Source organism: Ovis canadensis, chromosome 3, assembly GCF_042477335.2.
Source record: "Ovis canadensis isolate MfBH-ARS-UI-01 breed Bighorn chromosome 3, ARS-UI_OviCan_v2, whole genome shotgun sequence".
NCBI lineage: Eukaryota > Metazoa > Chordata > Mammalia > Artiodactyla > Bovidae > Ovis > Ovis canadensis.
In genome coordinates this window covers 94,223,856-94,291,615 of record NC_091247.1, presented here as the reverse complement: position 1 = coordinate 94,291,615, position 67,760 = coordinate 94,223,856, and the positions used below count along the sequence as shown (strand labels likewise).

General features: G+C 51.4%; 1 protein-coding gene and 1 non-coding gene across 2 annotated transcripts; both read left to right on the top strand.

The window, feature by feature from the left end:
• The first annotated feature begins 7,456 nt into the window (after window positions 1-7,456).
• On the top strand, window positions 7,457-7,528 carry TRNAG-GCC (transfer RNA glycine (anticodon GCC)). The gene has a single exon. It is a non-coding gene; the product is annotated as a tRNA-Gly (tRNA).
• Window positions 7,529-15,353: 7,825 nt separating this feature from the next.
• CYP26B1 (cytochrome P450 family 26 subfamily B member 1) lies at window positions 15,354-35,325 on the top strand. Its single transcript, XM_069580499.1, has 6 exons — window positions 15,354-16,605; window positions 20,052-20,276; window positions 29,135-29,410; window positions 29,679-29,834; window positions 31,280-31,564; window positions 31,919-35,325. The coding sequence occupies exons 1-6, from the start codon at window positions 16,402-16,404 to the stop codon at window positions 32,309-32,311; spliced, it is 1,539 nt and encodes a 512-aa protein (XP_069436600.1). The 5' UTR covers window positions 15,354-16,401; the 3' UTR covers window positions 32,312-35,325.
• Window positions 35,326-67,760: the final 32,435 nt, after the last annotated feature.

Here is a 67,760-nt window from a genome sequence, read left to right as displayed (position 1 = left end):
CTTGCCTAGAAAAGCTTTCCCACCCACCCCCAGATTATAAAAAATTTTAGTTTTGTTTTATATTTAGATAGTCTTTCTGAATTTTATTTTGGGATTATATAAGATACAGATCAAATCTTTTTTTTTTTCCCCAAGTGGCAATCTGAAGTCCTAAACACATGTTATTATGAGTCGATCCTTCCTTACTGATTTGTAATGGATGGGTCTATTGATAGTCTACTGATCTATTTGTCTATTTCTGTGCCAATAGGAAACATTTTAATTTTTGTGATCTTAAAATATGTTCTAATATCTAGTAGAGAAAGCCTCCCATCAGTGACCTTCTCTAAAAATTTCTTGGTTCTTCTTGTATGTGTATTCTCATAGATGAGCTTTAGAATTATTTTGTAAAGTTTTATTTTTAAAATTCCATGGGAATTTTGATTGGGATTACATTGCATTTATTCAACACTGGAGAAATTGACTCCTAACATTGTGAGTCTCTATCAAGGTCTTCTTTTACGTCCTATGTAAAAGTTTTGTGTTTTCTTCCTAAAACTACTGAATTCATGAATTCACTTGATTTGCATTAATTACATAAATCCACAAGAGTATTCACATTATTTATTATATATTTTAAATTAAATTTCCAAATTTAATAATGTTAACATACATGAAAGCTATTGATTACATATTTGTCATGTATCTGAACTAGTTACTGCATATTTTATTCGACTGAATAGGTTTTCAGTTGATCCTCTGGGAAATTCTATTATAAGCAGTCCTAATATCTGCAGATGATGACAATTTCATACTTCTTTGTAAATCAAAGAACTGTCTGTTGGTGGGAGGATGAAACACACAAATCACTAAGCAGAGCTAATCAAGGAAAAACAATGTTAAAAAGTACAGATGCCACTATCCTTATTTCTAAACAAAACTAAGAAATAGAAAGTGGATATTACCACAGAAAAGGGTTTAAATAATAATTTAAAATAACAGTTTAACTATAAGTAATGTTGAGAATAATTTATGTAATTTTGTGGAAATAAGTCCATAACCCTAAAGAAAGATGGCTGATGCTTCTAGAAGAGTGTGTATTACCAAGAGTGACCCAGGAAGGAAGAGAAAACCCCCAAGATCAATAAACATGAAAGAAGTTGAAAAAATTGTCCAAGAGCTATCTCTGGCATTTATACTCTCTATTTACCCTTGCATTTCGGATTTTTTCTTCATTTAATTAGCTGAGACAACCAGACAGTGTCGCCTGTTAGTGGTAATGGTAAGAATTTGTCTGTTTTCTTGCTTTAACGAAAATCCATCTAATGTTTAGTTATTAATTATGAGGTTTTTTGTAGGCTTATAAAGTTAAGGGAGTTTTCTTCTATTCCTGGATATTATAAGAAATTAGTGTTGAACTTTACTAAGTGCTTTTTTTTTTTTCAGCCATTTCCTTCACTCATTCATACAGTTAACATTTTGGTTCATTCATGGGTTCAACCCCAGTTGACCATGATGTCTTACTATTATGAACTTCTGGGTTTTATTTAGCAGCATTTGTTTTAGGATTTTTGTATAAATATTCAGAAGTAAGATTTGTCTGTACTAACACTGTGTTTATACTGCCTTCAAAAGGTTTGCTTTGGTCCTCAGGAAGATTTTTTGAGAGATCTTATCTTCTTTTTCACTTTGGTGTATCAAGGGTTATCTGTTCCTTGACATGACTTGTAAAATTAACTCCATCCATGGCAGGTGGAGGTAGCTAGCGTGCTGGTCATTGAGGTTGGTGGTTCCTATCAGCCACCAGATGAGTGTGGATGGGGAGAAGCAGTTAGTTAGGGTGGGAAGTAACCTGAGAACATAGGTTACCAGCAGACTTCGTTTGTATATATTGTTTCTTAACAATCTCTTTTCCATCCCGAAGCTTCCTCTACTCCGAGGACAGTGGAAATGGGAATGGAGATGAGGGGTATATCTGAGAACCAACGTGGAAGGTGACCCAATTGACTTTGGTTAATAAACAGCCAGGGAGATGGGAGATGTTGTTAATATCTTCTTGATTCACTGGAAAAAAATAATAGGATTGCTGGAAACAAGAGATTCCAGAGGAGATTTAGTTTTAGGGAAGATGAGAAATTCAGTTTGGGATGTGTGTGGAAGACATCTTTCAGAACTTCAAGAAGGAAAGAGACTGGGCACAGTTCAGTTCAGTTGCTCAGTCGTCTCCGACTCTTTGCCACCCCATGAATCGCAGCACGCCAGGCCTCCCTGTCCATCACCATCTCCCAGAGTTCACTCAAACTCACGTCCATCGAGTCGGTGATGCCATCCAGCCATCTCATCCTCTGTCTTCCCCTTTTCCTCCTGCCCCCAATCCCTCCCAGCATCAGTCTTTTCCAATGAGTCAACTCTTCTTACCGAATAGTGAGTGTAACTCTCACGATTTATATCTGATGTACAGACTGCTAAACCAGAGGCCTGGAAAGATTGAGTCCTTCAAGTTCTTTTAATTCTAAAAATCATGTTCTTTTCGATGCATCCTTTATGAAATATCAGCCTAGGGTTCATTGGCATCAAGGGAAAGACTTTTCAGGCTAAGAGAGATATTGGTTTGGTCACAGGCAGAGGAAAGAAACATTCAGAAATGACTAGAATAAAGTTGCTTGAAGTCTGAGTGAGGTCCTGGCGTACGTAAGACAGGACTTAGTTAAGAAAATACTTATTGAGAGTACAGACAGAAAAAGAAGTGTGTCGTGATTGCCTGATTTCCCCATTCTCAGACACAGCCCACCCCCTCCTTCACTCTTCCTCCTTCTCTCCAACGGTTCCAAAAGGCAGGAACCTTATCTGCCTTAGCAGCCAAGGCAGAGGGTGGTGTGTGAGTGAGAAAGAGAGGAAGGGCTACGGTGAGATGACAAATGCTAGGGTGGTATGTACAGAATGTTCTGGAGCACCAAGGAAAGGTTCACAAGCCGGAAAACGCCACACAAGGATATCATTCTTAAATTGGGTTTTAAAAGATAAGTAGACATTTACTAGTCAGTGAAAGGGGGGTAGTCAAAACAGTGGTAACTGGGATGTGTGGAGGCTTCAGAAACTTCATTCTGATCAAACTGGCAAAATTAGAAATGAGCAGAATGCGAGAGCTGTTTACAATGGGAGGAACCAGGCACCTTGTGCAGGGCTGATGGGCGGGAGCCAGTGCGGTCTGCCTGGAGTCACACAACAAAACTTAATTTACACCTGCACCTTCCCTAGGATGCGCTCACTCCTGGTTAAACGCCCGGAGAAAATACGTTCACTGCACAGTGTGTGCAGAAACAGGAAGCTGGAAGAAATCTGGGCGTCTGTTACCAAGGTGAAATGTGGTAGATACATATTTTGGAATATTTTATAGCAGTTACAGAGTAACAAACTAGAAATACATAAAGCAACATAAACAGAATTTTTTAATGATGTTAAAAAAATTTTTAACCTGAAATAAGATCTACATTGCAAGATCATTTGTGTTCGTTAAAGACACATACATACAGAAGATAATACTATTTTCAAAGATGCATATACATCACCGGACTTATGCCAACACAATGGCAGGTGGGTCTGGGGGTGAAGGTGAGGGTCAAGAGGAGGGCTGGGGGTCAGAGGGGAAGAGGAAATGAGTAGAGGCTGTACTGACCAAAATGCCCAGCAACTGGAGCACATGGTGGTCAGCCTCCTGTCCCTAAAGTCCAAATAAAGGATCTAGAAGTGTAAAAGAGGGTGGCATGCCTTTGCCACAGGAGAGGCTGGGTGAGTTGGACAGAAACCCAGAGCTGAGGCTGGGGGAGAGGCGGGAGTCAGTGCCAGCCTGAGGCCCATCCCGAGGGCAGCAGGGAGCTGCCGACAGCTTTTAAGGAGAAAAGAACATTTTGTTTTAAAAGATCCCCTCTGGTGATCTAGAGGACAGCTTGGAGACAGTGGAGCGTTTAGAAGTCTACTTTAAAATGACAAGAGAGAGACACGGAGATCAGAACTAACGTGGGTAGGTGGGGCTGCAGGACTGCAGGTGGTCTCGAGTGAAGGCCGTCTCGGGCCCCTGTGGGAACCTGCAGCAGATCACGTCCTCTTTGAATGGAAGCAGTCATCGGCCTCCCTCTTCTCGGGAGAGCAACGGAGAGGTCTTGTTCCCGCCTCCATCTCTGGCTGCAGCTGCGCAGAAAGCGGGAGACTCAAGTGCTAAGTCTAGCTCTTCTGGTTCCAGAAGTGACCTTGGACAGGTCACACCGTCTCTCCTGGCCTCACTTCCCCTTGCTTCTTTCCATTCTGCATTTTTTTTTTAAATTCCATATGATTTCCCTAGTAATAACCCCCAACAAGGAAGTCTTGCCCCCCACCCTCTGCAATCCCCCCCAGGTGTCTCCAAAGTCCTGACGTCCTCCTTAATCTTCCAGCTCCACTGCCCCGCCCTGGTGAGGAGGAGCAACAAATTGGTATCGTAATGGCCCTGCTGATCGCATTATGGGTGTCTAATGCAATATGCCCTCATGAGGACCATCCATCAGAGCAGAGCCCCTCCCCGGGTTCCTGCCACCCGGGTCCCATTAGTCAGGCAGCTCATTCATCACTCCTGCGCACCTCCATGGAGACTGGCCTAGACAGATGAGGGGCCAAATCAGATTTATGGGGAGGAATCCTGGAAAAAATCGGCCCCATCCATCTCCCAGACACTGAGGAGGGAGTCCTGTGTCCCCACTCCCTCCAAGGCTCCTCAGGGAAACGGGTGCTAATGGAGAAGCCGGCCAAGTTGCTTTTGTTTTCCTGAAGGCCCATTCTTGAGCCCTGGGGTTGCCTAGCACAGCCCTAGAACTAGCTTCCCTAGGAGTTCATAGTTTTTGGAGCAAAGTCTCTGCCAGGACTAGGACACAGTGCCCAGAATTCCAGGGAATTCATTTAAAGGGGTCCCAGTTGGCTTAACTGCTGTGAGCCAGGATGGGGAGCACTAGGCCCTCAGCCTGGCTCAAGGAGGTAGCAAACAGATCGGGGAAGGTGACCGCACCCGGGCCTTCCACCTGGAACGAGGCCTTGCCTGGGGCTTGTTTCAGCTCTGCCCACCAGACGGGGACATTCTCCTGTGCCCGGGAGACAGTGAGAGGCTTGAGGACATGGTGGAGCAGGAAGGGGAATGGCTGCCATCCAGGCCCCAGGATTTATGAAACCTGAAACCTTGGGGACCCTCTTGAAGAAAATAATGGAAAGTATGGATTGCCAGGGTTTCTCAGGAGCCTAGGCAAATGAGAAACCCAAGGCTTCCTGGGCCTTACTGTGGCGCTGTCCCGGCTCCGAGCCCGCCACTGTGCCAAGTGTTTCACGTGGGATATCTCTGACATTTTTATCAATGTCATCACTGCCAACTGCCCAGTAAGGCAAGACTCTTTTCCCCATTCTTATAAGAAGATTGAGCCTGAGGGGTGAAGTGACTTGGCCAAGACTGTACATCCGATGAGTGGCAGGAATGACTCTCTGACCTATACTCCTGTTCGCTGGTTGGTTTCAGGCTGTCCTCAAGCTGTAGACGGGGTGTGTCCTCTGCCCTGGGGATCCTGATGAGGGACCAGTCACAGGGACAGGCCAGTAGGAAAAAATCCTTGTACCACAGAGCCGCAAGGGATCAGTGACGGGCGCTCTGAGCCCCTGCCTTGAAGCAGTTATTCTTGCTTCCTCTAAACTGACTGGGATGCCGTGGAGCTGGGTCCCAGTAGGGGGGCTCAGGGGTTAAGAGACCAGGCAGAGAGCCACAAAGGGCCCTTTTCATGTCCCTGTAGCTGTCTCTGTGTAGCCCGCCCCACCCCCCAGCCTCACCCCTGCCCTTCCCCACTCCACCCAGGCTCCGAGCTGTCCCTCTCTCTGCCGGCCAAGCCTGTCACTGCTCATGTGAGTTCTAGGGTGCCGAGAGGGTTGGGTGGCCCAACCTTCTCCTGCCAGGCCAGAGGTGCCAAGGCCCTGAAGCTCCAGGCCTGAACCAGCTTGTGGGGAGTGGGGAGGGGGCCGGGGGTGGGGGGGGCGCCGGAAAATGTGCATCTCCATGAGCAGGGGTGAGTGCGGGAGAGCACCTGTGAGAACAGGAATGTGAGCACCCATCCGCCAGGGGACTCTCCGCTAACATTTCCCTGAGCGTGTGCTCTCGGCTGGATGGTTGTGCAGGGGGACTTGCCCACAGCTGCCGCTTGCCTCTGAGGGCAATGCCTTGTCTCCCCCCGAAGGGCAAGGCTAGCCTAGGGCTGTCTGAGCTGGTGCTTTCATAACTAGCGTGGGGAGACCTAGCCTAAGCACCTCCATCCTCCTCTGCTTCCCTCAGCCTTCTCTCCCGGTTGGCCCAGGCCCCTCCGGGGGAGCCTGGCAGCCCTGCTCGCTCGGCCAGCACATGGACTCTCCCTGACGGGTCAGGAGAGCAGTGGCAAGAGCCCGTTCCTCTCTCGCATCGCCCGGCCTTCGTCCCGTGCTGCCCCATTCCCGTTCCCCTTGGTTCCCACATGGGTTTCAGTGTGGCCTCTCCAGCTGGTGCCTTCTGGTCCTTCTTTGGACCTCACTGGATCCTCACACTCCCTGCTCCCACAGAGGGGCCCTTCCTGTCTCAGCCCTGAACAAACAACAGAAGGCTACCCGGTCAGGCAGTGTTGTCCGGGGGACCCACAGTCTGCCGCAGCACACAGTGCAATGGGGAGCTCTGCCCTGACGCGCAGCCTGGGTGGAGTGCAGTCTGTGGCAGGCAAGATCCAGACCCACTAGGAGGCGCCCCTAAAAGTGTTATGGCACCCTACAACATGGTGAAAAGCTCAGTGAAATAGATGGCTTTATATACAAGATGTCAACAGTAACTCAGCAGCTAGATTCAGAATCCTACCAATGACCATAGGTCAGGAAGCTCTATGCAGTATGGGTGTGTCCCTAAGTTATTTGGGGGCGAAATTACTAACCTGAGTACCTTGATTACCCTAAGCTTCTAAGTGCTGAGAGGGAACAAACACATCAGATAATCAGTCTCGGGTGAGGTCAACACTAGGATGTGAGTTTGGGGCAAAGAAGAGAGGCCCTTCTTTCTCAGACCCCTTTTTGTCTGCTTGTGCCTTGAATGTTGGTGTCCTTGGGGCTCTATCCTAGGCCCGTTTCTCTTCCCGTGTAGGCTCTTCCACTCCCACGCCTTCCATTATCATCGGAACGCAGATGACGTTTAAATCATCTCTAAGAGCCCACCAGAAAACTCCATTTGAATATCCGCTAGTCACCTTGGGACTTCAGGGCAAAACCAAACTCATCATCTTGTTCCCTGAGCTTCCAGCTCAGCAGGTACTTCTGCCATGCACACAGCTACCCCACCTGAAATCCTAAACACCCGCCTTTCTCCCCACCTAATCAGTTGCCAAATATGTCAACATTTTAATTGGACACTTCTAACACGACTGAGCGACTGAACTGAACTGAACTGAAAATACGTCTGGACTCCCTGGTGGCTCAGATGGTAAAGAGTCTGCCTGCCGTGCAGGAGACCTGGGTTCGATCCCCGGATAGGGAAGATCCCCTGGAGGAGGGCATGGCAACCCACTCCAGTATTCTTTCCTGGAGAATCCCAGGGACAGAGGATCCCACTTTTCTCCATCCTCACTGCAGCCAGCTTGGTTTAGTCCTTAGTATGCTGGCTAAGAGCCCCGGCTAATGCAGACCCCCTGGGCTTGAGTTCTAGAGGAGATTAAATCCAACCCCCAAAGTGCAGCAGGATTCATTTGGGTAAGTTGTCAAAACATTTGGTGCCTCAGATTCTTCCTCTATGAAGTGGGACTATAGTATCTACCTCCTGGGGTTGCTGTGAGGATTGAATGAGATAATGTATGTGCAGTGCTTTGAAACGCACCAGGCACACAGGGCTCAGTGGTGGCCTTCACTGCTGTGTTACGGCCATCACTACTGCTCCCACTGTTACTGCTCCTATCAGGGGTCTTCTAACAGGACCCCTGCCTCCACCCTCGTTCCCTTCTAATCCAGTCGCCACACTGGAGACATATCCGAGGCTCAGAGGACCAGCGCTCACGGGAATGAGCGGTGGAGCGGGCTCAGCACCCAGGTCTCATGGATTCCAGTCACTATTCCGAGTTACAGGCCGCTCTGCCTATCTGCTGCAAGTATGAGGAGTGAATGGATTTGGAAAAGCAGGGCGGAAGGAAGGAAAGAAACCAGAGGAGGGAAAACTAAAAGAGAGAGAGAGGAGCTCCAGATTTCCCACACAGAAGGGATTTCAGGAGGCAGTCTAGGTGTGGGATGGGAGACCAGGGGGTTGGCACTAAAGCTTGGTTTGAAGAGGAAGCCTAGAGTTCTGGTGGGCATGCTGATGGAAAGACTGTGTAGGAGGGGCCCAAGTCCTCCCACGAACTTTCTGGTACCTCAGGGTGGTCAGGAAGGTGAAATCCTGGTGGGAGAGCAAGCACAGGCTAGAACAGCCCCGGACTTCAGGACGACGGACCCCAGGGTGTCTTGCTGGGAGCGCCTCCTCTCATCAGTGTCTGGGGAAGAATCTGAGGAGAGCCGTGGCATCTGGGACCACTTTAGCTCGGAGCTGGGGTGGATGGTGGGGTACAGGTGTGAGAAGAAATGCGGGTGGACTTCAGGTGGGCGGCCACACAGCCTCCCTGCTCTGCGTCTCCTCCAGCTCCTCCTCCAGAGAGAGCCCACAGGAGCCACAGCCTCACGCAAGAGGAAGGGATTTGGACTCAGGGTTGGGGAGCTCTGCCAGCTAGCTTCTCGGGTGAGCTCTGCTCTCTGAGCTTTCTGAGCGAGGCCGCCAGTCAGCTGGCCGGCCAGCCTGCTGGGCGGCTTCTGGGCCTGAGCCAGCTGGGAATGGGAAGGCTGGTAGGGGTGGACTTGTTCTGGGCACTTTCTCTGGATGAGGGGATATTCTTCCTGGCTCCTTCGGCTGTGTCTGAGGCTGGCGACTGGGTTGCTGCTCTCTCCCTTCCAGCCCCAAAGAATGGAGACCTTTGGGAAAGCAGTCCAATGACCCCATGTACTTTGCTTCAGGCCCCAAACTGCCTTGACAGTTCATCCAGCTCCATCTAGCAATCCTCTGAGTTCAGGTGCAGGGCAGAACTTTGGCAAGAAAAGCCCACCCTATCCTTGTCCCAGCCAGGCCCGGGGAGAGAAGCTGGCTGCACAGGCCCAGATGGGGGGAGGGCAGAGGGCACTGTACCTCTATGAGCGACTCCTCTGAGCAGGCTTCCCAGCCCTCCCCTGGCATGGCGGGCTGGGAAGGGCAGCCCTGAGGGAGGAAGCTGTGCTCCAGCTTGCCTGGCTCAGCCCATGTGAAAATGAACAGTGTTCCTTTTAAAAATCAACAATCTTGCAATTTCTAGGATCCGTGGGATTTTTGCAGCTGAGGTGGTGGGTGGGGGGAACAGTTTTTAACACCAACAGCATGAAGGCAAAATCACTTAGAGCCACCCGACCACATCCTCGCCTTTGACATCGGTGCTTTACCCTCCACAAAAGCCTTGGGTTCTCTGTCATGCCTTTCTTTTTTCCTCCTGGATCTCCAATTGTCAAGCCTTCAAGAAAATGCACTTCAGTCCTTTGTCACTGAGTGTAATCTGATAAACTGAGCAGAAACACACTGCTCTCCCCATCCTTTCAAAAACTGTTACCGCCAGAGAAAGAGGATGAGGGAAAGAGATCTGAGGTCTTTGAATGGAAGTTTAAGCACGAGCGCACGCGTGCGTGGACAGACACACACAGACACACTCACACACACGCACACGACTCTCATGCACATACCAGGACATGGAGTTGCCTGGCATGGGAGGAGGTTGAATCCCAGATTCTTGTGCATGGGGCCTGGCCCTGGGGTCCTGGGGCGCATGCCCTTCCAGCTCCTAGCGACTCCCCTAGTTGCAGGCCTGGTTGCAACCGCCCAGTGGGCGGTGCCAGGGCAGGTTTCAGGCTATAAAGGGCTCTTGGCTCCCAGGGCCTGAGGGAACGCCATCGCTGCAGCACTGTCCCTGCCAGCCACAGCCAGCTTGGGACACTGCCGGCCAGCGTCCCATCGCCACCAGCAGGCTACTCTTTTCCAGGCAGTGCCGACCTGGACACTGCCAGCTGCATTCCTCATCCCTACCTCGCTCCTTCCATTGGCAAGTCCCTTTTTTGGTTGCTTTGGTTTGGGTTGGGTATGGGGAGGAGGAAGGGGACTGGCTGTGGGGACTTTGACAGAGGAAGATGGGGATATTTCCATTTCTCTGAAAAAATTCTTTCTGGGGCAAGTGTCCGAAGCTGCGATTTCTGAGATGAGGTATGGGGTGAGGCTTGTTCCACATTCAGGCAAAGGAGGAAGCAGCAAAGTTCTCTCCTAAGGGCTGCCTGTCTGCTTCCCAGCGCTGCAAGGGGGTGGGTGAGGGGCTCCCTCCTCCAGCCATGGGCCTCAGAGCAGCTGGCAGTGAGGCGCCAGGCTGTGTCTGCATCTGGCCCCTGCCAGGTAGAGACACTTGGGGGGTTGTCGATAAAAGAAAACAAAAACAAGAGTCTAAAGAGCTAATGATGAGAGGGTACTGGGGGTAATGTGGGAGCAAGTCACACTGAGGGACAAAGAAGAAGAGGAAACCTTTAGGAAATAAATAATTAGAACCCAGAATCTAGCTCTGCTTTGGAAGCACCACAGGCAGCAGGATGGTGGCTCCAAAGAGGTGGGGGCCCCGGCTGGGACTCTGGCAGGTAGTGGTTTTGAAGGGGCCCATAAATGTTCTAAACAGTCCAGAGCCCAAGTTGGGGGGTGGAGGGCTGGGGAGTGAAGGGAAGCTTAGCCCCTGGGGGCTCTAGGAAGGCAGCACCCACGGCACTGTGGTGATTTCCAAATCGAGCTGGGTTACGTCTGCAGCCCCGCCCGGCCCGGACAGCAAGGGACCCAGCCCCTCACAGAATCACCAGCACAGTCTGGGACTGCCCTCTAAGCTGTCCTTGAAGGCTGGGCGCCCGAGAGGCATGGCCGGCCCAGTGATGCCCGATCCAGAGGGAGGACGTAGAGGGGCAGAAGGGTTAGCTGTCCTTGGGATGAATATCTGGGGCCACGGCTGGGGCCCAGGGCCAAAGGGGTGCTGCTAATGTGCTGGGGTGGCACTTTCTGCTCCAGTTCTAGAAAGCAATACTCATGTCTGAGTAGGGCCTGGTGGCCCAAGGCAACCTCTCTTCACCCCTCAGAAACAGAATGTCACTTCCCCTCGGGACTTGAGATTTTTTCAGGCAAGGAGGCCTGCTTCTGCCATGCGTCTATGGAGAGGCCTCAGAATGAAATGGGGACCAGCCTGAGGCCCTGGGGAGGATGAGGAGGAGCAAAGAGCTGACTTCCAAGGATGCCTCGGTGCCAGCAAGGCAGGAGAGGGCAGCTTTATTTCTCAGGCTAGACTACCGTGGACCCGATGGGAAGCTGGCAAAACCCTGCAGCCTCTCTTTGACCCTTGAACAGTAGCCTGCTTCCTACCCACAGCCTCCTGGTCTCCACTCTGGACAATGGCCACCCTTTTATCATGGGCTTCTTTTTTTTTTTTTTTTTTGCCTCTTTCCATTTGGCTCCAGTTGGAGGAAGCAGAGGTAGTTTTAGGGAAAAGAAATTACTGCAATAAATCAGCATCAATTTAAAAAATTCAGGGCCAAAACTATGCAAAATTGGGTGTAAAACTAACAACTCCCTCCGTTGTCAGAAGCATGGATGTTAAACAAAGGGGCCGCTGCCATGTGGGACAGGATCTCGCATCTCAGGGGGCTGTGTGCTTGACGGCGGGAGAGGGGCAAGGAGAATGCGATGGAGATGGGGAGGGCCGGGGCTCAGCTTTCTCTTCAGTACAAAAAGCTATATGTAAATCTAATATCTAAAAATAGTGTTTTCTCACAGAGCTGAGTGGAAATGAAATAAATAGTAGCTGTGGAAGAGATGTTGGCCCTACAGGGCTGCACACATGTAAAGGATTTGGAAAGTGCAATGTCGTTATTTCTTTGGGCATAGAAAGGCTGGATACTCCTGGGGAGCACTGTGCCTCTGTGAGGAGCTGACCTGCCCCATAGATGGGTGTTTCCTGAGCCTAGGAGGAGGGCGCAGAAGCTGTGCCTTGCCCGACTGGCTACATAGTCCAAGACTGTCTGATGTCTGCCCTGTGTTCTCTCAGCCCCTGTGCCAAGCATTGCAAAGTTCATCCAGGCAAAGCTCCACTTGAACCAGCGTGATTGATCTCCCAGTCTGTTCTGATTTCAAGGTGCCCAGAAGGCTACAGAGACGTGGGAGGCAAGCTGTGAACCCAGGCTTCAGAGCACTTCAGGCAATAGCTGAAGCCTCATGGAAAAGGGTTGTAGGTGGGGCGGGGGTGGGAGGGAAATATTCTATCCTACACCTGGGTCTCACTCCCAGAGCCTCCGGGCTGAGCTGCGTCCCATCATTGGGGAGTCTACAAGGGGCCAGCCATACTCCTCTTGCCAAATGCAGGGTTGGATGATGCTTGAGAGGATTGGGGTTCAGTCTGGGGTCAGGGACAGGGTCCTGACCTGTGACTCCATGACCAGGATAAAGGGTCAAGCTGGGATTAAGCTTGGGGGTCTGTTTTAGGTCAGGGTTTTGGGTCAGACTGAGGCCTGGATCAGGGCTTGCTCTAGGCCCAGGGTCAGAGGTACACGTGAAGCAGATGAAGGCATGTCCTCAGTTGGAATCTGTTGAAGATGACTGCTGACCTTTCTCTGTCCTAGTCCCACTTTCTGAGGCTGCTCCACAGCCCCAGGATTCCTACTGTCCCCAGCACCTCTGGCAACATAGAGAATTACAATACTGTGGCTTTTCTTTTCTTTCTTTTTTCTTAAGTACTCTGTGATTTGAATAGAGAGATGGTTCCAATTAGGAAATCCAGCGACTATTGCTATGTAGCCATGCTGTCCCTCTGGGCATTCCCCAGGACCCCACTTGGTGGCTGGACAATAAAGACTCAGAATGACTCCCCCGGGCCCCTCCCAACTCCCACCTGAACAGGAGATGAGGATGGAAGTGCTCCAAAGCCAACAGTGAAGCAGAAGAGGGGGAGGGGAAGACGGTAGGTTCCTGGAGACTTCTGAGGCTGTGATCTTTGCAGAGCAGACACCTCCTATCGTCTCTTGAGGTTGGAGGCAGGTGTTGTGTGAATTTGTTGACAATGATTCTCTAAGTGTCTGTGTCTGTGTCTCTGTGTGTGTGCACACTCAGTATTTGCCTGTGCATTTATTTGCATCTCTATAAGGCCATGTGTCCATCCTTTCAGAGGTTGATGTTTCTGCAGGTGGGTTCCCCAGGGTGACTGCCCATTTTGCCATCTTCTGGGAGTGCTGTGTCTAGGGGTCAGGCTAGATCCCTAGGGCTCTTCAAAGCAGCAGGGCCTCAATAATCCACCCCCCTCCAGTCCTCACCCGAATCCCCTCCCCGCATGGGGAACATTGTGGTTTTGGTCTCACAGCTCCTGTGTTCCCTGTCCAGAGTTGTCCTCCCTGTTGTGAGGATGTGCCCCAGCTCTCTACGTCTGGGGTCACAACGGTCCCGACGAGGACTCCGTGTGTCTGGGTCCCAAGCTGCTTGAAGTGGCAATCTGAGGGCACCGAGGCAGGAGTGGAGCCACTTAGGAGCCTACAAGCAGGCCCTTTAGAACCAACCTTCCCCTGCTAATGGAGTCAGGAGAGGGGGAGCCAGAATCGCTTCCCCCTGGATCTGTAGTGCTACGACTGTCCACCAGGTGGGGTTCCAGGGCAGAGAGAGAATTGAGATGACCCAGCGCTAGAAGCAAGAAACCGAGCTTTTAAACCTCCGCCAGCCACATCAACCTCGGAAGCGCTCGCACAGGGAGGGACAACACAGATGCTCGCCCCTTAGACACTCACATACATTCTCTTCCGGTGAACTCTAAAACAGAACCCGTATTGGGTGCAGGGGACGTGTTAAAAGGGGAGTCGAGTTTCACTTACACACACATCATCCTAACCGAAGGTTAGGTCTTCTGCTCTGGGAGTGCCAGAGTGAACGACGGAGAAAGGGGGCCGAGGGAACAGGACGCGCGGGAGAGGGCGAGCCAGGCGCGGGCTAGACCGTGTCGGGGTTGGCACGCACAGCTCCATGTATCACAGACAGCAGGAGGAGAGGCCAGATGACAGACGGATGCACGATGCACAGACACATTCAGCACCAGAGAGAACACACAGACGCGCAGACACGCCACGCAGCTCCACAGACGTCGGGCCGACCCGGGACACACGCGCGCGCACAGACGCGGCCCTGGGCCGCACGCACACCTCGCCCAGGCGCGCGCGCTGGGCCCTCAGCGGCCGGCTGGGAGAAGGTGGCCGCTCTCACCTGGCATGTTTCTTTATTAATACTAATTTATCAATGAATGTTTGTACCCTACTTCTCCCGCCTCCGGCTGCCGGGCCCGCCGCATTGGTCCTCTTCGCGGGACATTCACCAGACCCGCATCGGGGTTCCTCCGACGCTGCGGGGCGAGGAGGGGGCGGAGGGGACTGCAAAGTGAGGGAGTCTCGAGGTGTCCGAAGGGAAGGCTGCAGCGTCAGCTGCCCGGGACGCGGACGGGGAGAGGGGCACATCGGGTCCTGTAGGGTAAGAGGCGTACAGAAGCGGGGGAAGGGACCTTGGCCTCCTAGGTCTGAGGATGTCGGGATCCAAGATGGGAACTCCCCGCTAGAAGGAACTGGGAGTGACAGATGAGAGGACTGAGGGGTTCCGGGAGGCGGGAGCCGGCGGGGTCCCGCGGGATAGGAGCTGGAGATCCTAAGCGCAGGTTCAGGGGCTTTTGGCGCCCCTCAGTCCAGAAGCGGTCCGCCCGAGACCTCAGCTGCTGGGGCGACAGCCCACGCGGGACTGCCTGGGGGGCGAGAAGGGGGCCGGGGGCCCGGGAGGGGGGAAAGAGGGAGCGAAGTAGCCTAGCCGCCAAGCGGGCACCATGCGAGCGCTCACCGTGTGTGTGTGTGTGTGTGTGTGTGTGTGTGTGTGTGCGCGCGCGCGCGTGTGTCTGTGTGTGTCTCATCTCGTCCGTCTGTAGGTGCCGGGCTCAGCGAGACGCCGGCGAGAGGGAAGAGGAGGCGAGAGGTGAACTGAGTTTGATCCTGCGGCGGCTACAAGTGGGTCCGCGGCGGGCGGCGGGCTGCGGGCGGCCGGGGCGGGGCAGGAGGCCGGCGGGCGCTCACACGCTCCGGCCGCCGGCCTCTCACCACGCCTCCGGCTTCGAGAGCGCGGCGGGGGGGTGGGGGGGAGGGTTGAGGGGGGTGGGAGGGAGGGGGGGCCCTGGCGGAGGGCCCACGGCGCAGCCTCCCGCCTCTATATAAACACACGCATCGCCTGGCTCTCAGAGGCACAAATTCACATTGAGGGAAGCTTTTAAAACCATCAGCCCTGAAATCCTGCCTCCGGCTTTTCCCCCCTCTTTCATTCCTTTTGCCTTCCTTTCTTTTTCCCCCCTTTCTTTCCCCAGCAGCAACTCCAGAGCCGAGAGACTGCGTCCCGGGACGGACTGCCTTTTCTTAATTGATACAATAGCCCAGCTCGGGTTTTCACCTCCTCCCCCAACCCCACCCCGCCTCACCCCTCCCGCCCGCCGCCGCCGCCGCCGCCGCCCCAGCGCCCGCCCGGGGCTCTGTCGCCGGCTGCGTCCCGTCCGGGCCGCGGGCCGCCGGCTCCGCACCCGCGTCCGCCTCGCCGCCTCGCCTGCCGCGCCCGCCTCGGGGGTGCAGCGGCGGCTCCGGGGCTCCGGCGCGCCGCCCCGGGCAGCCCAGAGGCGCTGAGCTCGGCCTCTCCACTCGCCTCAGCCGGGGAGCCTTCCCCCTTGCACCCAAAGTTTCTGGGTTCGTTGGAATTTGGGGATTCAGGATTTTTCCTTTTTTTAAAAACCTAGGAATTTGAGGGGAAAACTTTTGACAAATCCATCGCACTTTCTCTCCGCTAGTTCTCTGTCCCCCTTCTTCTTTTTTTCCCAAACAGGGGAAGGGGCTTACGAGAGAGACTCCCGCTGGACAAAGTTTTCCCCAAGTTTTCCGAGTGTGATGGTTGCGGGGAGAGCCAGCCCATCAGCTTGATTCACGACTTCGTCTCGCCACCCCTCGAGCAACCCCTAAGCCCGCTATAAGGGAACACACAAACAAACAAACAAACAAAGTTACCCCCCGAGTCGCCTCGTGTCTCCTCTCTCTCTTCTTCTAGGCGATTTCCCACCCGCCTCTGCTCTCCCCTCACAACCTCCACTTCCCTTCCCTCGGCCCCTTGCTCCTTCTCTGTTTCGGCTGGAGGTGCCAGGACCCCCGGCCGAAGCCTCCCCTCCCCCGCCGCTCGCGTCCCTTCTCGTCTGGCCCTCCCCTCCCCCGCCGAGGCCCGCACAGCCAATCCCCCGAGCGGCCGCCAACATGCTCTTTGAAGGCTTGGAGCTGGTGTCGGCGCTGGCCACCCTCGCCGCGTGCCTGGTGTCGGTGACGCTGCTGCTGGCCGTGTCGCAGCAGCTGTGGCAGCTGCGCTGGGCTGCCACCCGCGACAAGAGCTGCAAGCTGCCCATCCCTAAGGGCTCCATGGGCTTCCCGCTCATCGGAGAGACCGGCCACTGGCTGCTACAGGTAAGGGCGCACTCACTCCGTTGCTCTCCAGGTTCCGCTAACGGCGAGCACCGGGCGGATGGAGCCGCGGGCCGGCCAGGGGGCGCCGGGAGCCTGAAGGCACCAGTCCCCGCCCCGCCCCTTCCCTCCTCTCCGCCTGAGCCGCCCGGGCTTCCCCTGCCCGCCTGCGGCGTGGTTCTGAGCCCGCTGGCGCCGGGTGCGCAGGTTCAAGGGGGTGGTAAGAGAGGTCCCTGGATCCCAGAGGGCTCCCAAGACCGACTTTTTCCAGCCGCGGGCGACTCAGCAGGGGTGCGCCTAGCGTCCTGGGGGCTTCCCGAGCCGCGCGAGTTGGAGGGGGCGTCCCGTCTAGAGCCGCTTTCGCCTCCTTCGCGTTCCCGTCCCGCTGGCTGTCGACTTCCCGGTCTTTGTCGGTGTACCTGGGACCCGAAAACCGAGTCAGGGATAGAAAGAGTGGGCCAGTGGCAGCCGGGATTGCCGCTCTGTTCCCACCGCGTCCCGTGCTGGCCACGCCAGGTACTACTGCCCTGGTCCACGGTTTGAGAAAGTGTGTGTGTTTTGTGGTGGGAGAAGGAGGAGGTAACCCAAGGAAAATGAGAAGCCTGAGACCCGAGGTTTCTCGACTTTCGGAGAAAAGGGTCTATTTACTTACTGGGTGGGGACAGTCTAGCAGGGGAGAGGAACTTGGGAGAGGTGTGTGAGATCCATAGAGAGCGTTTGTGTTTGTTGTTAGACGCCGCGCAAAGCACACTGCCGGCGATAATCGGGGTGGGCCTGTCGGGGACCAGACCCAGGTAGGTAATGGGGAAATTAATCTGGAATTAACCTCCTCAAGCGCTAGACAATCGCTTTTGCAATGTGTTATACAGCAGGTTTTTCTTTGGGATGGGGGTCCTCTGGGTTAACCGCGGGAGGTGTGTTGCGTGCGCGTGTGCACGCGGTTTGTCTGGCAGATGCTGATGAGAATTAGGATGGCTGTACTGAAACAGACAGTCCAGGCCCAGGAAAGCTGGGGCGGGAGGTGAAGGCAGAGACCTGTGGGTTTAGAAGTGCGAAAGCTTGGCTTGAAATTAACAGACGCGTGCAATCCGCGCGTGCACACAGACACCCAGCGCAGCCCCGCCCCGCCCGGAGCCAATTGACAGCAGAGCTGGGGCGGGAGGGGCAGGCGAGGTTCCTCTCCCCAGTGGTCTTCCCAAGTCCCGAAATCAAACTCATCTCTTTGGGGCTCGTGCAGCAAGGTGGGGTTCATTTCGACCAGTGAGACCTACATACCCCTCCCCCACCGCCGTGAAGAAGTCCCTAGAGCCTCTCCCGTGCCAACACACTTAAAGGGTTAACTGCAGCGGTGGTCTAGGCTTTTGGCCGAGAATTTAGGAAATAAAATAATTCACAGGGGCGTCGGCCCCTTCCTTGTTATAGCCAATCTGCCGAATTCGCGGTCTGGCCCCCCCTTTCTTTACCCCCCTCCCCCGGCCACCAACGTCCCCCTGACCTTTCCTCCGAATCCCACAAGGGCCTCCGGGGCTCCGCGTCCAACTCGCACGTAAGATGGGGAGGGGGAACCAGGCCTACGCCTCCCCATCCGTCCGCCCCCGGGGGGCCCTTGACCCTCCCGGCGGGCGGGTAATGAGAGATGCGTGTAGAGGAGCAGTGAAGGGGTTAATGGGATCCCTCTGAATCCCAGCTTTATTTTTTCGGAGTCATTTATCAGATTTTACTGGGGGACCTCCAAGGGCTCTCCGTTTCCACCGTGCGCCATCTAAACAGAGCCCAGGGCTAAAAATACAACATTTTTGTATAAATTGGACTCGCGGCCCGAGCGGCCGCCCCTATGAAAGTCCTCTTTGTGAAGACCGTGGAAACGGCGGACAAATAACCCTTTATTAATACCACAAAAAACGCACTTTAATTATAGTTAGGCAGATCAGAGGCGGGGGGGGGGGGTGGTGCGGCGGGAGAAAGGCGGGGGCGACCTCGGAAAATTCACAGCCCAACTTTTGTGTCGAAAGAAAAGAAAAACAGAGGAAACGCAGGAGAGGAGCGAAGGAGAGTCAGACGGAGTGAGAGAGACCGGTACCTCTGGCAGAGCGAGGGAGCCCCGCTCCTCAGCCCACTTCGGTCGCACCTCCACCCTCGCCTCGATTTCTCTTAAAGGGGTAGGCGCCGCCTAGAAGTGCCGCAGAGTGGCGGGAGTTCTCCCCCACCCGCCAACCTGGAGGCGCGGGCGCTCCGGGCTCGCTCCCTGTCGCGCGCCCGGGCCGGAGGCACATGTGGAAAAGTGATTAGGGCTCCGGGTTCTGCAGAGTCACTTTTCGGCGGGGCTGGGGTGTGTACACATCTAACTGGCGAATACTTTTCCGCCGAAGAAAGGAAAGTGAGGAGGGGGACCAACCGGGGAAAAGAGGAAGCCGAGGGTCCCTTCGGGGGGTGCATGACCCCGCAGGTCTGGAGCCCGCATCCGCACGTCTGCTGGCGGGCAGGCGGGACAGCCTGACAGGTGGCGCCCCTCCCCCTTCACCGGGTTGCAGCCGCGGCCGGAGAAGGGTTAATGCGGGGCTGGGTGGCGAGCAACGACGTCAAAGGTGAGCGGGACGCCCCTGCCCCCGCCCCTCGGAGGTCCCCTCGGTTTCCGGTACCCTCGTGGGGCCAGCACCGCCAGCTCCTCCGAGCGCCCGGCCTGGGCCGGGGCCTGGCTCTGCTCGGCTCGCGCCGCCGCCGGGGATCCGGTTACCTGTGACGGCCGCCCAGCCCCGCCCCGCCCCGCCCCGCGGGAAGCGCCTTCCTCTGCGCTCGCGTTCCAAACTCCAAGGCGGCGACCAAAGTCCTGCTCAGTTATTTCGGGGCAAATTGCATTCGGAAAATCGCGGCTCCGGGCCCGTGACTCTACCCTGCGGAGCTCTCAGAGGGCCGCCCGGTCCCTTCGAGGCCCACACCCGCGAACGGAAGAAACCCCAACCCCCATCAGTAGTGATTGCCTTGGGGCACCGACCGCTCGCCGCTATAAATAATCTTTGGCCTGCGGCCACCCCGCGGGGTCTCGCCAGCCCGTGGCCGCGAGCCTGGAAATATTTATTCCGAGAGTCTCCCGAGCGCGAGGCGAGGGAGGAGGGAGGCGGAGGCTCTAGTTTAGGGTCTCGCGGTCCGTGATACCTTTTCCCTCCCGCAAGTCATTACTAAAAAAACCTCCCGCGGGGTGCCCTGGGCCTCTCGCCCCCTTGCATTATTTATTATCCTCTAGGCCCCACTTCCCAGTTCTCGTGCATGCTATGAAAAATAAAACCTACGTGCGTGCGTGCGTATGTGTGTGAGTGGGATACAGGAGGGTAGGGAACTGGTGCCCGAGGTGAGGTCCTCCGCCCCTCCCCCGAGGGCCCTCGAGGCTGGGCCTCCTGGACGTCCCATCTGGCACTGTGGGCCCTGAGAAAGTTCTTGCGTGGCCCCTGCAGGGTTCTGGCTTCCAGTCGTCGCGGAGGGAAAAGTATGGCAACGTGTTCAAGACGCACTTGCTCGGGCGGCCGCTAATCCGTGTGACCGGCGCGGAGAATGTGCGCAAGATCCTCATGGGCGAGCACCACCTCGTGAGCACCGAGTGGCCACGAAGCACACGCATGCTGCTGGGCCCCAACACGGTGTCCAACTCCATCGGCGACATCCACCGGAACAAACGCAAGGTAAGAGACTCGCAACCGTGCTCTGATCTTCTTCTTGCGTGCACCCCCTCGGAGTGAGGAGTTCTTGGTGCCCCGGGGACGTCCCCACCAGAATCCGCGCCCGTATTTGCACACCATGCAGGAGAATCCCGAAGCTCCCTGCCTAGACAGCTGCGACCCCAGATCCAGGGCCTGCACAGGCCTCCTCCGGGTCTGCCCTTTTGCTGACCCACCGCACCGTGCGCGCTACCAGGCCCAAAGGGAGGGTCATTGGGAGTTGGTTTGGACAACTTGAACATGCGGCGATAGGGGCGTCCAAAGCCTGTCCTCGCCGTGTTCCACAAACCTGGACAAAAAGAGAGGGCGAACGGTGGCCAGCGCTCCTCCTTATCGCCCCTTGGAATCCCGAGGACTAGAAACGGCTCATTCTAAAATCACACCTAGCCTTCCCTGCTGCAGGTTGCTTTAAGGGCACCGCAAGCAGGCGAGGGCGGCTAGGGGCACCTTGTGGCAGCGGTTGCTGGGCCTTGCCTGGGAGGGGCGAGGTGAAATTTGGGCCACCGCGCTCGGATCTGGGCCGAGGGGGAAGTACAAGGGGTGGGATAACAGCCGAGGGGCGGCGGGGGATCAAAGCGCACCTACCCTCCTCCCATAAAGAGGAAGAGAAAGTGGGTGTTTATCCTGTGGATTTCCCGAGCGCCTGGAAGAGGCGAGGAGGCGAGCCAGCGCGCACGGAGCAAGCCTCCCCCGCCCCCTCCCAGGCTGCGCCGCCGCCGCGGCTCCGAGCGCGGGCGGCACGTGCTGTTTGAACTGCAGTAACCCGAAAGCTGAGCCGCCGGCGGGCGGGGCGCCGGCCCGCCGGCTTAAAGCGGCCGCGACGGGGGGAGGCGGCGCTGCACGACCTCCCCTCCCTTCATTTTTTCCATTGGGTCAGAGGACTCACCAGGTTTGAAACCTAGAGGAAAGGGAGAGGCAGCGTGTGATCTCCGGGAAAAGGGGCAGAGCCCGGGAGACAGGAGAGGGCCACGGTGGGCAGCCCCCTCCGCCGGAAGTCTGTGTGTGAACGGAGGAATTCATCCCGTAGAATTCGATGTATTGCGAACGGCCCGCGAAGAGTAGTTCATCGTAACAGACAAAAGGAAGAAAAATCAGAGGGGACTGGTCTGCACATACCCGCCCCCGCCCCCGCCCCCGCCCCCGGCCCCCGTCCTCCCCCTCGAAAAGCACGCATTTCAGGGGCTGGGAAAGGGGCTTCTGAAGTAGTCTCTCCAGCTGCTTCATTGGAGCCGGAAGCAGCTAACAGAGCCCGGGGGCAGATGGGGAGGGTTCTCGGGAGTGGCGGGGAGGGGGCTGCCAAACACTTCTTTTTTTCTTTTGGTGTAACTCCACCAAAAGTTTATTTTAAAGAGTTAGGAGAGAGCCTGAGACTCAGAAACCCAGCTTCAAAGAATGTGGTTTAGAAAGCCATTTTTGTCCGCCGCTCACAGAAGAGGACCCTGAGGCTTAGAGAGGTTGAGGGACTTGAAACAGGTCAGGTCAGTTCAGTTCAGTTCAGTCGCTCAGTCGCGTCCGACTCTTTGCGACCCCATGGACTGCTTGCAGCAGTCCAGGCTTCCCTGTCCATCACTAACTCCCAGAGGTCGGGAAACAGGTCGGGAAGGAAGAAAAGGCAGGGCAGGGCCTGCAACACTGGCGTCTCTGGGAAGAGCGTTTCTAAGCCACCAAGGACAGCCTACTCAGCCCTGCCCACCTGGGGCTGCCAGAAGCTGAGGGTGGAGATGGGGGCGGGGAGGGGGGGGCGGTGCTGGGAGGAAGAAAGCTTGATCAGGACCTGAGTGTGAGACCCTGGGGATGTGGAAGGTTTGCGGGGAGGCTCTTGCCTTGCAGTTGCATTCACCCTCTGCCTAACTTGGCTGTAGGCCTTCAGGTGGGGCAGGGCCCTCCTGGAAAGTCCCCGAGGGCTTGGCTTTCTGTGGTCCGTTTGGAAGGAGGGCGGGAGGGTGGGGGAGGGGGGACCCCGTGAATGCTGCTGGACGAATACTCAGGGAAGGAAGCCTGGGGGACAGGGTGAGGTGGTGGGACCTGAGAGAGGCCAGAAAGCTGGACCACCGAGGAGGCACGGATAGTGTCCCTCTTGCTGGCACCCTTGCCCTCTAGCTCCTTGGGGGTCAGGAGCAGCCAGAGACGAGCTCATCCTGACAAGAGATTTGGGGACCCTCTGTGTGTACTGGTGGTGGCCTTGTTAGGTGGCATGTGTGTGTCTTATGTTAAAAAGACAGATGAAAAGGTCCTTCTCCCCCAAATCGTTAATTGGTGTTCCAGCAGCTTAAGTTTACTGAGTTAAATAGCAGGGCTTGGGCTAGAAACGAACATGGAAGGTAGGTACACAAACATAAAGGCAAGGTCCTTGCCCTTGAAGAGTGGAATCTGGCTGGAGGGATGAGAAGAGAATACTCAGGGGCACACATATGGGTCGAGAGAATGGCCTGTTTGCTGGACCCAGTGCCTGGTAGACCCACTTTGGCCAGGGTTGGGGCTGCCCCATGGCTCTCCTGCTGCCTTATCCAGCCCGCACTGCAAGCAAGGACCCTGGCCTGCTGAGGGTAAGCATGTACCCGCAGGAAGTGGGGCCCAGGTGTAGTGAGGCCCTGCTGGTGGGGAACTAGGAGCGTCACTGTTTCCACTGGGGGCAGGTACCCCACCCCTTCTCTGGGAGGTCTGACCAGATGTGCTGGGAAGGGGTTCCTCACAGTCATCGCTGAAGTCCAGGTGTTTGTCCAGGCTGCCCTGGTGGTCTAGGGCCCAGAGGGGTAGGGTTGCCAGGGAGAACACCTCGCCCAGTCTAACAGAGTCCTCTCTGGACTCCAGGCCAGTGTCGTCATAGCCACCACCTCAGATTCTGTCCCCCTCCTCTGTTAGGCCTCCCCTACCTGGGGCCTGGGGAGTCTCTGATTTTGAGGGGAGGGACTGCATCTCTCTATGTATGCGGAGAGGCTGGGTTGCCTGGAAGAGTGCATGGAGAGAAGTAGAGAAGATCGGAGGAGGGTTACCAGAGACACAGAGGAGGGGGACAGGGAGTTGTCATGGGTTGTCCTGGAAGCATCCAGTGCCGAACCCCACACACCAAGATCAGACATTTCCTCTTTTTCTTTGTAGCTAGGGCCTGGCTTCTTTACACTGAAGAGCCAGCATCTTCAGGGCATTTCAGGCAGTGGCCCTGAGATTCTGCCAGAGAACTTGGAGTTCTCAGCATCAGAGTGCATCCCAGGGATGAACTTAGCTTTGGAGCTCTGGACCAGAGAGACCTTAGGAGTGGTCTTCTTGCCCCTCCTACTCTGCCTCCTGGCTCAGGGACTTCGGTGTCCATGACTGAGATAGGGGAACAGCTTCTCAGGTTTTGGGGGTAGGAATTAAGAATCTCTGCCACCCACCTATGGCTCCTCACAGACAGCCTTTCAGCCCCCTGGGTGGGGACGGAGCTCAGGGTCAGGCTCGTTGTACTTCTTTCAGAAATCCTGTGTATGCTGGGATTTGTGTCAGGGTAGAGAGACCAGGAGGTGCTTCGGCAGGAGGGCAGAGCCAAGAGGGTCCACGGTTGCGGGATCCTGCGGGAGGGCAGCTCAGACCGGCTCCAGGTGGCCTTTGAACCAACGCGCAGCCTCTGGCTCCAAAGTCACGTCCATCAGGTTTGGCTCAGGGCCGAAGTTTCTACCTGGGTTGAATGGGAAGACAGTGAATGGCCAGGCAGCCCGGCTCCTGGGAGCTGCCCCCGCCTCCCCCACCTCCGACATAGGCTCAGAGCCTTTGTTCTGCCCGCGGAGGTCCTTCACCAAAAGTTACTGTAGCATCAGGGGCTTCTGAGGGGGCGGTTGACAGGATCGGATGTCTCTGAAGGTCAGCAGGGGAGGGTGCCCATGGCTGGCTGCCAGGGTGCCTGGGAGTGGTCTCCTCCCTCTGTGTACCCTTGTTGGGCAGGGGCAAGTGGTGTGGGGGCTGTTCTCTCCCTTCCCTCTCCCTCCTGCGTCCTCCTCCCAGGGACTGTGATGCTGAGGGTTGTGCTCACTCTCCCAGCCTTGGGAGGCAGTTGTGGCCTTGGCCGGGAGCAGGGAGGCTTGGCCGGGGTCTGCTCCGGCCCTGAGCCCTCTATGCCGGTTGCTGTATCTGTTCCAGGCGCCCCAGGCTGAAGGGCAGAGGTTGGGGGTGCGCCTCCAGGGGCTGACAAAGTTTGAGAGTAAACCAGAGTAGCCAAAACAGCTGGCCTTACCCTTAGAATACACTTGGGCCCTTGAGGAGCATCCCCCAGGCTCATAGATACATTGGAGTCCCCAGGACTGCTAGAGGCTGGCTCAGTGGGTTTGGAGTGGTGGGAGGCCAGGTATTCAGGGACCCTGGTCAGTGTGGCCAGTCATGCCTGGGACTGTGACCTTGGGAGGCTATTCCTGCTTTGGGCCTCAGCTTTCCAAGGGGGTTTGTCTCTGGCTGGAGGAGGGTTAGAAGGGTCTGGGAAGACCTTCTCAGAGTCTGTGGCTCAGCAGGAATGTACCAAGTGCTGCTCTCCCCTCACCCACTGGGTGCTTTTGTTGTATGTGGAAGAATTAGGGGAGACAGTCAGAGCTGGACTCAAACAGGGGACAGAAACTCTGTTCCCACAGGTGCTGAGGACCCAGAAGGGGCATGCACAGGCTGGGCAGGGCAGGGGTGGGGGGTATGTCTGGCCAGCACCTCCCCGTCAGAGGGTCTGAGTGGGGCCTGACTCAGGAGGCAGCCAGGGTGAAGTGGAGGTCCAGTGGAAATGCCAGGCAGCCAAGGGGTGACGTCCTCTCCTGTCCTCCCCCTTCCTTGAGTATAAAGTACACACCTTGGCGTCACCCCTGTGCTGTGCGGACAGCTGCCTCGGCGGCTGCCCGCCCTCTGTTATTCTTTCCACTCGAAGGCTGCGGCTCCGGTGGCTTGGCGGGGTGGCCTGCCCGGGCCCCCACCCTCCCGGGCAGCCGCTTCCATTCCTCCCAGTCTGAGTCACTGGCCCGGGGAGTGGGTTCCCTCTCCGGCTCTTCCAGCTTCTGAGGCTGCCCATCTTTCTCTGCATCCATCCAGTTGTGAAGGGGCAGTTATCTGGCTGAGTGGGTCAGCACAGGGCTCTGGGGACCTGGTGAGCTACTCCCCTCCCAGGGTGAGACATGGGGTGGGGGGCCTCGGGGTGTGAGGGAGACATTTGCAGATACAGTCACAGGGAATCTGAGCCTTGCTTGACAGGCCCCCTGGTGACTACCCCAGCCCCCGCTATCGAATCCACTTTTATTCCAGGGAGAGGAAGAACCAGGGATGGGGGTTCTTGAGCCAACTGCATTGCTGGGAAAGCTGCTGGAGGTGGGGGGAGGGTTTCTAAGCACACCATCCTTCAAGGCCGAGCCTATCCTGCTCGGCTTCCCTGAAGTTCCCAGGTCTCCCGCGCCCTGCCCTCCCAGCACCGATCCGATGGGGCATTCCCTACCTGCTGCTCTCTCTGCCGGGCTCTGCAGAGCCGGGCTGGTTCCTGGTGACCTTTGTCCAGCATTCTTGGCTCACTTGTGGGAATTCCCAGGGAAGCCCCAGAGGGAAACAAAGCAGTCCTGGCTCCCGCTGTGACTGCGGTCAGGCCCTGGGCTCTGGGGCCACGGGACACCCTTCGCCTCCTCACCCAGAGCTGCTCCGCCGGCGCCTTCCCCAGTGCCCGAGTGCTGACCCTACCCGCCCCCATGAGCCCCGGCCTTCCTCTGCCCTGGCCAGCACCTCCGCCTCCTCCTGGGCTTTGTGGTGGGCGGTGGTTTCTGGGCTGCCCCAGCTTTGGGAAGCGCCCGCGTTGTTAACCCTGGGCACGGTCCCAGGGATGAGGCCCTGGAGTTTCCCGGCGCCTGGGAGGCCCCGATGCCTGTGGAACAGCTGAGCAGGAGGCAAGAGCGTGGTCTTAATGACCACTAGCAAAGCCCCTTGAGCTTGGAGTGCCCGCAACCTGCCTTTGCTTAGCTTCTCGTTTGGGTAGTTTTTCCCCCTCAGGGGGCCTCTAAGGAGAATCATGGGACTGCCAGGAGGAAAGGGATCCCAGAGCATCCAGTTAGACTCCTGGATGGGTCAAGATAAGGGCCCTGGTTGGGGCTGCAATTCTTTCAGAAGCCCCACCTCAAAGAGCCTGCAGATTCAGGCATCTTGGGGTCACTTCAGCTTCTGGCCTTGCTCAGGGCCCCTTCCCACTTGGATGTGAGGTGCGGACCGCCTGCTCTGGAATCGCTCTGCTCAGTCCCAGGTCCCCTTGTGTCCTTCCTGTTGTCCGTGGTTCCCGAGGCTTGAGTAGGAGCAATTCAGCCAGCCATCGCTAGAGGGCGCAGGGAATGTAACCTTTGGGACAGGGCAGGATTTGTCCCTGGGTCCTGCCTGGCCACTCCTCCGGGTGCAGTGGGGTCCCTCAGAGCTCCCCGTTTGGTAGCCCTGGAGTGACCCCTCCTGAGCCACTGTAGCCCATACAGAGTGTGTGAGTAGAGGCCCAGCAGGCAAATATATCATGTGATTATACCAGATTCTGGGCTTTGAAGGGATAGTGTCTACTTAGGGACACATGGATACTGGTGTTTATGTGATTTGTACGTTGAAAGGAACCTCAGAGGTCACCTGGTTCAGCCTCACCAGTTTACAGATGAGGAAACTGTGAGGCCGGGAGGTGATTTGGCCATGATATTACGGTGAGTTGGTGGATGATCTGGGATTAAAACTCAGGTTTCCAGGTGCCAGGCCTGCCTTTTTCTACCACCCACTGCATGGACAGAGGAGCCTGTCAGGCTACAGTCCACGGGATCGCAAGAGTCAGACATGACTTATCGACTAAACCACCACCACCACTGCATCTTAGGAGCCTCGCTGGCATTGACTTTGGCTGGTCCTCGTCAGCATGGGCCTCTGCTTGCTTCCCCCTCCCCTTCCACATGCCCACTTTTGTGCCCAGGTCTTCTGTGTGCAGGGGGCCCTGGCCAGCACCTGCTCCCTTTCCTTCAGGGTAGTGCCCTTGACTCTGCTCTGGACTGGCTGGCTCTGGCCAGGCATGGTGCCCCCACCGTCCCTGCCTGCCCTACCTCCAGCCTCCCCACGGAGGCCTGACAGCCACATATCATCCTGTGTCCCTCAGGAGCCTGCTCGGCTCCCATAGACCACTTTCTGTGGGCTCTTTGCTATTTTATAAGGGCCCCTCGTCAGCTGGTGCTGAGTTCTGGGGCAGTGCGCTGCTCCTACCCATAAAACTCTTGGACCAGGAGTGGAACCTGGAATCCTAAAAACACCAGGGTTGGAGGGGAGTGCTGAGGCAGAGAGCATGCTGGAGGGAGGTGGCCCTGGAAATTCCCCGGGTCCCCACAGCTGAGCAAGGTGTGAGTGACCTGGCCAGGCCTGGGCTGCCCCTGCCACCTCCCCTCATCCCTCTACGTTTCAGCTGTCCCTTAGTAGCAGGAGCAGCCCCAAACAGTGCTGGTTTTTCTGCCCCTCAGCGGCCTCCTTCCCTCCCTCCCTCCCTCTGCCCACCGGGAATTTCGGAATGAAAGTGCTATTGTGAGCGTCTGGCTGGGCCACTGAAGGGCCAGCACTGTTATTTCTGCAAACCAGCCCTCCCATTAGCCATGCAGGGCCGAGGCCAGGAAAATGTTACCTTTTCCTTCTTGAGCTGACTGCAGGGGAAATTCTCACATTTACAGTTTGTGCGGTGGTTGTGTTTGGGGGCAGGAGGGGAGGGTGGGCGCGTGTGTGTGGTTTGCGTGGGGCTGATTGGGGGTGGCTAGAGGGATATTTGTCTCCTTCCTCTGCTCTGCCCCTCCTCTCTCTGCCTTTCCTGATGACCTTTCCCTAGGCATTGGTGGGGGCACCCCTTCTGTCTCCAGGGGTTGGGGCTAGAGGTTGTTGGTTGCCAGTGAGACCCACAGGCCACCAGTAAATAAACTCACATCTTACCCTCTCCTCTACATCTTGGGCAGCAATGTGAAACCGTGCACAGGGGCATCTGGGTGAGGAGGGGCAGGGGGGCTAAGGACTTCTTTGCTCAGGAATTGCAAGGACAGAAAGCAAGGGAGGTGGAAGCAGAGACTCACTGGCTACTTAAAATGAACTGGGAAGATGCAGGGAATTAAAAGACCTTGGCTTTCTGATCTTTTGAGGTGAAAAGCCTTACCTCCATTCCCCTGCCTCCAGACCCGGTCACAGTGAAGACTTCTGGATGGCACAGTAACAGACACCCTCGGATCTCCACCCAATAGGTGTTTCGCAGGGAGTGAGAGCAACCTTGGGTCTCAGGAAGTTCGCCTTAGACCCTCGTGTTCTCCCATCAGTGGAATAAAAGACCCACCTCCTGCTTTCCACCTCTTCCTTGTCCAGTCCACTCACCTGTGTGCTGTTCCTGCTGGGCACATCTGTGCAGTAGGCATTTGGGAATGCCCCTGCAGTGGAGGGCCAGCCTCTCCCCAGCCCTGCCCAGCCCCCTCTTGTGTTGCCACTCAGCTGGCATGGCCACATGGCCTACAGACCTGTTGGCAGCTGGACTGCCGGGTCTCCAGGCTTTGCCATTGTTTGGAGCACATGCTTTTCTGGGGCTTCAGTAAGGAATGACAGCTCAGGTCACCCTGTGAGTGATGTTGAATGTCCCAACTCTGTGAACTGTTTTAATCCCGTCCTTCCCCTGCCTTCCCTTCAAGACATGGGCAGTGGGAGGGGGGCTCAGAGCGGAGGAGCCAGCAGAGGGACTGTGACTGGAGACGGGAAGGCCTGAGGCTACTCAGGGCAAGGACCTGGAGTTTGCCTGATCGCGGTCATGGGGACTGTGCTTCGGCTGGGCAGGCCTGAGTCTGTCTGACCAGTTCACTCCCCTGCAGGTCTTCTCTAAGATCTTCAGCCATGAGGCCCTGGAGAGCTACCTGCCCAAGATCCAGCTGGTGATCCAGGACACACTGCGTGCCTGGAGCAGCCACCCTGAAGCCATCAACGTGTACCAGGAGGCTCAGAAGCTCACCTTCCGTATGGCCATCCGCGTGCTGCTGGGCTTCAGCATCCCCGAGGAGGACCTGGGGCACCTCTTCGAGGTCTACCAGCAGTTTGTGGAGAACGTGTTCTCCCTGCCTGTCGACTTGCCCTTTAGTGGCTATCGGCGGGTGAGCACGCAGGGCCTGGGCGGAGAAGAGATGGGCATCCATGAGCTTCCCTCAGGGAGGGGCAGTGACTGCTAAGATGGTCACTGGTCACACTGGCAGAGAGGGGTTTCAGTGGGAGGGCATGGTGGACCCTTCACCTGGGGTCTCTGCTGCTTAGATGGGAAATTCTCAGAGGATTCGCCACTACACCTTGCCAGAACTTGGGAGGAGGCCCTTGGTGACCCTGCCCTCCCCCTTGGGTAACCAGACGACCTCCTCCCTGCCTCAGGGCATTCAGGCAAGACAGACCCTACAGAAGGGCCTGGAAAAGGCAATCCGGGAGAAGCTGCAGTGCACGCAGGGCAAGGACTACGCAGACGCGCTGGACATCCTCATCGAGAGCAGCAAGGAGCATGGGAAGGAGATGACCATGCAGGAGCTGAAGGTGGGCCCGCCCCCGCCCCCGCCCCCGCCCCGCCCCCGCCCCCGCCCCCGCCCCCGCCCCCGCCCCCGCCCGGCAGCGCAAGTGCGCAAACTCCACCCCGGGACTGCACGTGCACCCTTACGGGTGGGGCCGTCCCTTCCCTCCCCATGACTTGCTGTGCACACAGTCCTGGTGATGAACTGGTCCCCACAGCAGCTGGGCCGCGGGCTCTCCATCCCACCACAGTTCCCTCTACCATTTTGGAAAAGATGCTGGAAATTGGATCCTAGAAATCCTGAACAGATGTGGCGTCAGGGGCATTGCCGACCCCCTCGTCTGCTCCTCACCCCAGCTCTCCCCCCGTCCAGTACTCACTACTGCAGTGCCTTTCATGGTCACAGCAGCCTTAGGAGCTCACCTAGGGAAACGAGGCCCAGAAGGAGAAGCCACGTGCTGGAGAGCGGCCTCAGCCCTTGGGGAGGAGCAACCTTTTCAAATGGGAGGCGCAGCCTGCCTGGCACGGGCCAAATCCAGCTGGGCTGCCAGCCCCGGGACTGTCCTCTCTGGGCTCCAAGAAAGTCTTCCTGCCTCCCCTTTCTTGAGGTGGATGTTCATCCTCACTTAGACTCTGCTGCCCACATGCTTCCCAGGTGTCCATGGACACTGAACTGCCGACTGCTCCATCCCTGTCTCTGCTTCCCCTTTTTTTTTGTTTTTGTTTTTTTTTGTTGTTGTTGTTGTTGTTAAATCTCTGACGAGCCAGAAAGGAGCTCAAAAGACTTCCCATTTCATAAGAAGTTTTGTGACTTGTAGGTAGTGCCATGGCAAGTAAGGGACATACTTGTTCACTCTGCTCTCTGGGCTCAGCATCCATATTTGTAAAATGCAGGGCTTGGAATGAGACGGCTTGGGGAGGCCTTTTCATGGGGCACCATTGCTCCCCAGAGGGCCCTGGAGGGGCTCTAAGTCATCGGGGGGCCACCTCGCCTCAGCCTTCTCACTGCAGGTCCCATCCCAGGTCCTCCTGCCTCCTTAACCTCTCAGCTCTCCTGACCATCTACCACCTCCCTCCTCCTCCTGAGGAGGAAGGAAAAGCTGGGGCTGCCAGTCTGGAGGCCCAGCTGGAGACCCTGCACCACACTCTGCTGGCCCGAACAGTGCCTGCTCCTTGGGATTTGCTCTTTTTCCTGTGAGCTCACTGCACTGATGAGGGCTGATGGCCAGCCCTGGAATCCAGCAGTGAGTGGGAAGCAGCCATGCCCCAGGGGACTTTTAGGCTAGTGCCTCTGCCCAGTCAGGGGAATGGACCTATGTCCACCGTGGCTGACATGCCCCAGCAATGTGAGACTCAGAGGAAGCACCAGGGCTCAAATAGATGGCCCCAGGGTCGGGGGGACATGGGTGGGAAGGGGCTGCCGCCAGGCTGAACCCAGGTCGAAAGTGGCACCTCCTCTCTGCTGCTGCAGGACGGGACCCTGGAGCTCATCTTTGCTGCCTATGCCACCACTGCCAGCGCCAGCACCTCGCTTATCATGCAGCTGCTGAAGCACCCGGCCGTGCTGGAGAAGCTGCGGGAGGAGCTGCGGGCCAAGGGCCTCTTGCACAGTGGCGGCTGCCCCTGCGAGGGCACGCTGCGCCTCGACACGCTCAGTGGGCTGCACTACCTGGACTGCGTCATCAAGGAGGTCATGCGCCTGTTCACGCCGGTCTCCGGCGGCTACCGCACGGTGCTGCAAACCTTCGAGCTTGATGTGAGACTCCCATGGGCTGTGGGGCGGGCCGACGGGAAAGATCAGCTCCCCGTGGGGTACCTCAGTCCCAGTCTCATGGGGAGATGATGCTGACTTTCAGGAAGCTTTCAGGCTAGTAGGAGGGTCCTTGCCCCAAATGCTGGGTCAGATGCAGCCCCCCTGGGTGTCCTGTGAAGCTGCCGTGAAACATCTATAAATAGGTGGACTGACATGCCCAAAGGAGAGCCTGGCCAGGCCCCCGGGACCACAGTGGGAACATCTGGGTGGGGGCTGGCAGGCAGAAGGTCGTGGGTCCTCTGATTCCCCCTCTGGTTCTCACCACCCCTCCCCGTCCCTTCCCCTACCTGCCTCCAGGGTTTTCAGATCCCCAAAGGCTGGAGTGTCATGTACAGCATCCGGGACACACACGACACGGCGCCCGTGTTCAAGGATGTGAATGTCTTCGACCCCGACCGCTTCGGCCAGGCGCGGAGCGAGGACAAGGACGGCCGCTTCCATTACCTCCCTTTCGGCGGCGGTGTCCGGACCTGCCTAGGCAAGCACCTGGCCAAGCTGTTCCTGAAGGTGCTGGCGGTGGAGCTGGCCAGCACCAGCCGCTTCGAGCTGGCCACCCGGACCTTCCCCCGCATCACCTTAGTCCCCGTCCTGCACCCTGTGGACGGCCTCAGCGTCAAGTTCTTTGGCCTGGACTCCAACCAGAACAAGATCCTGCCAGAGACCGAGGCCATGCTGAGCGCCACGGTCTAAGGCTCCAGGCCTCGGGGTGGGAGCGATGGGAGGGTAGTAACCTGTGTGCGGGTGGGGCTGGCGCCCAGGGAAGGGGGAGGGCCCCCCAGGCCTTGCTCTCTCCTGTCCCTCTGCCTGGCAAACCTGCCCCAAGTCAAAAGGGGCCCAGCCTCCGGGGTTGGGCCCTCTCCCTGCCCCTGCGCCTCTCCAGTCTCTCTGGCTCCCAGCAGCTTAGGCCCCCGGCCCCCGGCCCCGCCCCGGGCCCCGCCCCAGGCCCGCATGCCCCTCACAGTGTTAACCGTTGGCTGTGCTGCGGCCCTTGCTTGTGATGTTCTGAACTGGTCTCTCCCCTCCCTTTTCTTTTGGCCTTTTTAGTTGGAGGTCAGGTGGTTGACATGGGGAGGGAGAAAAAGAGGTGCCCTCTTTGGGCCTCTCTTCGGCACCACCCCCCGCCCCGGCTCAGACAGGCGAGTGCCCCTCCTGGTGTGGCCACCCGTGCCCATGGGGAACAGCATTGTGGGTAATAGAACACCAGTCACCCTTGGCAGAGCGGGCATGGGTTGTCACCAGCCTGGAGGCCCACCCTTTGCCATTTGGGACATTTGAAATTACCTATTGCTGCTACTTTTTCTCTCTCTGACCTTGGGGCAAAGGAGCCCCAGGCCCTGTTCTCCCAGCATCCTCCCTGGTGGCCCTGGGCACGCGCACTGACACCCCCACCTTTCCACCAGGCGGCTCAGAGCCCACCCTGCTCCCTGTACACCCACGCCCAAGGCCCTCTGCCCATGGGCTGACCCCTGCACCCCATCCCCCGTATTTATTCACTTATATAACCGACTCTTGGTGTTACTGGGACTGGAACAAGCATTCCACCGTCCCCTGGCTTCCATCCCAGCTGTCCTAGGCAGGACTTCTGCAAGTGACCCAGCCCCCAGCCCCTGCCCCCACCGGCCGAGGGTCGAGCAGCTCCCCCAGGCACCAGACCTTCTGTGGGTTCAACCTCAGAGCCTCACTCACGGGGTGAAATCCAGTGGGTCTGCCTTTGTCCCGGGGGGAGATGGGGAAATGGCGCGCTGCCTCCCTGCCCGCTCTGTCGGAAACCTCGAGCACAGGGGCCTAGGAGGCTGCTGCCACCTCCCACATGGTCACTGTCCACCGCGGTGCCCCCCGCTCTGGCTGGTAAGTATGGAGAAGGATACGGGTTCTTCTGACGGGGAGCCAGGGCCTCCGTCATCCCTCCCTTGACCCTCTCCCTTTGCCCTTGGAAAGGTGTCCTTGAAGTCCCTTCCCACCTCTCTGCCACTGTCTGCTTAGCCCAGCTCAGGGGTGTGGGGCCCAGATGAAAGCCAGGGGAGGTGAGAGCAGAAGGCAGCCCTCCCTCGGCCATGGTAGCTTGAGGTGGCTGTGGGGAGCCTGCAGCGAGAGCTGAGGAGGAGGGTACGTGCGACTTGTCAAGTGATTTGGTTGAAAATGAGCGGTCAGGGGATGGAGGAGGAATAGCTCCTGCCACTGGCATTTTGAGTGTTGGCAATGAGGGATGCCTCCCAGGATGGTTTTGGGCCTCTGGTGAGTCTCTAAGTGATTTTGTCTGTTTCCAAAATTTCCTCTGCTTTTCATGTTTCTCTGTTGGTGTTTGATGTTATAAAAGCAATGAATCCTCTTTAGGAGAAAATAAAAAACATACAGAAGAATAATGCGGAACACCAGTGCCCCCAGTGGGCTCTCCGCAGCAGTGACCCAGTGGCTTCCCAGTGGCGTCCAGGGGGCAGGTGGCAGCCCTCCACTCCTGCCCCCGCTCACACCTACCCTGTGCTGGGCTTTACGGGAGTGGTTAGTGCCCATGGGCGTTCTCAAGTATTTCATTCGGCTCCTACCTTTTCATTATTTAAGAAGCCAGGGCAGCACAGACATTATTGACAAAACTTGACATTAAAAGAGTAATATTCTCAATTTCCCCCCACACCATTCTGAAAAACAGGCAAAACCCCCCCACAAAAAAACATATTAAGGACTCATCAAAGCTTGTGAAACAGCTGCATGGTGCACCAGAATTTGTCCCCTACAAAAAGCCCAGTCTCTGGAAGGTCCATGCACCTCTATGCTGACCCATCTTACCCTAAACCAATTGTTTTTTGACTGCTATCTAGGATTGCAGTAATGCAGATTCATCAGGAAGCCCACCAGGCCTGGACCTGGCAAGGGGCAAGGAGCTGGAGGGCTGTGGGAAGCTTCAGTGGCCTTTGGCCACCAGCCTGGGAGGGGCAGAGAAGGCAAGACAGAGGATCCCTGTGAGGGAGGGAAGAAGGATTACTTACCCACTGGGTCTCAAAGGGGTTAAGAAGAGAACTGAAGAAAGCTCTTGACTGGCTGACAGGAGGGTTTCAATGTCGAGACTCATCCATCTCTCCTCTTTACATCCATCCGTGTCTGTGTGCTTGTTGTAGGTTTTATAGTGGTAGCATTAGATGGGTGATGTGTTCTCACTTACCATTCCTACTTGACATTAAAGAGACAGAACCCCACAAAGCTCTTCACGCCATGGGCTTGCAGATTGAAGCACTTTCAATGTTGGGCGCTGGCATTTGTGTTCTGGGCATCATCTTGACTCTGCCCAGATCGCTCTAATTTTATACACAAAACTTGTTTTTTCATAAATGTTATAATTTTGTGTCTGTCTTTATAAACTATTATAAGTACTATTTTTGTTATAATTCAAAATAGATATTTAGTATAAAGTTTTTGCTGTTAAATATTTGTTATTTAGTAAAATATGAATTGTTTCCTCTATTGTAAACATGGTTCAAAATATTAATATGTTTTTATCACAGTTGTTTTAATATTGAAAAGAAGCACTTGTGTGTTGTGTTTTGATCTGAACCTGGTGCCGTGTGAGTGTTTTTGCTGTCATGTGGTTTTACTCTGTATATAATATTCCACATTGCATATTAAAAAAATGTTGTGCATTTTGTGATTTTGGAAATACTCAATGTGGCTCTTTTATAGGCTTCCATAATAAACCGTGAAGATTCACCCTCGTTTGGCTCTCTGGCCTCTGCTTTCTCAGCTCCCTGAAAGGGTCCTCCTGGCCACCTATAGTCCCTTCGTTGACACCCAGTCCCACCCACTTCTCAGGGAGGAAGGTCTTCTCAGGGTTGGTCCTGAAAGGCCACACCCCACCACTCCCCATGTGAAGGCACACAGTGGCTGTGTCCTGGGAGCAGCAGGTCCCCCGGGCAGTGGGGGGTGTACTTGGATGGTCACTGGCCCCAGAAGCCTGATGTGGGATGGAGTGACTGGGAGCTGAGTCCTGGCCACGTGGCTGGGCCAGGTGTCTTGGCAACCAGAGTGCGGCAGAATCCAGCTTGTTTACATGAGTGAGGACACGGATATTCACAGCCACACGACAAATAGGAGAGCAGAACTCAGTTCTCGTGGTTTCCAGTCTCACACCCCACGAGGCACTTCTCAGGGCTATGTCATGGGTGTCGCAGGAACGCATTGATCCTGGGACCAAATCAGTTTGCGAAAGGGCTTAAACAGAGTCAGGCACAGATTCCTTCTCAGGCACGCTGAGGGCTGGACAGTGAAGAGCTCACAGGCTACAGGGCTCCCCAAGCCCAGTGATGACTGAAACCATGTCCTCTTTGCCCATTCTCACACTCTGTGACTGTCATAGAGCCTAGAGATGACCCTGCAAAAGGCACATCGTCCAGTGCCAGACAAGGAACGTCCAGGGCAGTCCCTAAAACAAGGGGCTGGGGGTGGGGAGGGAGGGAGGGCAGTGAGTAGCAAAGCCGTGGCCCATGGAGCTACACCAGGCACCGGGGGGCCCAGCCCTGGCAAGCGCCAAGCCTCACAGTGCTCAGGCCAGTCCCAGACCCTGTCTGTGCCCGGGCCCTTCCTCGGAGCCTGGGGAGTGAAAGTCCCACTGAGCTGGCTTGAAAAAGGCCGTTTTGTGGCTGCAGTGTTTCTTTTTGATACAGTCAGTCAGACCCAACCTCAGCCCAGACAGGGCCTCTTACAACCTGGGTCACAGAGCCCGGCCACCCAGAGGGGCATCACCAGCATCTCCTGGGCAGTGCCACCGGTAGGCTGTTTCACCCTGGCTCTGCTTCTCCACCCCAGATCTGTACTCCCCAAGCCCTAACCTCCACCCTGAGGAGGGGAGAGCAAGGTGATCCCCCGTTTCCATAAGCTGAAGCAGAGTCTCAGCATAGCAGGGATGTTCCCAGAGCCATGCAGAAGCAGAGGGTGTCCTGTGCCAGGATGGGGGTCACCTGGCCTGAACAGCACAGGCCCCACCCAAGGGCTCTCTCAGACTGAGGCCTCCAGGGTCAGCAAGAAGCAGCAACAGACATCCCCAGCTTCCACCAGGAAATGTGCCAGTGGAAGGCAGTAGTTTTTCAGAGTGTAAATTCCATCTCTCCCAGTGGAATGTCCTGTGTGGCAGCAGAGGTGAAGGAAGCCTGGTCCTCGGGCTGCCCTCGGTCTGACCGCCCTGCCACGGGGTGGGAGGGCCCGGCTGGGCGGGTGGCTGGCCTGTCATCACCCAGTCTGTCCTGGCCTCTCCCCCGTGGGCCCAGCGGGCCAGTGACGTCTCCCACACGGCTGCCTGCCCCTGGGATCTCCTGGCCTGGAAGGAGAACACAGGCCACTGTGGACAGGCCGACACGGCCGCTGTTTGTCTAGGGGTTGGGGCGCCAGGTTGGAGGGAACTCACAGACCGCACATTCTGCCACCTCCCAGCACTTTTCCAAAACAGCCTGCCTTGGTTGGGCCTGGCTGCCTGGGGTGGCCGGGGGCTGGGCGCCAGGAACAGGGCAGGGGAAAGCAGGGCCTCAGGGCCAGCGAGTGAGGTGGCCAGGTGAGGGCAGAGACAGCACTCTGCCAGAGCCAGTCTGGAGGCTGGGCCTTGGACTGGGGCAGGGGGAGAGGGAGGAGGACTGTGTGTGTCCGTGTTGGGGGCTAAATCAAAAACCAGCCTAAGTCCTCAGCTGAGCCAGCCAGGCTCTGTTCCTCACAGAGGCTCTGAAGCCCTGAGCATAGTGTGGAGGCAGTGATGGTGAAGCAGCAGGCTGGGACTCAGGTTCCGCACCTTATCTCCGGCCCCACTTCCCCTTCAACGGATTGGTCTGCCCCACTGGCCTCATCCACTCCCAGGGACTCTGGCCTCCCAGGAAATACTTATTCTAGTCCCTGCAACCTTGGCCTTCCCGTGATGCCTCTCCATAACCCTCCTGAACCCTAGTGCTCTAAGCCTCTGGCCCCCTCCATCAGATCCCCCATGCTGCATAGCAGTGGAGCGATGGGTGAGCCCGCAAAGACTTCCATGGGAGTGTGGCACTAAGACATCAACTTTGGAAGCAGCTGGGTCTGCCCCGGGGGGCTGTCAGAGGCACAGTGGGGGATCCTCAGCTGCCAGCAGCCATGTGGCCAGGATGCTGGTCCACGTGAGGGCATCATGCTCCTGTGAGGGAATGTGGGTGGTCTGGGAGGCAGATGCGCCTGCGCAAGGCCCACCTGCTTGGCTATAGTCCTCTCCTTCCTGGCTTGTCTCCACCTAGAGAGGCCCTTTTTGCCTTGCCTCGTGTCGACTTTTTTTTTTAGACTTGACATTTTGGTAAGTCCTTCCTTCCCACAGCTTTTTTCCTCTGGGACTCACCCTTAAATTCCCTCTGAGAGAAATGTTTTGTAGAACACATTGTGAGTGGTGCCCCCAAGGAATGCAGCAGCGAGAATGCTCCACCCTGAACCCATAGGGCAGTTTTCACAGAGCAACTCCCTGCGAGGACTCTGATTGGTCCAAATTTGAGTCACATGCTTATCCCGATGGCAGGAGGATGGCTACCTCTGATTGGTTACCTTGCCGTGGGAGCAGCAACATCGCATATGATTGGCAGCCCAAGGTGGAGGTGGGAGGGAATTGTTGGAGGGGACAGATGGAAGTAAAATTTACTCCAGAACACAGTCGAGGAGGGAGAGAAAGGAACAAGCAAGATGGAGGAAGGTCAGGACCGTAGAAGGAGGATGTGTGATGAAGGGATAGTTCAAGAGAAGCTCTTAAGTGGCACACTCACACACTTATGGTGAGAATGCGTGGCTGCGATGTCAGCTCCTCGTCCATCAGAATAAAGGGCGCCATGTTTCCAAGGGCTTTGTGTGACAGTGTATGTTGGCATTTTATTTTGAAATAATTATAGATGCACAGAAAGTTGCAAAGATAGTACAAGAGAGGCCCCATGTACCCTCATCCAGTTTCTCCCAGTGGCTTCTTACGTAATTATAGTACAATGGCAAGCCAGGACCCTGACACTGGTACAGTGCTTATGTGTAGTCTGATGCCGTTTTATCAACTACAGATTCATAGTCATCAGTGAAATCAAGACACAGGATCATTTCACCACCACAAAGATCTACATAATGCTTTATAGTCACTCATGGTATACCTCCCCACCAGTCCCTTCTCTCTCTAAGCCCTGGCCACCACTAATTTCCCATGTCTATAATTCTGTCATTTCAAGAAGGTTAAATAAGTGGACTCATTCACTGTGTGATCTTTTGAGATTGTTCCCCCCCCCCCCCGCCCCGAGAAATCATAATGCTCTGAAGAACCATCCAAGCTATTGCATATATCATTAATTTATTTCTTTTTGTTGCTGAGTAGTGTTTCAGAAGGCAATGGCATCCCAGTCCAGTACTCTTGCCTGGAAAATCCTATGGACAGAGGAGCCTGGTAGGCTGCAGTCCATGAGGTCGCTAAGAGTTGGACACAACTGAGCAACTTCACTTTCACTTTTCACTTTCATGCATTGGAGAAGGCAATGGCAACCCACTCCAGTGTTCTTGCCTGGAGAATCCCAGGGTCAGAGGAGCCTGGTAGGAGGCCGTCTATGGGGTCACACAGAGTCGGACATGACTGAAGCAACTTAACAGCAGCAGCAGCAGCATTCCATGGTATGGATGTATAACAGTTTGTTTAACCATTCACTTGTTGAAGGATATTTGGGTTGTTTCCAGTTTTTGGCTGTTACAAATGTTATGCTGAGGTTATTTCCTTCTATTCCTAGTTTGTTGAGTTTTTACAATGAAATGGTGTAAAATTTTGTTAAATGCTTTTTTAGCATCAGTTGAGGTGATATTGTCATTTCCCCACAATCATTCCATTAATGTGATGTACTACATTGATTGAATTGTATATGTCAAACTATCCTTGTATTCAATGAATAAATTCCACTTGATCATATGGAATTTATTATGATATTGAATTTTGTTTCCTAGTATTTTGTTAGGATTTTTACTTCCATATTCATCAGGTATATTGATCTCTAGTTTTCTTTTTTTGTAGTGTCTTTGTCTGACTGTGGTATCAGGGTAATGCTGGACTCATAGCATGAGTTTAGAAATGTTTCCATCACTTCAATTTTGGGGAAAGGTTTGAAGAAGATTGTCACTCGGCTTATTTAACTTATATGCAGAGTACACCATGTGAAATGCCAGGCTGGATGAAGCACAATCTGGAATCAAGATTGCCAGGAGAAATATCAACCTCAGATACACAGATGACACCACCCTTATGGCAGAAAGTGAAGAAGGACTAAAGAGCCTCTTGATGAAAGTGAAAGAGGAGAGTGAAAAAGTTGGCTTAAAACTCAACATTCGAAAACTAAGATCATGGCATCCAGTCCCATCACTTCATGGCAAATAGATGGGGAAACAATGGAAACAGTGTTTCCATTTTCTTGGACTATTTTCTTAGGCTCCAAAATCACTGTGGATGGTGACTGCAGCCATGAAATTAAAAGATGCTTGCTCCTTGGAAGAAAAGCTATGACCAACCTAGACAGCATATTAAGTAGAGATATTACTTTGCTAAAAAGGTCCCTCTAGTTGAAGCTATGATTTTTCCAGTAGTCATGTATGGATGTGAGAGTTGGACCATAAAGAAAGCTGAGCACCTAAGAATTGATGCTTTTGAATGGTGATGTTGGAGAAGACTCTTGAGAGTCCCTTGGACTGCAAGGAGATCCAACCAGTCAATCCTAAAGGAAATCAATCCTAAATATTTATTGGAAGGACTGAAGCTGAAGCTGACTCCAATACTTTGGCTACCTGATGTGAAGAACTGACTCATTGGAAAAGACCCTGATGCTGGGAAAGATTGAAAGCAGGAGGAGAAGGGGAAGACAGAGGATGAGATGGTTAGATGGCATCACTGACTTGATGTACATGAGTTTGAGCAAGCTCTGGGAGTTGGTGATGGACAGGGAAGCCTGGTGTGCTGCAGTCCATGGGGTAACAAAGAGTTGGACACAATTGAGCGACTGAACTGAACTGAACTGAGGATTTTCTACCCATAGTATCATGTTATGTTATCTGCAACCCGTGACTGTTTTATGTCTTTCTTTCCAATCTGATTTCCTTTTATTTTTTCCTATTATCTGCTATGGCTAGGACATCCAATAATATATTGAATTAAAGTGGCCAGAGTATGTATCCTTGACTTGTTTCTGATCTTAGAGGAAACAGTTTCAGTTTTCTCCATTGAGTATTGAGTTTTAGCTAGGGGTTTAAAACTCAGTGAAACTTATCAGCCATGTCATGTAGGGCAACCCCAGGCAGACAGGTCATGGTGGAGAGTTCTGACAAAACGTGGTCCACTGGAGAAGGGAATGGTTAGCTACTTCAGTATTCTTGCCTTGAGAACCCATGAACAGTATGAAAAGGCAAAAAGGTATGACTCTGGAAGATGAATCCCCCAGGTTGGTAGCTGTCCAATATGCTACTGGGAAAAAGTAGAGAAATAGCTCCAGAAATACTGAAGAGGCAGAGCCAAAGTGGACGTGACACCCAGTTGTGGATGCGTCTGGTGGTGAAAGTAAAGTCTGATGCTATAAAGAACAGTACTGCATAGAAACCTGGAATGTTAGGTCCATGAATCAAGGTAAATTGGATGTTCAAACAGGAAATAGCAAGAGTGAACATCAACATCTAAGGAACTAAAATGGATGGGATGGGCAAATTCGATTCATATGATCATTATATTTACTACTACTGTGGACAAGAATCCCTTAGAAGGAATGGAGTAGCCCTCATAGTCAACAGAAGAGTCTGAAATGCAGTACTTGTGTGCAATCTCAAAAATGGCAGAACAATCTTTGTTCATTTCCAAAGCAAACCATTCAAAATCACAGTAATCCAAGTCTATGCCCCAAACACTAATGCCAAAGAAGTTGAACAGTTCTGTGAAGACCTGCAAGGTCTTCTAGAATTAACACCCAAGAAAGATGTCCTTTCCATCATAGGGGAAATGCAAAAGTAGGAAGTCAAAAGATACCTGGAGTAACAGGCAAGTTTGGCCTTGGAGTATAAAATGAAGCAGGGCAAAGCCTAATAGAGTTTTGCTGAGAGAACTCACTTGTCATAGCAAATACCCTCTTCCGACAACACAAGAAATGACTCTACATGTAGACGTCACCAGATGGTCAATAGTGAAATTAGATTGATTATCTTCTTTGCAGCCAAAGATGGAGAAGCTCTACACAGTCAGCAAAAACAAGACCCAGAACTGACAGTGGCTCAGATCACGAGCTCCTTATTGCAAAATTCAGACTTAATTTGAAGAAAGTAGGGAAAACCACTAGGCCATTATGGTAATATCTAAATCAAATCCTTTATGACTATATAGTGAAAGTGACAAATAGATTCAAGGAATTAGGTCTGATAGAGTGTCTGAAGAATTATGGACAGAGGTTTGTAACATTGTACAGGAGGTGGTGACCAAAATCATGCCAAAGAAAAAGAAATGCAACAAGGCAAAATGATTGTCTTACAAATAGCTGAGAAAAGAAGAGAAGCAAAAGGCAAAAGAGCAAAAAAACAAAGGGCAAAATAGACCCAACTGAATGCAGAGTTCCAAAGAAAAGCAAGGAGAGATAAGAAAGCCTTCTTAAGTGAACATCACACAGAAATAGAGGAAAACAATAGAATAGGAAGGACTAGGGATCTCTAGTAGAAAATTAGAGGCACCAAGGGAGCATTTCATGCAAAGATGGGCACAATATAGGACAGAAATTATATGGACCTAACAGAATCAGAAGGTATTAAGAAAAGGTGGCAAGAATACACAGAAGAACTGTACAAAAAAAGGTCTTAATTCTAATAACCACAATGGTGTGATCAGTCACCTAGAGCCAGACATCTTGGACAGTGAAGTCAAGTGAGCCTTAGGAAACATTACTACAAACAAAGCTAGTGGAGGTAATGGAATTCCAGCTGAGGTATTTCAAATCCTAAAAGATGATGCTGTTAAAGTGCTGCACTCAATATGCCAGCAAATTTGGAAAACTCAGCAGTGGTCACAGGACTGGAAAAGGTCAGTTTTCATTCCAATCCCAAAGAAAGGCAATGCCAAAGTATGTTCAAACAACCCCACAATTACACTAATTTTTCATGCTGTCAAGGTAATGCTAAAAATCCTTCAAGCAAGGCTTCAACAGTACATGAACTGATAACTTCCAGATATACAAGCTGGATTTAGAAAAGGCAGAGGAGCCAGAGATCAAATTGCCAACATCCATTGGATCATAGAAAAAATTAAGGGAATCGTAGAAAAACGTTTACTTCTGCTTCACTGACTGTGCTAAAGCCTTTGACTGTGTGGATCACAACAAACTGGAAAATTCTTTAAGAGATGGGAACACCAGACCACCTTACCTGCTTCCTGAGAAACCTGTATTCTGGTCAAGAAGCAACAGTTAGAACCAGACATGAAACAACTGACCGGTTCAAAATTGGGAAAGGAGTACATCAAAACCATACATTGTCATCCTGCGTATTTAATTTATATACAGGATACATCATGCAAAATGCCAGGCTGACTGAAGCACAAGCTGGAATCAAGATTGCTGGGAGAAATATCAATAACCTCAGAAATGCAGATGACACCACTGTAATGACAGAAAACAAAGAGGAACTAAAGAGTCTCTTGATGAGGGTGAAAGAGAAGAGTGAAAAGCTGGCTTAAAACTCAAGATTCAGAATATGAAGATCATGGCATCTGGTCCCATCACTTCATGGCAAATCGATGGGGAAACAATGGAAACAGTGACAGACTTTATTTTCTTGGGCTCCAAAATCACTGCAGATGGTGCCTGCAGCCACCAAATTAAAAGACGCTTGCTCATTGGTAGAAAAGCTATGACAAACCTAGACAGTGTATTAAAAAGCAGAGCTATTACTTTGCCAGCAAAAGTCCATATAGTCAAAGCTATGGTTTTTCCAGTAGTCTTGTAGGGATGTGAAATTTGGACCATAAAGAAGGCTGAGTGGTGAAAAATTGATGCTTTCAAATTGTGGTGTTGGAGAAGACTTTTGAGAGTCCCTTGGACTGCATGGAGCTTTCCTGGTGGCTCATGTGGTAAAGAACCTGCCTGCAATGTGGGGAGACTGGAGTTCAGTCCCTGGGTTGGGAAGATGCCCTGGAGAAGGGCATGGCACCCCACTCCAGTATTCTTGCCTGGAGAATTCTATGGACAGAGGAACCTGTCCATAGCGCTACACTCCATAGGGTCCCAAGAGTAGAACATGACAGTGACTAACATTTCGGGCTTCCCTGGTGGCTACACTGATAAAGAGTCCACCTGCAATGTGTGGGGCCTGGGTTTGATCCCTGGGTTGGGAAGATTCCCTGGAGAAGGGAATGGTTACCCACTCCAGTATTCTGGCCTGGAGAATTCCATGGACTGTATCGTTCATGCAGTTGCAAAGAGCTGGACACAACAAAGTGACTTTCACTTTCACTGGACTGCAAGATCAAATCAATCAGTCAAAAAGGAAATCAACACTGAATATTCATTGGAAGGACTGATGCTGAAGCTGAAGCTCTAATCCTTTGGCCTGTGATGAAGAGCCAACTCTGGAAAAACCCCCGATGCTGAAAGATTGAAGGCAGGAGGAAAAGGGGATGAGAGAGGATGAATGAATGAATTTGAGTGAACTCTGGGAGATGGTGAAGGACGGGGAAGCCTGGTGTGCTGCAGGCCATGGGGTCACAAAGAGTCAGACACCACTGAGCGCCTGAACAGCCACAATTTATCTTTAATTCTTGCTCTGTTAATTACAGTGTGTCTTGGTGTGGTCTTCTTTGGGTTGATTCTGTTTGGTAATCTTGATACTTCTTGGACATGGATGTCTATTTCCTTTCCCAGTTTAGGGATGTTTTCAACTATTATTTCCTCAAAATGTTCTCTGTTCTTTCGCTCTCTCTTACCCTTCTCCCCCTATAATGTTAATGTTAGTAGGGTAGATGTTGTCCTAGAAGTCTTTTACATTGTTTTCATTTCTTTTCATTAAATTTTTTTCTGTTCAGTCAGAGATTTCCAGTATTCTGTCTTCCAGGGTGCTGATTTGTTCCTCTGTATCATCTAACCTGCACTTGACTTCTAGTCAATTGTAATTGTATTTGTATACTAGTATATTTGTATTTCTAGTCAACTGTAATTGTATACTTCATCTTTGTTTGGTTCTTCTTTAAACTATGTAACTCCTTGTTAAAATTCGTAAATTCTCACTGTTATCCAATCTTCTCTCGATATATCTTTAAGTATCTCAATATACGTTTAAATATATCTTTAAGTTCTTTAAATATCTTTATGATCAGTACCTTGAACTCTATCCTTCACATAGCTTATCTCCACTTAGTTTTTCTTCTCAGGTTTTATCTTCTTTTATGAAAGTATAGTTTATTTTTAATGTGTTAATTTCTGGTATACAGCAAACTGGTAAACGGATTCAGACATATATCTATATATATTCTTTTTAATATTTTTTCTGTTATAGTTTATTATAAGATATTGAATATATTTCCCTGTGCTATACAGTAGGATCTTGTTTATCATCTATTTTATATACAGCAGTTTGTGGCTGCCAATCCCACTCCTGGTTTATCCCTCTCCCCGTCTTTCCCCTTTGCTTTGGTTTGTTTTCTATGTCTGTGAGTCTGTTACTGTTTTGTGAATAAGTTCATTTATATCAAATCTTAGATTCACTATATAAGTGACATCATATGATATTTGGCTTTCTCTGTCTGACTGATTTCACTTAATATGATAATCTCTGGGTCCATTCATGTTACTGAAAATGGCATTATTTTATTCAGTAACATGAATGTCTTCCATTGTATGTATATATGTGCTATGCTGTGCTGTGCTTAGTTGCTCAGTCATGTCTGACTCTTTGAGACCCCATGGACTATAGCCCACCAGGCTCCTCTGTCCATCGGGATTCTCCAGGCAAGAATGCTGGAGTGGGTTGCCATGACCTCCTCCAGGGGATCTTCCCAACCCAGGGATCCAACCGGGGTCTCCTGCATTGCAGGCAGATTCTTAATAGCTGAGCTACCAGCAACTCCCTCTATGTATACGTATATGTGTGTATATATACATACGTATATAGACATATATACACACACCATATTTTCTTTATCCATTCATTTTTCAGTGGTCATTAGGTTGCTTCTATGTCTTTGTTGTTGTGAATAGTGCTGGTATTAACATTGGGGTGCATGTCTCTTTTCAAATTAGAATTTTCTCCAGATTGGGATTGCTGGATCATATTGGACATGACTGAGCGACTTCACTTTCACTTTTCACTTTCATGCATTGGAGAAGGAAATGGCAACCCACTCCAGTGTTCTTGCTTGGAGAATCCCAGCGACGGCGGAGCCTGGTGGGCTGCCGTCTATGGGGTTGCACAGAGTCGGACACGACCGAAGCGACTTAGCAGCAGCAGCATGGTAACTATTTTTAGTTTTCTAAGAAACCTTCATATTGTTCTCTATAGTGGGTGCACCAGTTTACGCTCCCACCAAGAGTGTAGGAGAACCCCAGTTCTTCTGGGGTTTTATCTTGTTCCTTCGTTTGGAACGTATTCCTCTGTTGCCACATTTTGCCTCATTTGGTGCTTTTATTTCTATGTGTTGTTAGGTTGGTTGTGTTTTCCAACCTTGGAGTTGTAGCTTTTTATAAGAGACACCCTATGTGTCCCGATAGCACACTCCTTTCTGGTCACCAGAGTTATATGGTGACCCTTACATGGGCTTCCGTTGTGGGTCCTTCTGTTGTGGTGGACTGACTGCTGTGGGTAACCTGGGAGATGAGGCTGGCCCTCGTCTGGTTGGTTGCCAGGCCGTGCCCTGAGTGGAGGCTGCTGGCTTCTGGTTGGTAGGACTGTGTCACCAGGCAGGTGACTTCAGAGCCCCAGCAGGTCTCGGGGCTAGTGACAGTAAGCGGATTGGTTGAGCCTGGTTCTGCCCGTGGTTGCAGGGTCGGCGATCCTGGATTTAGTCTTGGCTGGTTGGTGGCTTGGGCTGTTTCCTGACCCCGCTGGCTGTGGGATCCAGGGTGCCCTAAAGCTGGCCTTGCCCGGTTGGAGATTGGGTCTGGATCCTGAGGTGTCTCAGAGCTTGCTGGTGGGTAGGGTTAGAGCTCAGTGTTCCCAGGGCTAGTTCTGGCTCACTGGTGGGCAGCACCTGGTTCTTGAGTCTCTGGCTGCAGGACCATGGTTGACCTGGTGGCCAGTGCTGTGGCCCAGGTGGTCTCAGGGTTGGAGCTGGCCTGCTGATGGGTGGGCTGGGTCCTGATATGGCCACCTGCAGAGCTTGCTTTGGTTCTGAGGCTGGGGCCTGGAGGATTCCCCATGCTGGTGCCTGCCTACTGGTGGGTGAGGCTAGATACTGCAGCTACTGCTGGCCCATTGGTGGATGAAACTGAACCTATGAATCTATGGTTGCAGGTCCCTGTGGGTCCTGGGGGTGGTGCCTACCTACTGTTAGAGGGAGACTGATCTCAGGGTATCTGGCTGTAGGGCCTTAGAGGCCTAGGGACGTGTGCTGAGGCACTGGTGTTTGGAGCTGAGTTCTGAGCCTTGCAGTGGACAAGGCAAGCTCCCGAGGCCAGCCAGCGCACTTGTGGGCGGTGTGATCCTGGGGCAGCTGGGGGCTCCGAAGGTCCTAAGGCAGCCAGCCTGCTGGTGGGTGGAGCTGTGTCTCTTCCTGGCTGATTGCTTGGCCTGGGGTGTCTCAGTGCTGGTGCCAAAAGGCTGCTGGGAGGAGTCAGGTTCTGGTGTTAATAAGCCAGAGAAAGGATTCCAAAATGGTGCTTGCCAACACCAGTGTCCGTGGCAGAATGAGCTCCCCAAAACGGTTGTTGCCAGCGTCTGTGTCCCCAGGTGAGCTCCAGTTGCCTCTTGCCTTTCTGAAGGGCTGAGATCAGCAGGTGAGTCTGGCCAAGGCGCCTTTCAAATTACCTCTTCCAACCTGGGTCCTAGAGCTTGTAAGACTTTCTGTGTGCTCCTCAAGAGAGGAGTCTCTATTTCCCAGCATACTCTGGCTCGTCTGAAAGTAAGCCCTTTGCACGCATGCATGCTAAGTCGCTTCAGTTGTGTCTGACTCTGTGCAACCCTATGGACTATAACCCACCAGGATCCTCTGTCCAAGAGATTCTTCAGGCAAGATTACTGGAGTAGGTTGCTGTGCTCTCCTCCAGGGGATCTTCCCGACCCAGGAATTGAACCCACGTCTCTTATGTCTCCTGCATTTGCAGGTGGGTTCTTTACCACTAATGCTACCTGGGAAGCTGAAAGTAAGCCCACTGACCTTCAATGCCAGTTCTTCTGGGGGTTAATAGAAGAGATGAGAAAGTGAAAGTCATTCAGTCGTGTCCAACTCTTTGTGACCCCATGGACTATACAGTCCATGGAATTCTCCAGGCCAGTGGGTAGCCTTTCCCTCCTCCAGGGGATCAAACCCAGGTCTCCTGCATTGCAGCCAGATTCTTTACCAGCTGAGCCACAAGAGAAGCCCAAGAATACTGGAGTGGTTAGCCTATCCCTTCTCCAGCAGATCTTCCCAACCCAGCAGTTGAACCAGGGTCTCCTGAATTGCAGGTGGATTCTTTACCAACTGAGCTATCAGGGAGAGACCCATATAAAAGAGACCTCAGAGAGGTCTCTCATCTCAATTTATCTATAGTGTTTTTGACTGTATTTCTTTATGCTGGGAGGGATTGGGGGCAGGGTGAGAAGGGGACGACAGAGGATGAGATGGCTGGATGGCATCACTGACTCGATGGACATGAATCTGAGTGAACTCTGGGAGTTGGTGGTGGACGGGGAGGCCTGGCGTGCTGCGATTCATGGGGTCTCAAAAAGTTGGACGCGACTGAGCGACTGAAATGAACTGAACTGAACTGAACTTTATGGTTTGCATTTCTTGGTGGTTGCACTGGGTATTTTAATATATATGTCACCTATAAGGTCTGCTGGTATCAACATTTCAGCAGTTTGAGTGAAGCATAGAGACCTTAAATCTATTTAAGTCCTTTCACCTAGTTCACTTTTAAATATTATTACCTTGAGTTTCAGATGGTGTTATATGTTTTGTTTCAGTAATAAAACATAGTTTAGAAAGCTTACAAGGAGAGAATAGTTTATTGTATATTCCCAGATTTACTTTGTTCTATTGTTTTATTTTCCTTCCTGATGTTCCAAGATTCTTCCTTATAGCCTTTCCTTTCCATTTGAAGAACTTCCTTTTCCCATTTTAAGTCATATGAAAAGGCATATATCTCCTTTATTCCCGAAAGACGGTTTTACCCAGTGGAGGATCCGCAACTGACAGATGTTTTTTGCATTTGACAAATATTACGCCACCTCCTTCTAGTCTCAGTGGTTTCAGGTGAGAAATTAGTTTTTCAACTTGGTGTTCCTCTACAGTTAATGTGTCATTTCTATTTGACAGTTTCAAGATCCTCCCCTTTTCTTTAGTTTTCATAAATTTAATTATGTATCTTGGCAAGGATCTCTTTTGAATTTATCCTTTGGTGTTCATTCAGCTTTTTTGATCTGTGGGCTATGTCTTTTGCCAAATTTAGGGTTTCAGCTTATTTCTTTGAGGACTTTTTCATCACTTCCCTCCTCTTTTGCTTCTTGGATGGCAATTATCTGAATACTGGGTCTTTTTTGTCATCTTCACATAGGAGAAGCTCCATTTATTATTTTTTTAGTACTTTTCCTATATGTTGTTTGGACTGGATAGATTCTATTCTTATGTCCTCAGGCTCACTGATTCTTTTCTCTCTCAACTCCATTCTACTATTTAGCTTATCCAGTGAGATTTTCTTTTTAATTATTATTTTTCAGTTCTGTGATTTCTATTTGCTTCTTTTTGATAGTGTCTATTCGCAGAATTTTTAAATTTTTTTCATTTGTTTCAAGACAATTTAAAATTGCCTGTTGAAGTAAAATTCTTGCCAGATAACTTATCTTATTTGGACATCAGTTGATTGTCTTTCCTTGTTCAAATTGTAATTCCCCTGACTCTTGGTATGCTGGGTGGTTTTTTATTCTATCTTGTATGTTTTGGCTATCATGTTAGGAGACTCTGGGTTTTATACAAATTTTCAATTTCAGTACTTAGATGCTCTGTTTAGCGCAAAGGTCTTATCTTGCTTTTGTGAGTTGTAACTTCACTGAAAATTTAAATTTCAGAGTTGTTTTGGTCTACTTGGTTTTTCTAGGTGGTTCAGAGGTAAAAAGAATCTGCCTACCAAGCAGGAGACCTGGGTTCTATCCCTGAGTCAGGAAGATCCCCTGGAAAAGGAAATGTATTTCCCAGTCCAGTATTCTTGCCTGGGAAATCCCATGGACAGAGGAGCCTAGTAAGCTACAGTCCATGGGGTCGCAAAGAGTCTTTGTAGCTATAAAGTCTTAAACTTGGGTAAATTTATTTCTTCTACATTCTTCTTTTTCCACATTGTTTTAGTTATTCTGATTCTTTTGCCTTTCTATACAAAATGTAGATTAATTTTTTCTATATATCTACAAAAATTCTTGCTGGGATTTTGATAGGTCTTACACTAAATTTGTGTATCAATGTGAGGATAAGTACATCTTGGCCGTCCAAGGTCTAGATGGGGTGGAATAGGGGAAAGAGACAGATGGAAACTAACATTATTCCAGAGGAAGGGGAAGGAGCTAGCAAGACAGTGAGTGGAGGAAAAAAAAAAGACAGCAAGTGGGCTGGGAGTGGGAAATGACATTTTAAAGGTAGAGAAGCTCTAAGATGAAGCTGCTGCTGCTGCATGTGAAATTATTTGAGTTATTATGATGTCAGATCTTCCTCTTTCAAAATTAAGCCTACCATGTGCCAAGGGCTTTGTGTGATTCTGTGTGTGTGTGTTTTAAACATTAAAGCAGGATTGAGGTTCACATCAGTGTCTCTGAATACCGAGGTGTTAGGTGGCTCTAGTGGTAAAGAGCCTGCTTGCCAGTGCAGGAGACATACAAGACTCAGGTTCGATCCCTGGGTCTGGAAGATCCCCTGGAGGAGGGCGTGGCAACCCACTCCAGTGTTCTTGCCTGGAGAATCCCATGGACAGAGGAGCCTGGCCGGTTATAGTCCATAGCGTCACAAAGAGTCGAACACTGAAGTGACTTAGCATGCCTGCAAGATACACAGGAACAGGAGTCCAGGTCCCAGGTTAGAGGGTAGGCAGAATGTATGCCCCTGGGAACCCCAGGGCTTGTCACTTATAAATCCAGTGTGGATGGGAGATACTGAGGGTTTTTTTTAAAAACCTATTTCTCAAGAGCAGAGGAAGCTAGCTGACCTATTTGCTCCCATTCTTCTCTAAAAACAACCAGAACTGGAAATTCCCCACTAGTCTTCTACTAGTGTGAAAAGTAAATGGGGAAAAAGAGGGTGAAACTCAGTCAGATGTGACCAAATGATTTCTATTAGGGACAGAAAGAGCCTTTTGGAGGTGGTAGCAAGCCTGAAAAATCATCCTCAAGTCTGAACATCCTCACCATTTCTGCCCTTCATGGAGATTGGAAGATATATCAACCCCCTCCATGAGACCAGTCACTTGGCAACCCTCCCCAAGTTCAGGCCAGCAGATGCCAAGCTTGCCCCATGGTCTTGAGACATAACCCATACCCTTTTGTCTGCCATAAGCATCATAACTTATGAATAATTTCATTATTCACATCATAACTCATGAATAACTCACTACCTCAATGCCCTCGTTAATGCAGGAGTTGGTTCTAAAAAGCATTACAAATTTCTAATTTGTAATGTATACTGCAAATGTATACTCTTTAGCCAGTCAAGATGATGTCAGGGCCGATAGGTAGGAACTGTGCTGGCTGAGAAAAGAGCAGGCCCAGACAGCACTGTCCAGAACTCTCCTTTCTGCTTACCTCTCCCCTCTCCTGTCACCATTCAGGGCAGTTCCAAGCAGGTGGCTGGTGGAGGGGCGGGGTGGAGGGGAATGGCCAGAAGCCTGGCCCTGTCCGCAGGCACCTGGGTACTCTGATTCCAGGCAGGTGGTCCTGGGAAGATTGGCATAGTGGGGAGAGAGGTCTGAACTAATCTTTGCTAAGTACAGAAAGGCCCAGAAGTGGAGATAAGCAAGCAGGTCCTGTGCCTAAAGTAGAGGGCACCAGCTTAACTGATTCCTCCTGGCTTCCGAGGACATTTGGCACAGGACACACTCTCCTCTGCATTGCTGAGCAGCGGCTGAGCAAATCAGCGCCACTGGAGGGGTTGCTCCTGCCACCCTTGGTGGCATAGCTCTCTGGACACACGGAGAAGGCCCAGCCCTCCGGTAGGATCCCCTCAGTCCTCCTGGCTTCTGTGTAGGTGAGCACCCACCCCTGTTTGCCCAGGTAAAAAGTCCTGTCTCCTAGGAAATGCTTCAGTCCTGGGCAAACGGGGACAGGTTTTTTTGTTTTTGTTTTTTTACCAGATTTCTGTGAGTGGCTGTGAAAGTCATTTCTAACCCACTTGAAGGGCAGCCCTGAACAGCCTGCCTGGGGCTCACAGTTTGGCTGAATACAATACAGAGGACTCCTCAGTGATGAAGGGTATCGAGCGTGATGAAAAGTTCACCTTCTAAAGCAGGGGTCAGAGCATCCCCACCTGGGACACATTCCTGGGGAATCTACACCCAGTCTGCACCCAGGCTAACCCAACCTCCTGCCTCCTGGAAAGCAGGCAGATCCTGCCCTCCCACCGCACCCCCCCCCCCGCCCCCATCTCTAGGACACCAGGGGCCGGCTCCCACAGCCTCACAGCTTTTCCTTGGGAAGCAGCTACTGCTCTTTTCACCTCCCTGCCTCTCCACCTCCAGGCACTGCTCCTCTTGAACTTCCACGCTGGGACGTGCTAAGGCCGCCGAGGCAGGATGTCCTCACAAGGAATATGTCAAGGATTCCAAGAGCCCTCACAGACCAGTGAAGGTGTGTGTTCCCCCTCCCTTTTGCCTGTGAGGAATTCACTGCCCAGGTCACTCGACAGTACAGAAATTGTCAAATACCCTTCAGGAGGCTTCATCCCTGGCTCTCTGTGCAGTCTCCTTTGTCGCTAATCTGGGCAGACGCACAGGTATCTTTTCTGCATCAGGACCCAGAGCTAAAAACCAAATCTAATGCAACCATTAGTGCCCATGCTCTAGAGGTCTGAACTGGAGAGCTTCCCCCAGCCTCTCAGTGTGCTGGGCGCTGGGGGAGGTGGTCTGATTTATTAAGGCTTTCTTTTCTTTACGTTTATATATTTCTGTGTGCTATTTTCGTTGGTCTGGTATAGTTCACACACAGAAAACTTAACATTCAAAAGAATGTGAGATTGTCCCAGGTAAGAGCTACAAAGGAAATGAGGAGCAGGGCGTGGGACCTCATCCTTCTGAGGACAGCCACCTTGCTTGGAGGCACGTGGGCCAAGATGCTGTGGGGTGGCAGGAGCCTGGTGGGAGAGGGACACTGCACATCCCACAGGCCACCCCTTGCTCTGCCAGGAGAGCTGCTGCCATCTCCAGGTGCTGCTTAGAATGGAGAGCAGAGCCCCATGCACTTCTTTCTGCCTTGCATGCCCCTGAGAGTGTGCTCCTGGATGGGCCAGCTGGAGCACAAATGCTTTGTTGTGGGCCCAGTGTGACCACTACGGCTGGCCTCAGATAGCCCTGAGCTCTGAGCCCCACCCAGACTGCATCTGTGGAACAGATTTCTAACGCAGGGGCAGTGAAGGCTGCAGATGCCCCTCTGCCTGAGCACTGTGCAATGTTTGTGTGGTTGCCTTCTTAGAGGAGAGAGGTCATAACCTCCAGAACTTTTCAGGGGCCCCCAAATCTAGAGAGAGGTGAGGAGTTGGTGCTCTGCGCTTCTGCCGGCAAGAGTAAAACAAGCAGAGACCATCCTTACTCAGCTCCTTCTGTGTCCCAGGCCCCATTCTCTCTTTTTTTCAGAAGGGGAAACTGAGGCTTGGAGTGCTGGGCGCTTTGTTTAGGTTCTCACTGTTGGAAAGTTGGAGTCTTCAGAGAGAGGCGGTTTCTATGGCTTTCTCCTGGAGATGGGGGAGCAGGCTGGGCCCTTGTGCAGCTAGCAGGAGCTTCGCCTGGCTCAGCGCGGACTCCACTTTGGGATGGCTGCCCACGGGCCTGGGGCGCTGCTGCAGAAGCTCCAGGTTGGTGCAAAGCCGTCAGGCATGGCTCCTCCCTTCCCTTCTGTATGGCGGCAGAGAAGGGGCTAAACAAAGGGGCAAGTAAGCCCCTCGAGGGCTCTGAGATAGCAGGGGGAAGAAGAGCTCCATGCAGACCCTTCTCTGGTCTTTAAGGGGCTCTGAGGGCTCTGGGGCTGGGGATGACCCAGGGGGCTCCTCGGAGTGGCAGGCTGGGCTCTGCGCCTGGGAGGCTGGGAAGAGCGATGTGAACGCAGAGAAGAGTCAGGGCATGTGTGGGCTAACACTGGAGAAACAGCATGAGGTGTGTCCTGAGGGGCTGAACCCGGAGCGTTAATACAGGGTGGGAGAAGCCGGTGAGGCACGCATGCTTAAGAAAACGACCTGGGGGTCAGGGCTGGCCCCACGCTGGCAGTGAGCAGCACTTAGAGAGAGCTGCCTGTGGGGTGGGGCCCATGGCAGGGTGTGGGCGAGCTGAGAGCCAGGAAGTGATCTTTCCTCAGCCCTCAGCATCAGCCCCACCCTCCCTGGAGTGTCCTGTCCGCTGAAGGGCAGGCTGATGTCTGGCCTGGAGTTGGGGGACCACCAGTCTGTTGCCGGTGTGTGGAAAGGGGGTGCCCTTCTCTGTCCCTCAGGTTTCCCTCAAACGCTCAGCCTCTCAGACTGAGGAGGGGTGTGAGGGGAAGGAGCGAGTGAGGAGGGACCTGAGGGCCCCAGGGGGCCGGGCCTGGAGGGTGACCTGTGTCAGGAGGCTGCCCTTGGTGCCGCCCTTTCCCGGCACTTTCACTGCCTCTTGTCTGTCTGTCCCCTGTCCATCAGTCAGCAGGCTGAGTCAGAGGTGCTCCGGGGCTGGGGGCTGCCTGCCAAAGGCCTGACTCACTGAGGATGGCTGACTGATTTCCCCACCTCTGCACCTCCCTGTCATGACACGCTGAGGGGTGAGGGCCGGGGGAGCACAGGGCTTCTCCATCCCAGGAGGCTCCTCCAGACAGCAAGGAGCGCCGGGCTTCCCGGACAGGACCACCCCCTGCCACTGTGACCGCAGATGGCTGGCAAGAAAGGCCCTCCCGCCACGTGGGCATCTCCCCACCCCAGAGCCCGACCCAGATCGTGCACGTGCTCAGAACCTGCGTGGTGACTGGATGAGTGACGCCCTCTTCACTGCTGGAGGAAAACGACACTCCACCCATTCAGGATCGTGTGGATCCCAGCTTCCTCAATTCCAGACAGTGGGAAACCCTCATTTGTGTGCCCTGGTCCAAAAAGACATTTTCCTAACATTAGTCCCATCATTAGTTCTGATTTCACATTTTATTTAAACGAGAAATAACTCCCAAGCTAGCATGCTAAGGAGACAAATCGAATGAAGGGTTTGGGCAGGGAGTGAGCCTCTGAGTGTACGTGCTCAGGTGCAGCTCTTCAGAGCAGGCTGCATTCCCGAGGTGGGGACCCGGAGCTCCAGGCTGAGGCCCGGCAGCCATGCTCGTGTACAACCCAGCCCCTGGCACTGGCAGGTGCCGCGTCTGCTCTGAGCTGCAGGGAGGGCCAGTCTAGGACCACGGTGCTCACCGTGGGGAAGCCAGGGCTGCAGGGCCACAGGTTCTGTGTGGTGGGTGAGGCTGAGGAGCCAGCGTGTTGCTGTGACGGCTGAGGAGTGAAGGTCCAGGTACGCGGCATAGAGCTGCGTCAGTGTCAGAGCTGCGTCAGTCAAGACTCTTTCATTTACAAGCAGCAGGAAGTAGAACCCACTGACTCCAAGTCTAGCTCAGGCACACCGGGTCTGGGGTTCAAATAGAATCCCTCATCTGAGTATCTCTGTTTGGCTCCATTCTGAGCGAGTAGGGGGCAGGTGGTTGGCCATGGGCTGCTTTCCATGCAGCCCTGGTGGAAGAAGAGCTTTCTCGCTGTTGATGCAAAATGCAAGGAAGGTTCTGGCTGGAGGCAGGGACTGAGTCTGTGGTTAGGGTCACATCCTAGCCCCCTTGGGGTGATGGAGGGTGTGGACTGTTGGCTCCACCTGGAATGCCTGAGGAGAGATGACTGAGGGGGTGGTAGGAAGCCTGTCTCTCCTAGCCTCTCTGGATGCTGGGCCCGTGCACGTGGTCATTTGGAGCTCTGACCCCTTCTAGCTGTGTGCCCAGGTGAGCGCTGACCTGCTGAGAGGCTAATGGTTCAGGGAGGTGATAGACCTAAGGGGACATAGTGGGAGACTATAGCAGGACTGCTGTCTCCGTAACAAAGAGAATTTCAATCCAATCCTGAGCAGACAGCCTGTCCCAGGGAAACCTTTTGCCTTGTGTCCAGCAAACCTATGTACATTTGCTGGGTCTTCTCGGGGAGATGATTGTGGGGAACCTCCAGCCCCAGGGCCGGCTGGGGCAATTGAATTCTTGTCACTCACCTCACTGGAGGGCAGCAGGGCCAAATGCGGTGTCTGGGAGAGAACCATCCCCACTGGGGAATGCAGCTCTCTGCCTCATCCGTCTTCTCCCAGAACCAACCCTCAGCACTGGGCCCTGCAGGAGGCCAGCTCCCCTTCTGGGTGACCAGGCCACGGCGTGTTTCTCACCCCCGACTTCCCTTCCTTGGCCCAGGCACGAACCCCCAGGTCCTGTATATCATCTCCCAAACACCCCGCCAGTGCCTGATGGAGTAGGTCAGGGGGCTCAGAGCCTCAGTGCTCTGTCACGGGCTCTATCAGCCACTGGATGGGGTCAAATGCAGCACCTGCCAGAGGCCTGGGATTAGAATATCCTGCAGCTTTCCTGCAGATTGGACACCCGGGGAGTGGCTGAGGGGGAAGCTGCATCCCGCAGCCACTAAGAGGGCCTCTCGCTTGAGGAGTGGACACAGCACCCCCTCCGTGAAGCTTCACACAACCCCCACCCCGTGGCTCTACAGGTTTCCGTTCCCTGCTGGCCTGACGCTGCACTTGGCCCATGGTCTTCCAGACCTGACTTGCGACTATCCCCTCTCCTTGGCTCTGACCTTCTCAGACCTCTCTGAGCCCCTAGGACACAGCTCCAGGGTTGTCCCCGCTCAATGCCCTCCCGAGTGGCTGGTCTCAGTGCCCGTCTGCATTTGTGCTGGGGACTCTGCCCTTGAGTCGGCCTCTGCTTGTAGTGCTCTTGGCCTGCTGTCTGTGGTCCTGGCTTCTCAAGGAGAACACAACCTCTTTAGTGATCCTGCTCACTAAAGTCACCTGGCCACTCATCAGTGACACCTGTACTCTGTAAATGCTTACCAAGTAGGGACCATGAGGTTAAAATGGGTATGAGCTTCACTTGGTCCAAACTTCCCACTGGACAGATGAAGTAACTGAGGACCAGGCAGGAAAAGCAACTTGCCTGTAACCTGCCAGCAGCTGAGGCTGGAACAGTCTGTGAGACCTGACTGTCCTGGGTCTCAGGCCAGTGTCGGCCCACCTGCCCCTGCTGCCTGGGGAACTGATTCAGTGAATGAGTCCCCTCAGAACCAGCCACATGAAGGATCAAATAAAACTTCTCAGACCTTCCCGTACATGTCACAAAGGGCCATTTTGAGAAAGGCTTAATAAGCAAACACTTGTGTATTAGTCAGAATTCTTTTAGCTACAAATGACAGAAGACCCACTCAAAATAGTTTATGCACAAGAGGGACTCTATTGCCTCCTGTTCAAGGCAGTCCAGGGAGGCGCTGACCAAGAGGTGTCAGGCTGGTGCCAATCTGGATGGATGGAGGCACTGCTTGAGACTGAGGACCTGATCTTCTAATGCAGCTCCTCCTAGGGAAAGGGGTGGGGGATCTTGGCAGCGGGAGGGGCGCTGCTGTGTGACTTGAAGAGGAAGGCATGAAAAGGGCAGCAAATGCCCAGCTGCTGAGTCTGGAAGGAGCCCTCAGTGTAAAGTCCTGAGGCACGAAGTTGTGAGAATCTTTTCGATCTATAACATTGTGAAGCATTGATATTTCTTACATATTAAAGATCATTAAAGAATGCTAATAAAGCAAATACTGTGGAACCACCACTAGGGATGGGAAAACGAACTCCACCAGGTCTGGTACCGACCCAGTGAAACTCACCCCAACTGCACACAGTTCCCTTCCAATCCTTCTCGATTTTGAGTTTATTACTCTGTTTCCCACTCTGGAGTGTAACCTTAAGCAAAACACTATTTAGTGCTGCTGACCATTTTGTAAATGGAGTTCTTGTTCTACTTGTTTCTTTTGCTCCATGTTATGAATTTTGAGATTCCACAAAATTATGTTGCTATGTGGAGTTGTGATTAATTTTCACTACTTTATGACATCCTATTATATATGAAAATATACCTCGATCTATCTATCCATGCTACAGTGGATTATCTCCACATGTTTTTCTACCTTAAGCAGTGCTACTGTGAATAGTCCTGTGGCCCGAGGAACAAATTCCAGAGTTTCTTTAAAGGTAGGTGGTAGGATACATGAGTGGGAGTGCTCAGCTTTACAAGATGATGCCAAGACTGTTTCCCAAAGTATGTTATTCCTGTGTGGTTGTTCCTTCCTGATACTGTCCTCATGCTTCCATTGAGACCATAGTTTAACACTATGGTCTGATGAGTTAATTTGATGGAGATTAATGGGGGAGGCATTTGGCTCTTCAATGCCCTGGAATGTGAACTTGTTGGGGCCTGTAATAGCCCCTCAGAGATTCAATATAGGTTCCGGGGAGATCTATACCAAGCAAGAAAGAAGACCACTACTATGACCCTGTGGCTGGCCGAGATGATAAAAAGGATAGCTGGGGAGTTTGTTGGCTCTAATGTCTGGGAGCTGGGAGAGGCCCTTGCTACCACTAACATTCCAATATAGCCATACAGAAAGCCCTTCTGCACAGTGAGGAAGCACCTGGCACCAGGCTCACCAAGCCGTAGAAACTTCTGTATTCATCATTAACAAATAGACCTCTTGACTGGAAAAGTAAAGCCACAGAATATCTGAGTCTTTCTCTTCTCCTTTCTCGAGGATGAAAGAGTTGAACAGAGACCCACATGCTTTCTAGCACCACCTATCTCAAGCCCCAGTATTGGAAAAGTAACACTTATTGAAATGACCAATCAGTTAAAAAGTTATCTATGGCTGCCTAACAAATTATCCTAAAACTTAGTGGTGTAAAACAATAATAAATACATATAATCTCTGAAATTTCTGTGAGTTAGCAGTTTGGGAGACCCATGGAGGGGTGGTTCTGGCCTGGGGACTGTCATAAGGGTGGTCCTCCAACATGTTGATTGGCTGCTATCATCAGAAGACTTGATGGATTGGGATGATCTTCTTCCAAGGTAGCTCATTCACACAGCTAACAAGTTGGCACTGGCTGCTGTTGGCAGGACCTCTTATTTCCTTTCCAGGTGGACCTCTCCCCAGGGTTGCTTGAGCATCCTCATGACACGATGGTGGGCTTCCTCCAGAGGGAGAGATCCCAGAGGACCAGGAGGAAATCACAATGCCTTCATAACCTAGCCTCAAAAGTCAGGCACAATAATGTCTGCATTGTGGTGAGACACCATTGGTCTCACAGGTTGCCCTGGTTCACTGTGTGGGGGGAACACAGAAGGGCAGGAATAGCAGGAGGGAGATATCTCTTTGGGAGATATTTTGGAGGCTGGTTAGAAAGAGGAGGGCTTCCCTTATGGCTCAGCTGGTAAAGAATCCACTTGCAATGCAGGAGACCTGGGTTCAATCCCTGGGTCAGGAAGATCCCCTGGAGAAGGAAATGACAAGCCGCTCCAGTATTCTTGCCAAGGAAATCCCGTGGACAGAGGAGCCTAACAAGTTACAGTCCATGGGGTTACAAAGAGTCTTTATTTTTGTAGCTATTGATTGCCCAGTTGGAAAAGAATCCGCCTGCAATGCAGGAGACCCCAGTTCATTTCCTGGGTCAGGAAGATCCGCTGGAGAAGGGATAGGTTACCCACTCCATTATTCTTGGGCTTCCTTTGTGGCTCAGCTACTAAAGAATCCACCTGCAATGTGGGAGACTTGGTTCAGTCCCTGGGTTGGGAAGATCCCCTGGGGAAGGGAAAGGCTACCCACTCCAGTATTCTGGCCTGGAGAATTCCATGGACGGTATAGTCCATGGGGTCACAAAGAGTCAGATACGACTGAGCGACTTTCAGTTTCACTTAGAAAAAAGGAAACTGAACAAATGTTCCCCTGTGGAGCAGAGTTACTGGAAGAAACAAGAGAAAATAAAATGGAATGAAATAAAATACTATATCTCTCTTTATAGTTTTTACAAATTTCATTGCACCTGTGAGAAAAGAGTAACTACAATTACAAAAATTTATTTTATATGAAAAATTGCTATTATAACATTATAAAAGTATGAGAAGTGGATAGCATAATAACAAATACTATTAGAAAGCTAGCTTGAAATTTTCTATTAAATACCAGAGGAGAAGGCTAAAGGGATGAAGGAAATACAGGTGATGGAGCATTTGTATAATTGGGAGATGAAGGGAGCAAAGAAGAAGGAGAAAAAGAAGGCTCATCCCTTCATCCATTTGTCACTCATTTAACGTATATTTATTGAGTCTATCCTGAGTCAACAACTAGAGCAGACTTTTTATGCTCATTTAAAAATTCTAGTCAAGAGAAAGACAAATACCGTATAATCTCACTTATATGAGAAATTAAAACAAAAAAACACCAACAAGCCAAATTCATAGAAGATGATCTGGTTACCAGAGGTGGGGCTGGTGAGTGAGCGGACTGGAAGGAGCGTCAAAGGCACAAATTTTCTGTTATAAGAAAAATCTCTGGAGGTGTAACGTAGAGCCTGATGACTATAGTTAACACTGCTGTATGGTATACTTGAAAACTGCAGAGTAGATCTTAAACATTCTCATCACAAGGAAAAGCATTTTCTCTTTCTCTCTTTTTCTGGCAATAATATGAAATGATGGCTGTTCACTAAACTTACTGTGGTAATTATCATACAATATATGCTAATCAGGCCATTATAATGTACATTGTAAACTTCTCGAGTGCTGTATGGTGGTAGTGTTAGTAGCTCAGTCCTGTCCTACTCTTTTTGAGACCCCATGGACTGTAGCCTGCCAGGCTCCTCTGTCCATGGGATCTACCAGGCAAGAATACTGGAGTGGGTTGCCTTTTCCTTCTCCAGGGGATTTTCCCAACCCAATGGTTAAACCTGGGTCTCCTGCATTGCGGGCAGATTTTTTACCATCTGAACCACCAGGGCAGACAATATATGCAAATCAGGTTATTATAATGTATATTTTAAACTTACAGAGTGCTTACAGAGTGCTGTATGTTAATTATATCTCAATAAAGTTGAATAGAAAAAAATTTTTTTAAGTTCTAAATATGTTCTGTAATTTACTATTTCTATAATCAAAGAATTAATAGAAAACTTCTCTGACATGGAGGGTGTAAGCCATCAGATTTAATGGCTGAAATTAATGTAAAGGGACCCATGCATATGTATGTCTTTATAAAATCTCAAGTTTCAAAGATAAAGGAAAAATGTTTTCATGTTTTTAGGAAAAACAGTTTACTCACATAGAAAAGAATGGACTTGTACCAGACTTTATTAGGTAACTCTCAATTCTAGAAGACAATGAAGCAATATCTGCTGAATTTTTAGAAGCAACAAATGTGAAGAATTCTTTAAGTAGCTATGATGTCATTCATACATGGGTCAAGAGAAAGACAGTCTTAGACATGTAAGGACTCACATTATCTGCCTGAAAAATAATGCCCTCAAAGGTCCACCAATCAACTGAGAAATGAGTCAAAAAAAAGAACCGAGGAATTGAAGAGGTGGTACAAAAGAAACAACCATGAGTAATTAAGCCAGTAAAGAATAGTTAGTGTCTAAATCATTGTTTGGAACATGGTTATGAAACCACATGCAAACATCAGAAATAATCTTTAAGGGAATTATTCAGACAAAAATTTAAGATGAGGGAAAAGTAAAGAAGGAATTGATCACAATTTCTCATCCAATTTGAATGCAGTTGTAGATATTGTTTAATTCTTGAAATTGGTAGAATTTTTTTAAAAAACATTTTGTCTTATTCTATAAGAATACACAGAAGAACTGTACAAAAAAGATCTTCATGACCCAGATAATCACAATGGTGTGATCACTCACCTAGAGCCACACATCTTGGAGTGTGAAGTCAAATGGGCCTTAGAAAGTATCACTATGAACAAAGCTAGTGGAGGTGATGGAATTCCAGTTGAGCTATTTCAAATCCTGAAAGGTGATGCTGTGAAAGTGCTGCACTCAATATGCCAGCAAATGTGGAAAACTCAGCAGTGGCCACAGGACTGGAAAAGGTCAGTTTTCATTCCAATCCCAAAGAAAGATAATGCCAAAGAATGCTCAGACTACCACACAATTGCATTCATCTCACACGCTGGTAAAGTAATGCTCAAAATTCTCCAAGCCAGGCTTCAGCAGTACATGAACCATGAACTTCTAAATGTTCAAGTTGGTTTTAGAAAAGGCAGAGGAACCAGAGATCAAATTGCCAACATCTGCTGGACCATTGAAAAAGCAAGAGAGTTCCAGAAAAACATCTATTTCTGCTTTATTGACTATGCCAAAGCCTTTGACTGTGGGGACCACAAGAAACTGTGTAAATTCTGAAAGAAATGGGAATACCAGACCACCTGACCTACCTCTTGAGAAACCTGTATGCATGTCAGGAAACAACAGTTAGAACTGGACGTGGAACAACAGACTGGTTCCAAATAGGAAAAGGAGTATGTCAAGGCTGTATATTGTCACCCTGCTTATTTAACTTCTATGCAGAGTACATCATGAGAAATGCTGGGCTGGAAGAAGCACAAGCTGGAATCAAGATTGCAGGGAGAAATCTCAATAACCTCAGATATGCAGATGACACCACTCTTATGGCAGAAAATGAAGAAGAACTAAAGAGCCTCTTGATGAAAGTGAAAGAGGAGAGTGAAAAAGTTGACTTAAAGCTCAACATTCAGAAAACAAAGATCATGGCATCCGGTCCCATCACTTCATGGGAAATAGATGGGGAAACAGTGGAAACAGTGGCTGACTTTTTTTTTTAGGGGGGGTGGGGCTCCAAAATCACTGCAGATGATGATTGCAGCCATGAAATTAAAAGACGCTTACTCCTTGGAAGGAAAGTTATGACCAACCTAGACAGCATATTCAAAAGCAGAGACGTTACTTTGTCAGCAAAGGTCCGTCTAGTCAAGGCTATGGTTTTTCCAGTAGTCATGTATGGATGCAAGAGATGGACTTGAAAGAAAGCTGAGCACTGAAGAATTGATGCTTTTGAACTATGGTGTTGGAGAAGACTCTTGAGAGTCCCTTGGACTGCAAGGAGATGCAACGAATCCATCCTAGAGGAGATCAGTCCTGGGTGTTCATTGGAAGGACTGATGTTGAAGCTGAAACTCCAATACTTTGGCCACTTGATGTGAAGAACTGACTCACTGGAAAAGACCCTGATGCTGGGAAAGATTGAAGGCAGGAGGAGAAGGGGTCGACAGAGGATGAGATGGTTGGATGGCATCACTGACTCAATGGACATGAGTTTGGGTAGACTCTGGCAGTTGGTGATGGATAGGGAGGCCCGGCATGCTGTGGTTCATGGGGTCACAAAGAACTGGACACGACTGAGCAACTGAACTGAACCGATATGTATATAACTTTCAAATTATTACAGAAAAGCAAGCCAAGAAAAACTGATCAACTAACAAAAATTCAGAAAAAGAAATGGCAAGGGAAAAAAAGCAAGTGAAAAATAGTGTTACAAAAATAATACCAAACAGAAATGTTTCGTTCAAGTATGGGAGTATACTTTTAGATTGTATTGAAAATTAAGGTATTTTGTTCATCAGAAACATTTATGAATATAAAAGTATTATACTCAGGAAATGCAAACAAAAACAGCAGAAGTAGTGATATTGAAAGTATGTGGAGTAAAATTCAAGAGAAAGCGCCAATAAGAGAATGTTAATAGTAATCAAAGTGGGCTTCCCCCCTGGTTCAGTGGTAAAGAATTTGCCACCAGTGCAGGAGATATGGGTTTGATCCCTGATCCTGGAAGATTCCACATGACACGGAGCCACAGAGCTCCTGCTCCACAACCATTGAGCCTGTGCTCCAGAGCCCAGGAGCCGCAACTGAAGCCAGCGCACCTAGCGCCTGCGCACCACAACAGCAGCAGCCAGCTCAAAGAGAAGCCCACCCCTCACAACAGAGAGTAGCCCCCATTTGCCACAACTAGGGAAAGCACGTGCAGCAGCGAAGACCCATCACAGCCAAAAGCAAATAAATAAATATTACCCCAAAAATGATGGTCAAACTGTCAATCTACGTTAAAGATACATGGGAAACTTTTATGAGCCAAATAACATCTCATTAAAAAAAAGGAAGACAAAAGCTATTACAAACAAAAGAAGTAATTCACAAACCCATCATATCAGTGGGGATTTAAACAATATGGTCTTTGTATTTGACAGAGTGAGGAAACTCTTAGAGCTATAGAGAAACTGAATACTATGAATATAACAGTAAAGGGGGTGGGGTAAGTGGAGACTCCTGAGGTTTCATTTGAATAAGGAAGAATCACCTTTTAAGGTTGCACTACTCCCTGTAGCGTTTGTTGGGTGAGAAAGGAACACCAATACTTCATCCTCAGCCTAGCCCAAGACTTTGTTCTGGGATTAAATCATACTCTCACCTTAGTGCCTTCACTCCAGATTTCCCTTAGTTTGGAAAAACCTGACCTCTGCCTGAACTGTATTTACTTGACTCATCCTCACAGCATTTTCTTGAAACCTCAAAAGCCACCTCCTCAAAGAGGCCTTCTACTTCTCTTCATGATAGGATTCTCCCTGTTGGCTCTAGGCATTCATTATCTCTTATTGAGCTTTCTTTGTTTATTTTCTGCACATAAAATTATCACTATTTGACATTATATTATTATATAAACATTTGGTTTGTTCACCTTTATATCCCCAGTACTAGAACTCTGTTCAGCATACAATAGCACTGGCTCAATCATATAGTTTGTAAATGAATGAAGTCACAAGTGTAAAAAATTTTAAACTTCTTCAAGTTATTTGTGTTGCTATAAATCAATGGTTCTTGACTAAAGGTGATTCTGCACCCTCCTTCCTTCTCAGAACATTTGGTGACTTCTAGGGAAATTTATGGTTGTCATAACTTGGTAAGGGTATTTCTACCTGCCAGCAGCTAGCAGGTAAAAACTGGGGATGTTGCTAATATCCTACACTCCCACCACAAAGGAAACTCAGCTTGTTGTTTAATTGCTAAGTCAGCTGTAGAGCCATTATCGCCTTTTTTGGGGAAGATGCCTTCTTACGATTTAACAAATTATGAAAATGTAATAAGATTAAGAAAGGAATGGCAAACCACTTCAGTATTCTTGCCTTGAGAGCCCCATGAAGAGAATGAAAAGTCAAAAAGATAGGACACTGAAAGATGAACTCCCCAGGTCCGTAGATACCTAATATGCTCCTGGAGAAAAGTGGAGAAATAACTCCAGAGAGAATGAAGAGACAGAGCCAAAGCAAAAACCCATGCCCAGTTGTGGATGTGACGTGATGGAAGTAAAGTCCAGTGCTGTAAAGAACAATATTGTGTAGGAAACTGGAATGTTAGGTCCATCGATCAAGGTAAATTGGATGTGGTCAAACAGGAGATAGCAAGAGTGAACATAGACATTTTACAAATCAGTGAACTAAAATGGACCGGAATGGGAGAATTTAATCCAGATGACTATTACGTTTACAACTGTGGGCAAGAATCCTTTAGAAGAAATGGAGTAGACCTCATAGTCAACAAGAGTCTGAAATTCAGTACTTGGGTGCAGTCTCAAAAATGACAGAATGATCTCTGTTTGTTTCCGAGGTAAACCATTCAGTATCACAGTAATCCAAGTCTATGCCCCAACCACTAATGCTGAAGGAGCTGAAGTTGAATGGTTCTATGATGACCTACAAGACCTTCTAGGACTAACACCCAAAAGAGATGTCATTTTCATCATAGGGGACTGCAATGCAAAAGTAGGAAGTCAAGAAACACCTGGAGTAACAGGCAAGTTTGGCCTTGGAATACAAAATGAAGCAGGGCAAAGGCTAACAGAGTTTTGCCAAGAGAATGCACTGGTCATAGCAAACACCCTCTTCCAACAACACAAGAGAAGACTCTACACATGGATATCACCAGATGGTCAACACCGAAATCAGATTGATTATATTCTTTGCAGCCAAAGATGGAGAAGCTCTGTACAGTCAGCAAAAACAAGACCAGGAGCTGACTGTGGCTCAGATCATGAACTCCTTATTGCCAAATTCAGACTGAAATTGAAGAAAGTAGGGAAAACCGCTAGACCATTCAGGTACGACCTAAATCAAATCCATGACTACGCAATGGAAGTGAGAAAAAGATTTAAGGGACTAGATCTGATAGACAGAGTGCCTGATGAACTATGGACGGAGGTTTGTGACATTGTATGGGAGGCAGTGATGAAGACCATCCCAAGAAAAAGAAATGCAAAAAGGCAAAATGGCTGTCTGAGGAGGCCTTACAAACAGATGAGAAAAGAAAAGAAGCTAAAGGCAAAGGAGAAAAGGAAAGATATGCTCATCTGAATGCAGAGTTCCAAAGAATAGCAAGGAAAGATAAGAAAGCCTTCCTCAGTGATCAGTGCAAAAAAATAGAGGAAAACAATAGAATGGAAAAGACTAGAGATCTCTTCAAGAAAATTAGAGATACCACGGGAACATTTCATGCAAAGATGGGCTCGATAAAGGACAGAAATGGTCTGGAGCTAACAGAAGCAGAAGATATTAAGAAGAGGTGGTAAGAATACACAGAAGGACTGTACAAAAAAGATCTTCACAACCCAGATAACTATGATGGTGCGATCACTCACCTAGAGCCACACATCCTGGAATGTGAAGTTAAGTGGGCCTACGGAAACATCACTACAATCAAAGTTAGTGGAGGTGATGGAATTCCAGCTGAGCTATTTCAAATCCTACAAGATGATGCTATGAAAGTGCTTCACTCAATATGCCAACAAATTTGAAAAACTCAGCAGTGGCCACAGGACTGGAAAAGGTCAGTTTTCATTCCAGTCCCAAAGAAAGCCAATGCCAAAGAATGTTCAAACTACTGCACAATTGCACTCATCTCACACGCTAGCAAAGCAGTGCTCAAAATTCTCCAAGCCAGGCTTCAACAGTATGTGAACTGAGAACTTCCAGATGTTCAAGCTGGATTTAGAAAAGGCAGAGGAACCAGAGATCAAATTGCCAACATCTGTTGGATCATTGAAAAAGCAAGAGAGTTCCAAAAACATCTACTTTTGCTTTATTGACTAAGCCAAAGGCTTTGACTATGAGGATCATAGCAAACTGTGGAACATTCTTAAAGAGATGGGAATACCAGACCACCTTATCTACCTCCTGAGAAATCTGTATGCAGGTCAAGAAGCAACAGTTAGAACCAGACTTGGAACAATGGACTGGTTCCAAATTAGAAAAGGAGTACATCAAGGGTGCACCAATATTTAGTTTTGGTGCACCAATATTGTCAGCCTGCTTATTTACCTTGTATGCAGAGTACATCATGAGAAATGCTGGGCTGGAAGAAGCACAACCTGGAATCAAGATTGCTGGGAGAAACATCAATAACCTCAGATATGCAGATGACACCACCCTTATGGCAGAAAGTGAAGAAGAACTAAGAGCCTCTTGATGAAAATGAAAGAGGAGAGTGAAAAAGTTGGCTTAAAACTCAACATTCAGAAAACGAAGATCATGGCATCCAGTCCCATCACTTCATGGCTAGTAGATGGGGAAACAATGGAAACAGTGTCAGACTTTAGCTTGGGGGGCTCCAAAGTCACTGCAGATGGTGACTGCAGCCATGAAATTAAAAGACACTTG

Bases quoted from the DNA above. Each gene is read 5' to 3' on its own strand.
- CYP26B1 (XM_069580499.1), top strand. From the start codon at position 16,402: ATGCTCTTTGAAGGCTTGGAGCTGGTGTCGGCGCTGGCCACCCTCGCC. The intron at 29,411-29,678 runs GTGAGCACGCAG...TCCCTGCCTCAG, and splicing joins CCTTTAGTGGCTATCGGCGG to GGCATTCAGGCAAGACAGAC. The intron at 31,565-31,918 runs GTGAGACTCCCA...ACCTGCCTCCAG, and splicing joins TGCAAACCTTCGAGCTTGAT to GGTTTTCAGATCCCCAAAGG.